This window comes from Oryx dammah, unplaced genomic scaffold (assembly GCF_014754425.2).
Source record: "Oryx dammah isolate SB20612 unplaced genomic scaffold, SCBI_Odam_1.1 HiC_scaffold_12, whole genome shotgun sequence".
Lineage (NCBI taxonomy): Eukaryota > Metazoa > Chordata > Mammalia > Artiodactyla > Bovidae > Oryx > Oryx dammah.
Window position 1 is genome coordinate 3,889,484 of NW_024070196.1, and position 72,089 is coordinate 3,961,572.

At 43.5% G+C, this 72,089-nt stretch overlaps 1 protein-coding gene across 1 annotated transcript; it reads left to right on the forward strand.

The window, feature by feature from the left end:
• The first annotated feature begins 39,546 nt into the window (after positions 1 to 39,546).
• Positions 39,547 to 48,126, forward strand: SFRP2 (secreted frizzled related protein 2). The gene is made up of 3 exons (XM_040251352.1): positions 39,547 to 40,303; positions 42,676 to 42,756; positions 46,953 to 48,126. The coding sequence occupies exons 1-3, from the start codon at positions 39,805 to 39,807 to the stop codon at positions 47,255 to 47,257; spliced, it is 885 nt and encodes a 294-aa protein (XP_040107286.1). The 5' UTR covers positions 39,547 to 39,804; the 3' UTR covers positions 47,258 to 48,126.
• The last annotated feature ends 23,963 nt before the right edge of the window (positions 48,127 to 72,089 follow it).

A 72,089-nucleotide genomic window follows, 5' to 3' on the forward strand; every position in this document is an offset into this window, starting at 1 on the left:
TGCTTCCCAACAGTTTTTAATATAAATTACCCAGTATTATATCTGCTTCATGATGAGATGCTTTCGAGAGTATACTCACAATTTTAACACATAGAAAAGAAATTTTAAAGATTTACTAGAGCTTTAAATAAAGCTTCCTTATTCTAGGAAGAAATCCAACATGGAAGTATTTAATATTGATTATTTCACTTCTTTCAAATCCAGTGACTCACCAAGCCTCTTTCAGGCAGTAATAGTACTGATTGCTATAGGAGGTCTACAGAAATTGGAAATCAGGAAATTAGTCTAAAAAATTACTCTTTGCTGTCATATATTATGTTGTATATTAGAAAACAGATTGACCCTGGTGCTTCCCTGGTTGCTCAGTGGCAAAGAATTCTGCCTGTCAATGCAGGAGACATGAATTTGATCCCTGGTCCAAGAACATCCCACATGCCACGGGGAAAATAAGCTCAAGGCCCACAACTCCTGAAGCCCATGCACACTGGTGCTCATGCTCCACAGCAAGAGAAGCCTCCCCGGATGAAGAGCCTGCGCACCTCAACCAGAGAGCCCACACAGCAACAAGACCCAGCACAGCCAAAAATAAAAGAAAGATTCACCCTGCGTGGGGTCTAGTTCTTAGGTTGAATTTTCAACTTATAATGTAATCCTCAACACCAGAGTTTATCACTCAAGTTTCTAAAAGTCCAAATAAGTTAATATGCTTCCAAACCAAAGGCAGCACACTATTTAACATCATCCAGAAATGGTCACATCGGCTTGACGTTTAATCCCTGCTGTCATATTTTTGGCTCTCTCTGTATCACTGACCAACATATAAACGTCCAGTCTGAACCACCTAGTCAAGGCTATGGATTTTCCAGTGGTCACGTATGGATGTGAGAGCTGGACTGTGAAGAAGGCTGAGCACCGAAGAATTGATGCTTTTGAACTGTGGTGTTGGAGAAGACTCTTGAGAGTCCCTTGGACTGCAAGGAGATCCAACCAGTCCATTCTGAAGGAGATCAGCCCTGGGATTTCTTTGGAAGGAATGATGCTGAAGCTGAAACTCCAATACTTTGGCCACCTCATGCAAAGAGTTGACTCATTGGAAAAGACACTGATGCTGGGAGGGATTAGGGACAGGAAGAGAAGGGGACAACAGAGGATGAGATGGCTGGATGGCTTCACCAACTCGATGGACGTGAGTCTGAGTGAACTCCAGGAGTAGCTGATGGACAGGGAGGCCTGGTGTGCTGCGATTCATGGGGTCACAAAGAGTCAGACACGACTGAGCGACTGAACTGAACTGAACTGAACTCTGAATCTAGATGCAGTAAATAAGCTGTATCTTTTGCTGGGACTCTTTTAGCAGAGTTGGCAAGTTTTGACACAGAAAGGCTTCAGGGCACAGACATTGCTAACAGTTACACTGTTGACAGCTCCCTGCAGTCTTCACGTCTGAGATGCAGGACAGCCACAGATTTTGTTGAGATACTGTTGGCCAAAGAAAGCAACTCAGACAGCCGGTCCCACCCAGCGTGGCCTTCCTACACACCTGCCTCCCGTCTGCCCCAGAAACCCCCGCTTCTCCCAGAGCCTGGGTGTGTTCCTCAGCACTTCCTCCAGTTACAGCCTCCACAGAAACCCCATCCTTGACACTCTCCTCTTGCTTCCTGTCCCCAGTCATTGCCCTGAATCGTCACACCCTAACCCAGCTCGGAAGAGATGTCTTTCAATCTCCCACTTCCTCTCTTTTTCTGCCTTTTTCTTATCATCATCATCTCCTGGTCACCAGAGCCCAGGGGCTGTGAGTTGGTTCCCTCCTTCCTCTCAGAGTATGTTCTCAGGAAGTAATCAGGACCAGTCATTATTAGTTCATTGAGACTGAAGTACAAATGACTGACAAGGTTGTGCTTTTCCTTAATGATTTTAACAATCATTAAATCTTTTGTTTGGTTTTAGCTGAAGCTCTGATTGTGGCAGACCTCTGCCAGCCTCTCTCTGCAATAAACTCTCGTGGTCATTCCTTCAAACCCAGCTTCCCAATCTCCTGATCTGGCCCAGCACAGCCTTTCCCCCCTCCATCCCCCAGCCATTTCACTTCTAAATATCTAAAAAGATTCTCCTTTTATGCTCTGCCAGCTACTTTGCTTGTCCCCAACACATGCACACACACACTATGGCTCAACCCTAAAACTGCCTTATCTTCCCTCGTTAAACTATACTCTCCACTCACTCCTCTAGCTATAAGCAAAATTGTTAAGCAAACTTTCTAAGCTGTCTCTTGCCTGAAACCTCTTGAAAGAGAACAGAGAAACTGTGAGTTCCCTAAAGTGAGTTCATAGCGTATTCCTCCATTAAAAAAAAAGAAGCATAGGAGAGAAAACCAAGAGCCCATCAATTCTTGGTTAATTAAAACCAAGTCAGTGTGTTTACAAACAAGCCTCTAGCACAGGCTAAAATTAGTTAGCGAAAGAGTACTAGGTTTAATATATAGAAAGCTCATTTTTTTAAAAATCAGTGATTTTCAATAGGAAAATGTAAAAGTAATATGAATAAACAATATAAAAATAGGAAATGTAATTGGCCACAAAAAGAGATCTCTCTCTACAGAGTTAATGGTTCAATGAAATTAACATTGTTTGTGCACAGAATTAGAGGAACAAAACCATAATACTCAATATTGTACTAGAGTAAATTAAGAAATTCTTTTAGAAAGCAATTTTGTAAAACATATCTAGTAGCCATAAGAAGTTATACTGTTTAATAAGTAATTATATTTCTAAGGAAAATTCTAAATAGAGAAAAAAATAAGATTTTTTAAAGTTTATAGCAGCAACGCTTATAAGAGCAAAATGTTTGACTAATTCAAAGATCCAATAAAAAGAACACTTTAGAAAAATATGATATATACACTTAATAGAATGGTAAAACAGAATGAAAAGTTTATATATACATCTATTATGCATAGAAGAAATGGAAGGAAATACATTAAAATGTTAGCACTGTTTTCTCTGAGAGTTGACGCTAATAGTGATTGCTTCTTTTTAAGTGATACCATGCGTGATGAATAGGTATTCTATTTACAGACTTTTTAAGTATATTTTAAAAGAAATCATTTATAAGCTATATTTATTTTCAGCCTAATAAATGTAGAAATCAAAAAAAGTCTGGAGAAGTCTGCTCACCAGGTTCATCCTTGGCTACTTCTTGATGATGGCCTTCTGATTCTCACTGGGGGAAAAATCAATTAAAAGATAGAAAGTAATACTAGTTCAAGACAATAAATTGAACATACACTCACGCGCACACACACCTGCCTTTTGTGCTGACAGAATATAATGGAAACTGATCCAGGCTATCATACCCAGTTCTCCTGGCCTTCCTTCACACAGCTAAACTTCATTTCTCAGCTTTTTCTGATGCATCCAGCCCCTTCACATTGGCAGAGATGATACCACACTTTGAGGCCTCACTATAAAACATTCTGCCTCTAGCTATCCATCTCTTCCCGCCTGCATGGCCGGAAGTGAAGGACTCAGCTTGGAGGACAGCTGACCAGAAGACGTGTCCAACAGGAGCACCCAATTAGACTCAGGATGAGCAGAAATATACCTTCGTAATATTAAGCCACAGAGATGTCAGGATTTGTTATTAGAGCACAGTGTAACCCCCTCTGCCTAATACACTGAGACCCTAGTGAATGTAAAAGAGTCTATATAGAAATTAACCCAGAAACACATTTTGAAAAAGAGAAGGCTGAGGCAATCTGATGAAAGAAACAGAAAAGAGCCACAGTGCCAAGGATATGCAAGATGAGGCTGCAGTTGGGGGCAGATCTTCCCACCAAAACCTAGAGAGGATGTCAGGGAGGAAGAGGACGGGTCTGGGAAATGGAGCTGAGACAAGGAACTGGATGGATTTCTATCAGTGGGAAAACTGTCCCACCTACTCGGCTCCCAGTGACAGGGCAGCCAGTGCTTACCCTCAAGGGAAAAGACAATCTCTTCCCTAAACAGAAAACAGAAAAAATGAGTAAGGCACTAGGAGATCCTGTAGGATTTCCTAAATGGAGAACATGGAGAGTAGAAAATTAGAGAAATAATCATCAAATATCCCCAAACTGAAGAAAGGGTGTATTCTGATTGCAAGGGCCCATGAAGTACAGACAGAAGACATAAGTGGGCTAAGACAGCATCATGAAATTTCAAAACTGCCCAGAGGACAAGAAGATCGGCTCAGACGGTGAATCGTCAAGGTGGCCGCCCACAAAACTGAAACCGGAAACAGTCCAAAGCGACCGCCTCTGACAGGCGCTGTTGCTGGGAGGGGCGGGCTGGGGACTCACCTTACATTAAAACTGCTCTATCTGCTTTGTGTTTCCTGTTTCATGGATCATCTTGATGCACCTTTATTTTAATTTGAAAACAAAAGAAGTAGAAGTGCCATGTACCATATTTCTAGTCAAACCCATATCTGTGAATTATGAATAAGCGGCTTTTAGAGAGCTCTTATTTGCATAAGCAAAGTCCATCAATCAATGCAGCATACCCTTCTCCTGAATATCCACAATGGGCCTTGGCCTCTGGTTCTCTCACTAACCCACCTTAGTGTTGGCAGGAATGGGGACGAAATGCATGACGTGTGTATCTGGGTGGTAATGTCAGAATTGCAATCGGAGCTCAAAGGAAAGTGGTTTAAATTGGGAACTATTTAAATCATCTTTTTTCCCCCATTAATAACTGATTAATGTTCCATTTAGAGTATGTAGTGTAATTAGTAGTCCCATTTAGTGTATTCATATTCTGCTGTTTTTCAGTTAAAAAAGATTAGAGGTCACTTACAAAACAAATATCTTAAAATCCCTCAAAATAGGGTTGCAAAAGAAGGTACCATGGCAGTATCAAGAGGAAATCTGAAGGCCAGTCCTTGTAACAGATGCGGTAACCATGACCGAGCATGGAACCAGCATTACATTTCCTTTCAACTAAGACTTGAGAAGGGAGGAAAACAGAGAAGTCAGTAGGAAAATTCTCATAGAAAAAAAAAAAAGTTCCTTAGGAAAGACACAGGTTTTTCTTGGACCAGCTGTGAGAGAAATACACAGGGCGGGGCATGACAGAGAGCTTCAAGAAACAGGAAGACAAGTTCCTCCAGCATCTTTTCAACAGAGGCAGGATGGTCCCCCCAACTGCTGTTAACCATCCCACTCCCTCAACTCCACACACATCCAGCCACAAAACCCACCCCTTTTACAATGCCTGTCCTAATTATGCGAGGTGAGTAATTCCCAGACTTGCCTGATGAGAGCCATCAGCTGCCCATTTCCCAGGACCCTGGGCTGGAGACTCCGATTTGATGAGTCTGCAGGAATCGCCACAGTGAACACACTCCCCAGGTGAGTGGACAAGCCTGGGAAACAGGTGTCTGGGGATAGCCCCCAGCTGCAGATGAGCCTGCCCCTCGGGTTGATTACAGCCCCTGGTAACCTCCCCTCAGCTGGCCTCTCTCCGGATGACAGCCCGAGCAGTCTTGCATTTGCAGGAAAGCGTTTGAGAAAGATAAGGAATGTAATACTTGTTCCCTGATGGCAATAACTCAAAATGCTCCCCTCCCTTCCTTCATAACACTAATTCCATCCATGGGGCCCTGATAAGTTCCTGGAGGCTCATGTGAGTTTCATCACCCACACAATTTGATACAAACACATCTGTGCTGATGCGCAAAGTTTTGTATCATTACAGAGGATTTGCAGGCCGCTGCAGAACATTTTTAAAGTCATACGATTGCATCTATTATTTCTGAAACAAGGGAGGAAGAAATCTCCCTTGGAAAAGAGCTACATAGAATGGGGCCTATGTGACTTTTGCTAGATGCCCATGCGGAATTAATTGCATTTCCAAAACACTCTTGCCTAAACCAAGCACATTTCAAGAAGTCTCTCAGCTACGGAGAACAAAAACTCCCTCCATACACACCAAAGTCAGGAAATCAGAAGAGGCACCACATTTCTGCCCCCTCCACAGTGTCTTATTTCTCTCTTGCCATTCATGAAAAACCTGGTCCAAGATGTTACCTTGCAAGGAAATTGAAGATGAAATGGTCACAAAAGAAGAGAGATGTTTAGCCTAAGGACAGTTATATGTGTTCCAGAACACAGTAAAAAAAGGTCAAACCTAAGTCAGGGGAATGGCTCAGCTTTCTCTCTAAAATGGAGACAGAGAACTTTTCTCAGCTGAAAACATAATAATTGCAGGAGAGGACAGAAACCTGATAGGGAGCTTAATAACATTCTCTTTTTAGTTGGCCAAATGTTCATTGGGATTGTCAAAAGTCATAGAGACTCAAACTGTGTGCAAAGCCTAAAGGTAAAGAATGCGCTATAAATAATACAAAAATCCTTAATCATGAGTTAGAAGTGGGGCCCCAAAAATTCATTGTCCATGTACCCTGAAATTTTAGGATGCATTGGAAGTCACAGATTCAAAAAGGTTGATTGGAGAGGTCAGACCTGCTACATACATTCTAAATCAGCCTAACCAGTCAAACCCTGGCCATCCAAAAAGGATTAAAGATTAGTTATCATTTCAATCCTGTGAAAGATCTGCATTTCTCTTTTAGACACAAAATTCTCTAGAGGATGGTGCTTGCCAACACTCTGAAAAAATAATCTCTCAAAATTCTTTCAGCCCACTGTGTTATGATTTCATCTCATGAAATACAACACCTTTACATTAAACCTCATAAAACCAAATCCCACTGGATCTCTTCCAAACTCAGAGAATAAGCAGCTCTGTTGATGATGCTTAGAAAAGTGAAGCAAGGCTTCTCCTCATTGGGTTCATTCCCACCACTGGGTCCATTTTGCTTTACTTCTACCAAATATTTACATGCGATTATCTCACACATAATAGATCTTACAAATGTTCTGTGATTTAAATAACACCTTCCAACATCACAATGTTAATTCCTTTAAAGAGGATATTTTAAATTGAAATGTACACACACTCATTCTGGTTTTCCAGTCTGTAAAACTTATCTCTCGTTGTCTTGGATTCGCCTGTGGGTGGTCAAAAGAGTGAAAACAAGTTCACAACAGACAACATAAGAGTCTCTTCTGGCTAAGGAGAGGTTCCCTCGGGTTTCCACTATATTCTTGACTCTAGAACAAGAAGTGGTTGCCTTGCTGGAGTGACAGTATCTCCACCTAAGAGACACACGCATTCACATAAAGCAGATCTCACATGCTCTTATCAGTGGTTGCATATTTTCCCAATATTATAGCTTTCAGCTGCAAGGTCATTTCTTGATAAAGATTTCACCAAAAACTCAATCAGTGGTCAGTACCCCCAAAGATCAGTACCTCCTGTTTCCAGATTGTTCTCATTAGAATCACCTCCCTTCACTCTCAGTTACCTTCAGTCTTTCCATTTGTCTCAAAAGTGGGTCAAATGTCAAGAAAGTTCCGCTGGAACCCCACGTCCTCTCACATGTCCCCTGATACCGTTCTTCTGTCACGTGTAAAATGATGCCGTATAGATGATGCGTTCATGTCGTCAAGACAACCTCCTGCACGCCCCAGCAAATGTCACTTGGAATAGAAGCTATGCCAAGTAATAGCCTGTGAAATTTTTCTCTAGTCAGACATCCATATGATAGGATAGAGTCACCGTTTTATTCAACCAGTAACTGGTAAATGCCTCCATTGAACCGGCACGGTGATGCAAGCAGTGTTATTTGGTAGTAATGATTATCCACCCAATGAAGAATGTATTCTCATTTCTAATACATCTTCTAAAGGGCATTAGTACAGATTTGTCATCTGTTTTTACCTTTGCTATGTACATACATTTTCAAGGCTTAACACATCATGCTTGAGTAAAAAGTCTGGGATGATTAGTCAGTGATATTTAGATGTGGCCTGGGAATTTCAGTGTTTTGCAAGAGTTCTATAGCATTCAAGCTCATAATGTACTAATTTCTCTACATGATTTCAGGAATATATTAATAACTTACCCATAATAGTCTCTCAGACATGTAAATCTGTTATTTCCACTATTTCTATATTAGTGGGGATAAAGGTTATAATCCCCATGTTTCTGGTGGTAAGAAAAAATGACATGAAGAGTATTAATCTTGGTTCCATCAAGTTTCCTTTATCTCGTTCAGATTGTCAATTATTCATATTAATGTTAATATGGAGAAAATATTTTATTTTTCAAACATCAAAATGCTTCTCCCATTTGGTATTTGCAACCACTGGACCTATAAAACTCCCTGTATTGACCCTCTCTGGCCACTCTGGGATACAAATTAAAGATAATGTTTGTGTTACTCCTGGACCGGTAGGTGCCACGAGCAGTTAATACAAATTCCAGCAGTGTTTTCTCATCTAGATGTAAACACGCTTGCTCTCTGAACCAGTACACAAAAAATACAGAGCAATCACATAGTTACTCTTTTACTTAATCTGCCATTAAAGCATTTACTCATCACCCTCAATCTGGCTGTATGGACAAGAAATAATGGGGCCTAAAATCTGTAATACAATGATCATATGAGACCTTAAGTTGTTTAATATTTCTGATCTTCCTCAGTTTTCTCATCTGTAATATAGAAACAGTACCTTTTTAGCAGGGTTTTTGTGACTGTTAAGTGAGAATAATGCCAATGAAAACAATTTTTAAACTAACATTAGTAGTAGTTGTTGTGGTTGTTAATAAGCCCAGATAGAACCTTCCAAGGCTACTCTTTTCAGAGATCATATATTCACTCTACAAATATGTTCTGAGCCCCCTGAAGTGCTAAGCACTGCATGATTCAGTGATGACCAAAATAACTATGGCTTCTGCCCTCAAAAGGTTTGCCTAGTGAGGGGAAAGACATTAATTTAATAATCACACTTTTAAAAAAAATTGAAACTGTAATAAGTGCTTTGAAGGCAATATACATAGTGTTATGAGAATTTATCTTAGAGGATTTTAACCAGAAGGGGCCATTATGGTTCATTTATTTGACAGTATTAATTGGGCACATGAATTGCCACACACTGTGAAAGTGCCAAGGATTCAAAGACCCAAGCGTGATGTCAATCCCTAGTCAGCTCACTGTGCAGAGGAGGGGCTCATGTGGGTAAGCAAGCAAGCACCTGCCCACAGGAGGCCAGCAAGGCACCAGAAGAGGGCATTCTACAGAGAAAGGAAGGGAAAGGGAGATGAGAGAAACTTTTTGTAAATGAGGTAGTGTGTGTGTGTTAGTTGCTCAGTCATGTCTGACTCTTTGCGACCCCATGGACTGTGGCCTGCTAGGCTCCTCTGTCCATGGAATTCTCCAGGCAAGAATACTGGAGTCGGGTGCCATTCCCTCCTCCAGGGGACCTTCCCAACCCAGGGATCAAACCCAGGTCTGCTGCACTGCAGGCAGATTCTTTACCATCTCAGCCATCAAGAAAGCCCCCAAACGAGCCCAGCCTTGAAAGGTAAGTAGCAGCTTCACTCTGAGGAAAGGCAATGAAGAAAGCCGCAGCAATGTGAGCAAAGACAGAGCAGTGAAAGCATCATCCATTGGAGAAGTAGTTGGCGGGGGGTAGTGATTTCCCCCACCCCCACTACCAGGAACATCTGACAACTTCTGGAGACATTTTTGATTGTCACAACTTGGTGGGGGGGCGAAGGGGGTACTACTGGCATCTAGTGGGTAGAGGACAGAGATGCTGGTAAACAGCCTTCCAGAGACGGCCTCTCACAGTGACAAGTTACCCGATCCAGAATGTCAACAAGGCTGAGGCTGCAAAAGCCTGCGCCAGAGGAAATACGATCGAAAAGTCTTGGTGCTCATGCACGTGCGAAAGAAGCACAGAAACACTTTTCCTCCCGTATGCGAAACGGTCCCCAGAACCGGGGGGCCTTCTTTCCTGGGATGTTGCCCACAGCTCCCTGTAGGAGACATTCAAGGGAAGTGCACACACAGGTCCAGGGTTCAAAAGGAAGATCCACAACGGACACGGACGTGTAGGGCACATCAGGAGGTGATGACTGAGGCCCTGTGAGTGAGTGAGACGGTGCAGGAGACACGTGTGAAATACCGCAAACAGAAGAGGATCCGACACAGAACCCTGGGGACACAGGCGCAGCAGCGACAGCAGCCAAGGGGCGCCAGAGAGGGCCGAAGGAGAAGGGCACGGCAGGCGGGGAGGACAGGTTTCCAAAACTGAGGGACCGTGATCCAATTCACTGAGCAGAAAACCTGCCTGTGGGCGTTAGCAACTGTATCCACAACTGCCAACATGTGGAACCACCACAACACCCTGCAACAGGAGAGTGGTGAAACTGAGCACATCCACACATGGAGCAGTACTGAGTGATGACAAAGAAAAGACTTATGAAGCCACAGAAAGCCACGGAAGAAACTGAAATGCATATTGCTAAGTGCAAGGAGCCAACCAGAAAATGCCCATACTGTGTGACTCAAAGCATATGACATTCTGAAAAAAGGCAAAATTATGGGGACAGTAAGAAAGATTAACCATGGCCAGGGTTTGAGGGTAGCAGGAGGGATTAACAGGTGGGACGCAGATCTCTGGGCAGTGAAACTGCTCTGTATGGTACCATAATAGTGGATACGTGACACTGTACAGTTATCAATGCTAGGTGAGATGTCAGACTGAGGAAAACAAATACTGTGTAACTTACACATGGATCTAAAAAAGCCAAACTCATAAAACAGAATAAAATGGTAGTTACCAAGGGATAGGGACTGAGAGAAAAGGAGTTAAGTTGTTTAAGGATACATACTTGAGTTAGTCGCTCAGTCGTGTCTGACTCTTTGAGACCCCATGGACTGTAGCCCGCCAGGCTCCTCTGTCCGTGGGATTTCCCAGTCAGGAATAGTGGAATGGGTAGCCATTCCCTCCTCCAGGGGCTCTTCCCAACCCAGGGATCCAACCCACATCTCTTGCATTGACTGCACTGGCAGGCGGATTCTTTACCGTCTGAGCCACCAGGGAAGCCCCACAAACTTGCAACTAATAGATAATTAAGTGCTGAAATCTGTTGCACAATATAGTAAATATAGACAAAATATTTTACTATAGTCATTAAAAGTAGTAAGAGACTAGATCTTAATAATTTCCATCACAAAAAAGAAATGACAATTATGTGATGTGATAGGGTGCTATTACCATATACAAATGTATCAAATCAATGTGTTATATATGTTAAACAGGGTTTTCTGATAAATAATACCATATGTATATTTAATTAAAAAGTAGGTATCCTTTCAAATAAAAAAAAACCCATACAAACCTACAACACGAAGAGCAAGCCTAATGTAAGCTCTGCGCTTCAGTATCAACATTGGCTTATCAGTTGTGACAAACACACCACACTCATGCAAGGTGTGAAAACTGTGAGAGGAGAAAGAAGAGGTGTACAGGAACCCTCTCTGGACTTTCCACTCCGTTTTTCTGTAAGGTGAAAACTGCTCTAAAAAATAAAATCTATTAATCATATTTTTAAAACTAAGACTTAGTAACTTAACTTCAATTAATATGCTTGCTAATGAATGAAGTTAAACAGAAAACAATACTAAACATTATCTTAAATATTCTAATTTATGGGCTTTCCAGGTGGCACTAGTGGTAAAGAACTCGCGTGCCAATGCAGCAGACTTAAGAGACACAGATTCAATCCCTGGGTCAGGAAGATCCCCTGGAAGAAGGCATGGCAACTCACTCCAGCATTCTTGCCTGGAGAATTCCATGGACAGAGCAGCCTGGAGGGCTCCAATCCACAGGGTCACGAAGAGTCAGACAAGACTGAAACCAATACAGAATTGTAAAGTAAAATTTAAAAAAAAAAATTGAAATTAAAAAAAAATAAAAATAAAAAAATTTTAAAAAAAGACTGAAGCAACTTAGCACGCAGCACACACCTTAAATGCTATAATTTATAATTTATCTGCATGAACCACAACCCTCAAAAAAAAAAAAAAACTGTTAAATGTCATAGAGAAGGCAAATAAGGAGATCCAAAACTGAATCTCTTCAACTTCATAATTAGGATACCACGGTGACTTTTGACAGACAGTTAAGTGAAACCCTCTAGGCAAGGACTAGAGTGGGCTTTAACATAACGATAAGGAAGTGGAAAATAAGTTTAGAAGCTAACACCGGAATGGCAATCATTTTGTAAAATATAAATGTATCAATCAATATATACACCATTTAATTAATACAATTTGATATGTTATATCTCAATTTTTTTAAAGGCAAAAAAAAAAAAGTGTAGACAATTCTTTCAAGAAGCTAAACTGTGAAAGAATAAAAGGAGAGTGGGGGATGCCGGGAAAAGGTCTTTTTCTTAATATAGAAGGGATTTGAACCCGTTTGTAAACAGAAAGGAAGACCCAGCAGAAAAGGAGAGATTAGAAATACTGTAAAGAGAGAAGATTACTAAAGAAGGGGTCAGTGAAGAAGGCATGGAAGATGACGGAACCAAGCCTTAGAGGAAAATTGTAGGGAAAGAGGAAATTAGCCAAGACGGCGCGGTCAGGCCCTCTCGCCCCACAACTCACCGCATGGTTTGTGAATGATGCCTCTGGAGTTGGTGGGCTGCAGTCCACGGGGTCGCTAAGAGTCAGACACGACTGAGCGACTTCACTTTCACTTTTCACTTCATGCACTTGGAGAAGGAAATAGCAGCCCACTCCAGCGTTCTTGCCTGGAGAACCCCAGGGCCGGGGGAGCCTGGTGGGCTGCCGTCTCAGCGCCTTGCCGCGGCCGCAGCTGAGCGCACTTACACTGCGCGTGCGTGTCCCGAGGGCCCCGCTTGGCCCCGAGGCGCTGTGCTCCGCGCGTCTGTAAGAGCTGCACCACCAGGCCCTGGCTGCTGCGGCCTAGGGGCTACGCTGGAGTGGCCTCGTGGCCACGTTATTACTATCCTATGGTGATGTTGCAGCTGGTGCCACGGCCGCGGTGTCAGCCAGCAGACAGGCTGTGTTACGGCTGCCGTGTCCGCCAGGAGAGAACACGTGTCTTCAGTTCCTGCGCTCCTCGAGCTCCCTCCAACCTCTTAGCTTGGGCCTTGCCGACGCTGGGTTCAGCGCACAGTGGGCACAGTGTGAACAGCAAGACAATTGGCATCACAAACAGGATGAAGAGCAATACAAAAATATAGGGATTTACTTTTTCATATCTTAATAAGATTTTGAAAGACAAGGGGTGGCTTGAGAACAAGACCAGCTTTGTCTCCCTCACCGTCCTGACTGGTCCTCAGTCTCAGATTCTCACAGACCAGCACCAGGAGCACAGGACAAGCTGTCGTGGCCAGCTCTCCATGGATTTGTGGATTCGAATCAAGAATCAGGAATTCTAGGACCTGCCCCCATCTCACATCCATTGCATGTCCACACCACCATCAACCTCATTTCTATTGATTTAGTTCAGCTACGTGGCCCTCTTGGCACCTCAGGAACAACACCTGTAAAACAGCTAACACAATAAATCCCCAGCCTGGGACTGGGTGCTGCATGGGTTGATCATAGGATCATACAGCCAGCATTTCTGCAGATGGACCACCACTTTGGCTGAGGAAGTAAGCCTTCTGATTGTGGGGATTTTCTTTCGAACATCATGGAGAAGAAAATCCAGTCAACCAAGCAGTATTCTCCATAGAAATTTACAATATCTAACCTCCCCAAGGTCAAAGTGACCTCAAAAGATAAACTTTTGCTTTGAGGTCAATGTGAACTTCAACATGAGCCAATTCTAATGCTAACCAATGCTGGCATTCATCCAGTTTTTTAAAGCTGCTCTGTTTATATCAAGGAAAGCTGCACTGAGGCACTCACAGATGGACTCAGCCATCTCTGAAAAAAACAGAGTTTAAATGACTTTATATGGACTAACAATCTTTATCACCACCTTTCAATCTTACAAACACGGCATTTTTTTTCTTTAAAAAAGGTGGAAAAGCCAAATAGGCTAAAACCACATCATCCCAAAATGTGTTTCCACAAGCTGGAGATCAAAGCCTCAAGCCTCATAGCATCTTATCCCCGCAGTTAAACCATTTTGGTCTGAGAAGCCTAGCAGAGTATGGCATGGAAATCTTAGTTTCAGGATTTTCCAAGGGAAGACATTTCAGTGCCGTAGAAATGAGTTGGCAAACCTCCCCTAACCTCAGCCCTGCACCCTGATACTTTCAGTTGCTTCTTCTACAGCCTTATCCTATGCCTGGCCAGACATAAAGTGCCAGGGATAGACCATAGCGCAGCCTGAGTCATGAGCCACACATTCAAGGCCATCAGGATCACTGCAAAACCCTTGATACCAGCCTCACAGAACACTCTGAAATCTGAGGAGGCCCGACGATTCTAAGTGCTCCCCCAATGGTAAGATCCTCCTGGAGGTTCTTTCATGCCTTTATCCATGCCACTGTCCCTGCTACCCTGTCTTCAGCCCTTGATCTTGTTTCCAAAGGACACTCTGTGAAAAGGCAGGTGGCCTGACCTCTCTTTGCTGGGAATTCATTCATCTGGGTGAGGCAACCAGAAAATGGATCAAGTGCTTACTTCAAAATCTAAACCTAGCGACTGGTCAGTAATGCAAGAAGTCAGATAACTGTGTATACTCTAAATTCAATTATGGCCAGAAAATAAAACTACATGCAATCAGAAAGAGCAAACATGCTTTGATCCCGTGAAACATACAAACAAATTATTTATGACGAAGGATACCAAGATGTAAAGCAACAAGCTGCCAGGAGTTTACATCCTAACTCTGACCCCTGGTTGTAAAAGTGCTTTCTCCACCGCCTGGTCTCCTGTGTGGCTGCACGGGATGGTGACCCAGAATGGCAACAGAATGCTTGTCTCTTTCAGAGCCACACCAACAGAACAGAGACCATCCAGTGTCCACAGTAGGTGGATTGGAATGCTTGTGTCCCTTGAACCAAATGTCTTAGGGCTCCAAAAGAAACTTTTTATGGATTCTTTTGTAGCAGAAAATACATGAATGGACATCTCATACTAAAAACAGTCCTGCGACTGTTCATAATGTGACTTTACCAGCACATGACATGTGCTCTTAGAACAAAAATTTGTCCATGTGGTACCCAAGCTGCCACAGTGAATGCCAGATGCTTGCAGAAGGATCATCTGATGAAAACTTGGGACCGATTGTTGGCACATGGGGCACACACCAATCATAAACTGCCTTTCAGTCCGTCATCATATTTTATTCCTCCTATTAGAAGTAAAATTCTGGAAACACAAGAAACATGTGACATCTTGTCTTTTCTCGTCCTCTGTTGGATTCTCTCTGACCTCATTAACACACACCCATTGCCATAAAAGTTTTCAGTGATAACCAATATTGAATGAAAAAAATGAATGAGTGATTGAATGAATGAAGTATCAAAGCTGTATCAGACATATGTTTAGCTATACGTGAATGTAAAAAATAAAAACTTTCACTGCAAGGCCTTTACACAGATATCAGTTTATTTTGTCTCTGGCCACTGAGAATATAGGGGAAGGAATACCAGGCTGGCAGAGGAGCTCAGAATGCCAGAAGTCTCTGTGCTCGGGGTCACAAGGCAGCCCCCACACTTCCAGACGCCACGTCCAGTTTACAGGAAGCAAGGCATGAGGGCTACCGACCTTCTCCCCAGGCAGCTTGCTCTCTTTGCCCGGGAAGGCAAGCTGGGCACCTGCATCCCAGGTCAGCACTGAGCCATGTGGCCACCCCAGGCAGAGTGTTCAAGAAAAGTGAGTACTGAGCAGACTGGCCTCTTTCAAGAGTATACAAGGGACAGCCAGGTGGGAATGGGGTTGAATGGCCAAGCCCTGGGGTTGTATGCTGACAGCTCTTTTCCCAAGAATAAATGGTTTTCATGAAACTCGAGCCTCACTAATACTGTTTTGTTCCATTTATTCAGTCCAGGCTCTTGAGGTGGGTGTAATGAAGGGTACTCTTCATTTCACTCCAGTATCCTTAGAGTCCAGTTGAGAGCCTTAGAGTCCAGTTCTTCCAATCATTTTGAATTGATATGGACAGCTCAGATTTCTATCCCAAACTTCTGTCCAGTTCTATTTATTTCAAGACCAACTTTTTTCAAACTGATTCATTTTGTTGACATTCTTGGTACCCTGCCTTATTTATAAGTGAGAGAGCTTGAATTCAAACTCAATCAGATTGCAGTTGCCACTTCTTAGCTGCTTCTGGAATCCTGTGACCTGGGGAGACACCTGGGTACATTTTGCCACCAAGATGATTGCTCACAATGTCTGCTCACTCAAATCCATATAAAGTTGCCCGGTATGTGGTAAACACATAAAAAACAAAATATGAGAAGAACTATTTACAGACTTGGAGAGTTGAAAAAAAATATTATAACCCTGTCTCAAATTATATGTAAAAATCAATTTTAGGTCATTTAGAAACTATGAAAAACAACACTTCTAGACATAATGTTAGGATACACTCTTATGAAGTATGTTAAGAAAGGATTTCTTAAACAAGCCATAGAAAATACAAAACATAAAAAAGTATAACTTTGCCTACATTAAAATTATTTCTAGATGGAATGAGACAATAATAAAAATTTAAAAGACAAGACCCAGAGAAAGGGAAAATGCTTGCAGTTTGTTGCATTGATTTTGTTAAAAACATGATATCCAGAATAAAATATAAAGAAGATCCATAAGTCAACTAAAGAAATAGGAAAGACAAAACTAGGGAGAAATGTGTAATAGGCTCAAGAAGAAATCTGAACAGCCCATAAATATACAAAATAAATGGTGACCCTCACTTGTAATCAGGGAATTGAAAAAATTAATACAATGCTCACTCACATCCATTAAATCAGGAAAAACGTATGCCTGTCAATACTAAATGGAGAGACTTCCCTGGTGGTCCAGTGGCTAAGATTCCACGCTTCCAGGGCAGGAGGCCCAGGTTTGATCTCTGGCCAGGGAACTAGATCCCATGTGGTGCAACTAAAAAGAAAGAAAGTCCCTGTGTGCCGCCAGGAAGATCCCAAAAGCAGCAACCAAGGTCCCGCAAGCCAATGCAGCCAAATAGATAAATAAATATTTTTTAAATATACGAAACACAAGGGTGAAGGAAAGCTGGAGCTCTCCAGCATTGCTGGTGGGAGTTTCAGTTGGCACAGACACTTGGAGAGCAATTTGGACTCTCTGGTGCATCTCAAACCTCAGCAATCCTCTCCCCCAGCACACCTCCTGGAAAAAATCTTTTCAGCCCGCCAGAGATAATAGCAGCTTAGATGGTCATGATAGCTTTGTTTGTGACAACAGCAATTTGGAAACAGTTTAATTGTCCATCAGTAGGAGAATGGGTGAATAAATTAAGTATTCATCCATTGGAATACTATGAAAATAAATGAGGTAGAGCTCATGTTTCAAGATAGAAAAATTTCCATTTGGAGATGAAAAACACCAACCTTCATCAAGCTCTGTACCCTGCATTCATTTCCATCCTCCATCTGTTTAAATTCCATTTCTCTTCCAAAATCCTTCCAGAAACTTTCCCTGACATTTGCAACAGTGATCCTTCTCAGGGGGCTTGTGGTTTGTATCTCTCTTACAACACTCACTACCAGTGCAGCACAACAAAATGCCCTGGCATCGTCATCACACCAACTTTCTTTTTCCTTAATCTTGGATCATTTGATGGGGTGAAAAGTATTACTTTGATATTTGTCGATTACTCATGAGACTGAAATTATTCATATGCTAATTATTTTACTGTATTTCTTCTGTCTTACTTACAGCTTCCTCTACAGCATTTGCACACAGTGCTCAGCACATACCGAAAACAGCAAAGAAATTTTGAACTGAATTTAATAAAAAAGATAGAAATTCAAAGCAAGTCAACAAAAAAATTCAAAAATGACTCCAACGTAAGTAATGTACTGAAATAGACACACACACAGAAGTCACTCAGTTGTGTCTGACTCCTTGGGACCCCATGGATTGTAGCCCACCAGGCTCCTCGGTCCATGGGATTTTCCAGGCATGAATACTAAAATATAAGAGTATCACTAATACTACAAGCCTTCCTGTTGAAGCCCTCTCTTAACTGGGTAAGTGGAACACATGTCTTACTGCTTGCATGATTGTGGGTATAGGAGGCATCCACCCCTTTCAGCTTAAATAGCTTCTGATGGTTTGAGGAACAAGCAGAACTTGATACAGACAAAAGGAATACTGATGCCAAGAGAGTATGTGCCAGGAGTCAGTATTCCCTACAAAATCTCTAATGTGAGACAGATACCCGTCTCAATAAACCCTGAATTCTGCAAATGTATGACCTTATTCCCCAAGTTTAATGTGTGTGTCTTTGGAAAGGTTCCTATTAACCTTGTGACTTCTGGGGTTTATAGCTAATAAGCAGAATCATAATTGAAATGGTTACATAAATACAGAAAGTCACTTTTCCTCCAGAAAATGTAAGCTATTTTTTTCCCAGCAGTTCACAGGGCATTTAATAGTCCCTGGGTTTTCCATTATTTCTTCGAAGGATTCTAGGGACACCAAGATTCATTTGCAGACAGCATAATTTTTTTCTTAGGAAAAAAATTAGCTTCCAGTAACTTATTCACAGGTTCAAATTGGGAATCAGATGTTCAGCATAAAAAATATTTGTAGCTAAAAGAATAGTATAGAACTGGAATTAGCAAGATCATAGCCACTGACCATCACCGCAATAATTGCCTCTCTTTTCATTTATGAGTAATTTATCACTCTGTCTGGATTTTGACATGTAGCATCAACAAATCCAGATTTTAAAAGAGCACTTGGCTCCTGGAGTGCTGACCAGACAGAATCTCTTCTTTCAAGGATGGTCAGAATAGCACTCCTTAGGAGATTACTCTGGAAAACTACTTACTCAGGATTTAACCTGTGCTGAACCCTCTAGAATCAGGATGAGGTTCTATGATTATCACAGGATGTAAAAACAACTAGATTTTAAAAAATGGAAAGGGTAAGTTTGTCATATTTCCACTACTTTATCCCTTTATGGGGCTCTACTATAAGAAGATAAAAGCATTATTTAGTTGAAAAGCAAAACCAAACAAAATAACAATGGCAGCATTGTCCAGAAATAGCACGCTTCCTCTGAATATTCTACCAGCTTCTAAACTGCATTGTCATAATTTAAATGGAATGTTATCAATGCGTTGCACGGTGTTCGAGGGATGTTTCTGCTTTTCATTCATTTGGAGCTTTTGTTTTTAGTGTCATGCAAAATAAGTAAGACTTTGTACTAAATCTGGAACTATCATGAGTAAATACTTTTCACAAAGATTTTAAAAAAAAAAATCAGCCTAAACCAGACTTTAGTTTATATTAAAAAGTTCCCTTGGGAACTGGGTTTTACATTTGAGCCCTGATTTAGCTACAAGATTTATAAGGGCACATGGAGAAATACAGGTCCCTATTGGGTGATGAACTAGGGCTGAGACATAATTATGATTCTCTCTGCTCCATTCCACTGGAAACTGCTCCCAGGAGCCCAGAGGCAAGCTGGTCATCGGAGAAGGCCATGAATACTCTACACAGTACAGCCATCTGGTCACCTCCCCAACCCCCAGTGCCAACTGGAAGGACGCTAGGTGAGGCACAGACCGTTCAGGTATTCCGTTCATCTAAATACTGGCTTCTCTTGGAAAACTCATGTCGGTGAAATATTTTGTAGGTCCCGAAGCCAAATTGGTAGGGTCTGTGTGTGCACTATTACTCCAGGCTGCCGCTCAGCTCAGCCGGTCACCAGGACAGCGACAGCACTCTTGAGTCTAAGCAAAAAATGATGTCGCCAAGTATCACGTAACAGCCTAGGAATGGAAAATTGAAACTTTCCTTGTTAAAAAAATGAAATTGCTTAATAACTTGCTGAAATTTTTTAAGAGTGAGGTAATTCACTGGAAGGGGGAGTCTTGGCAGCCTATCCCCTCTTAAAATGTCCCCATATCATCACCTAAAGGGACAGAGTGGGAGAACCTTTGTATCTGTCCACGAGGGGGCGCCACAAGTTTCTTACAGGCTTCATGGGTTAACCGTATTGTTGCCATCATTTAACTATCACAGCAAAGTTCTGGGCCCCACAGAAAACTCCTCACAGGAGACTGGTAATCCACAGCCAGTTTCAGGAATACAGGAGTTGAATGTCAATACTCAGTTATGTAACCAAAACAAAATTCAACAAGGAGATTACAGGCAGAGAGTCTCTGTTCTTTCTCTCAATGACACCCTCCCCACCATCAACCACATGCCTCACCTATGCCAACAGCTGAATAAATGCAACAGGGTTCCAAACTTCACAAAATCACCCTTCCCGTATGAAAACTATCACGTTATCAGTTCTAAGAAAAATATACACATTTTGCACCCATATTTTATACAGTAGATAAAGGTATAAAAAGTCAGAAATGCACCAGTCTAGAAAAAAGCAAGGTATTGTACAGAGTATTTTCTGAAAGTTTGATAGGTAGGTTCCATATGGAGAAGCAGTTTCAAATAATCTTTCTAACCCTATTTAGTTGTATGTTATAAAACATTGGTCATCATTAATTATTCCCTAAAGTAACATTGCTTACCTACTTTTCTAATATTTCTATTGAGCATTTCCTATTCCTTTGACAAAAGTATTTCACTGTTATAACTTTGCCAGCTTGTGACTCCTTTTATTTTTCATAATTATTTCATTTTCATACCCAGTGTGAGGTTTGTCTCATTTTTTTAATCTCATAAGGTGTTTATGGAAATTACTGTCATTTTTTGATACCTCAACATTATATACGTTCTCAACATGAGAGTTAATTTCACAAGTGACCCTTAGGAAGCATCACTGAGAACAAAGCTATTGCAGGTGACGGAATTCCAGCTGAGCTACTTCAAATCCTAAAAGATGATGCTGTGAAAGTGATGCACTCAATATGACAACAAATTTGGAAAACTCAGCAGTGGCCACAGGACTGGAAAAAGTCAGTTTTCGTTCCAATCCCAAAGAAAGGCAATGCCAAAGAATGCTCAAACTACCGCACAATTGAGCACAAACTACCTCATCTCACATGCTAGCAAAGTGATGCTCAAAATTCTCCAAGCCAGGCTTCAACAGTACGTGAACCAAGAACTTCCATGTGTTCAAGCTGGATTTAGAAAAGGCAGAGGAACCAGAGATCAAATTGCCAACATCCATTGGATCATAGGAAAAGCAAGAGAATTCCAGAGAAACATCTACTTCATTGACTACGCTAAAGCCTTTGACTGTCTAGATCATGACAAACTGTGGAAAATTCTTCAAGAGACGGGAATACCAGACCACCTTAACTGCCTCCTGAGAAATCTGTATGCAGGTTAAGAAGCAACAGTTAGAACCAGACATGGAACAATGGACTGGTTCCAAATTGGGAAAGGAATGTGTCAAGGCTGTATATAGTCACCCTGCTTACTTAACTTCTATGCGGAGTCCACCATGTGAAATGCCAGGCTGGATAAAGCACAAGCTGGAATCAAGATTGCTAGGAGAAATGTCAATAACCTCATATATGCAGATGATACCACCCTTATGGCAGAAAGTGAAGGGGAGTTAAAGAGCCTCTTGATGAAGGTGAAAAATTTGGCTTAAAAGCCAACATTCAAAAACGAAGATCATGGCATCCAGTCCCACCATTTCATGGCAAATAGATGGGGAAACAATGGAAACAGTGACAGACTTTATTTTGGTGCACTCCAACATCACTGCAGATGGTGACAGCAGCCATGAAATTAAAAGATGCTTACTCTTTGGAAGAAAAGCTATGACCAAACTAGACAGCATATTAAAAAGCAGAGACATTACTTTGCCAATAAAAGTCTGTCTAGTCGAAGCTATGGTTTTTCCAGTAATCATGTATGGATGAGAGAGTTGGACTATAAAGAAAGCTGAGTATACAAGAATTGATGCTTTTGAACTGTGGTGTTGGAGAAGACTCTTGAGAGGCCCTTGGACTGTAAGGAGATCAAACCAGTCAATCCTAAAGGAAATCAGTACTGAATATTCTTTGGAAGGACTGATGCTGAAGCTGAAGCTCCCATACTTAGGCCACCTGTGCAAAGAACTGACTCATTGGAAAAGACCCTGATGCTGGGAAAGATTGAGGGCAGGAGGAGAAGGGGATGACAGAGGATGAGATGGTTGGATGGCATCACCAACTTGATGGACATGACTTAAATAGGCTCTGGGAGTTGGTGATGGACAGCGTAGGCTGACGTGCTGCAGTCCCTGGGGTCACAAAGAGTCAGACACAACTGAGCAACTAACTGAATTTGCATAATGATCGGTCCATCAACAAATGGTCCCTACCTGTGGCTCTAGCTTAGGAGCCGAACAGTGGATTCCCAGATGTCCTTTGTGGTTCCAGGGATTAGGCAGTGTGATCTATGAACCACAAGCCACACAGGATATAATACTGAAACTGTCCTATCAGTTCAGTTTAGTTCAGTCGCTCAGTCATGTCCGACTCTTTGCGACCCCATTAATCGCAGCACGCCAGGCCTCCCTGTCCATCACCAACTCCCGGAATTCACTCAAACTCACGTCCATCGAGTGAGTGATGCCATCCAGCCATCTCATCCTATGTCATACCCTTCTCCTCCTGCCCCCAATCCCTCCCAGCATCAGTCTTTTCCAATGAGTCAACTCTTCACATGAGGTGGCCAAAGTACTGGAGTTTCAGCTTTAGCATCATTCCTTCCAAAGAACAGCCAGGGCTGATCTCCTTTAAAATGGACTGGTTGGATCTCCTTGCAGTCCAAGGGACTCCCAAGAGTCTTCTCCAACACCACAGTTCAAAAGCATTAATTCTTCGATGCTCAGCTTTCTTCATAGTCCAACTCTCACATCCATACACGACCACTGGAAAAACAATAGCCTTGACTAAACGGATCTTTGTTGGCAAAGTAATGTCTCTGCTTTTCAATATGCTATCTAGGTTGGTCATAATTTTTCTTCCAAGGAGTAAGCGTCTTTTAATTTCATGGCTGCAGTCACCGGCTGCAGTGATTTTGGAGCCCAAAAAGATAAAGTCTGACACTGTTTCCATTGTTTCCCCATCTATTTCCCATGAAGTGATGGGACCAGATGCCATGATCTTCGTTTTCTGAATGTTGAGCTTTAAGCCAACTTTTTCACTCTCCTCTTTCACTTTCATCAAGAGGCTTTGTAGTTCCTCTTGACTTTCTGCCACAAGAGTGGTGTCATCTGCATATCTGAGGTGATTGATATTTCTCCTGGCAATCTTGATTCCAGCTTGTACTTCTTCCAGCCCAGCGTTTCTCATGATGTACTCTGCGTAAATAATAAGTGACATTTTCCCAGTCTTTCTGTTTGTTGATCATTAACATAATTTCTTATAGCTTGAAGCAACAATACAGTTTGTGACTGTATTTGTGCCTTTTTCTCCATTCTACAGGTTTAATTCCTTATCCTCAGATGTGTGATATTCAAAGGCCAAGGAGAGTAATCACCCCTATATTTTGCCAAATAAAGACAACCTTTATCCTCCACATTCATCTAAGTAGGTCCAAATGAAAAAATTGGTACTGAACAGGAAAATAACACAATTGTTGAAATGTTTATTTTTTGGAGGTAGATATACTTTTAACAACTGACCTTCCAAATTAATAGCAACATGAAATATAGGAAGGAACATCAAGCCAGAAGCACGGACAAAATATAAGTGCCCAGCACATAAAGACATTTGTGACATTAAGAAGTAATATGAAGCCAGATGCCGCCTCCAGCCACTGAGCAGTCAGTGATGGGTGAAATTGAACAGTGTGTCATTGGTCCAACCAGGACAAATCTGCTGCTAAATAAAAACATACTACACCCAAGAGTTTGTAAATATCTTTAAATGAGAAGATCAAAGAAATAATAATAATGAACAAGGATGTGTCATTGAATATAAGTAATCTAGGATATAATAACTGGCCTGAAGGTTGTAATAAATATCATTTGTCTACACAGACTAGAAAGAGCAGCTGACTAAATCATGTAGAGGGAATCTCTTGGCTTTAGCAAATATCTGCAATTATATGCCACTAGCCACTGAGAAATAAGAAATCACAGTATATAATCAGCACCTATTTCCAATAAGAATGTCCTTCAACTGTAATAAAAACTCATTGTATTACTGAAATAAGTATGCATTAATGAGATATATATATTATTATATATGTTATATATATATCATTACATATACTGCATTAATGAGATGAGTATGAAATCTCAAAAGACACCATGCACCTAAGACCCACCTGAAGGCATCAGGTGGGCAGTCACGTGGAAAAGCATCTCACTTCCAAAGCAGCACAAGTACTGATGTGTGCAGTCACCCCCATGAGGCTGTTCTCTCACATTTCTCTCATCTTTTTAATCTAATTCTGCTTTGTCTTCCAAGAGAAGAGCCCAAAGAATAAAGAGATGCATCTCAGTTAACTTCCTTGGGGTTCATTTGAGAACTGAGTGCTTATTATGTACCAGGTACCCTGCTAGAATCTGGCAGCCCAAGAGGAAAAAGGCAGGATTCTTGCCATTCAGGAGCTCACAGTGAAATAGGGTCATTCAAGAGGTGGTAAAATTAGGCCATTAGGGTGGGGCCCTAATCCAATATGACTAACTGTTACAAGAAGAGGAAGAGAGAGCAGGGGTGGGCATGCCCAGAGGGATAACGGTGTCAACAGGCAGCAAGAGAGTGGCATTGGCAAGCCAAGAAGAGAGGCGTCTGTAAACGAAGCCTGCTAACGCCTTGGTCTTGGGCTTCCAGCCTCCCAAACTGTGAGAAAATAAGTCTGTGTGGGTTAAGTGCCCCCAGTCTGTGGTATTTTGTTATGACAGTCCTGGCAGACCAGTTTCCTTCCCTGGACCAGGGTCGCTTGACACGCACAAGGGACAGTGAAGGGAGACAGATGACCTTGAAAATCTCATGAGGGAACAAGAGCTCATCTCTCTGTGTGTTCAAGGAGAAACTGGGTGAGTCCCCATCAGGGACATCACCCTGGGTGGGAAAAAGGACCAGGTTTGAGAAACATGACATCACGTCTCTATCATGTTTCTCTATAAGCTTCGTCTTATTCATGGAAGACAATTATTGCTTCCATCATCATATATATTTGGGGTCTCCTATCTAGAAATTTAAAACAAAATAAAAACACATTTCAATCCTGTGTGGCCTCTCCTTCGTTTGACTCCTTAATTTCTCAAACACACAGGGTCTACTGCTGCCACCATCTTTCTCCCACTTTTTGGAGATGAGTGTTTGAAATGGAGCTTGAGGGACCGGTGGGACCTTACCAAGTGAGAGGAAACGGATGCCGTTGTCTTCCCAGATGAGAGGAAGGAGGATGAACCTGGGTCTTTACTGTCAGGGTCACACAGAGGTGAGATGGTCCTTGAACGGCTGCAGTTACACATATTCTAGAATCTTCCACAAAGCTCAAGAGTCAGCAGATCTGTGTCTACTCTTGCCAGTTGTGAAGAGTCAACTTGCCTGTGACTTGTGTTAAGTTATTAGCCAGGCTATCTAATTCTGTTGTGAGAAAAGAATTCCAAGAACAGTGGCTATTACTGAGGCAATATTTTCATCTTGGTCAGTAAATTCTATTTCCTATACCAACAGATTTTTTCACAAAGTTGCTGCTGAGAGAATCCTTTAAATAATAAGGTTGCTCTTGCTCTTCTGTACTCTCCCTTTGGGGAAAATGCTGATAACAGTACATTCCCCAAAATGTGAAACGGCACCTTGATTAAATAGCTAATACATCTCCTTAATGGCACTGAACTGTGCACTTTAAAAAGGATTAAATGGTAAAGTTTAGATTAGAGTCACATAATAAATTCTGTCTAAGCCTGTTAGTCCCCTAAGAGGGCAGGTAGCTGGTGAGCGGAACGGTGTTGGTTCACATGGGGGTATGGGGACAGGAATGGAGGGTTAAGAACTATATCATCTGTACACATGGCGACTTGAAGTCTCTGTGCTAAGAATAATACTCAGTATGAACTTTGCAAAACACCAGTTGCCTTGCCCTGGTGGATTTTACAGGGTTACCATCTTATGCCGTCTGAATCATTTTTCTCTGAGCACTGTCTGTCTGTTGTTTTGGAAGCAGGGGAAGGCCCAGGGTGAAGGGCCAGTGTGTGGCTCACCCTGCCAGACCCAAGTTCGCTCTTTGCACCTGGATCGTCTCTCAACAAAGGGGTGCAATTGCAAAAGGGAATGGCTGTGCTCCAGGACACCCTTCTCTTCCGTACTTGTCTGAAGTCCAGGATTTTATGTCTTGCTATCACTGTAGAGCAGTAACAAATTACACTGATTATACACTTGCTGTATACAAAGCATATCACTTAGTCTTGGGGCTATGGCAGTACCCAAAAAATACACTTCTGCCATCCCCACGCCTAGATTCCAGACGGGCTGACAGAGCATGTTTCTAATTCTTAATGGTTACCCTCAGGAGATTACCAGTAAAGATTAATTACAAGGGTTTTTCTTGAAGTGCCAAAACCGTTTCCCTCAGTTAATATTTCAACTGCTTGTCATCTAGCTTGGAATACAATTTTGACTTCAAATTCCAACAACAGTGACAACATTTTTAAAATAATTAGTTCTCTTTCCAGCTTAGTGAGTCTGATTTCCTTTTGAACCTGTGTAAAGTGTAAGTTGGATTTGCCTGCCCTTTCCCAGGGTACAGCGTGAAGGTCACCCCTGGCCTGGCCCTTCACAGCTGAGTGGCGCTCCAACTCTCCTAATGATCCAGGGCTTTCTTTGTGACCTGGGCAAGTCTCTTAACACTTCATTACATCCACATGATAAGTTCCCAGAGGAAGCCTCTGTGGCTAGAGCTGGCTGACATCATGCACTAATGACTACCAAGTAGAACAAAAATAATAAATAGGACTTACGTAAAGTACTTAATTGCATAGCTAAGTGCTTTATTCCTTTCACCAGGAGCATCAGTATCCCATTCAACTGGTGCACGTTGATACAAATAAGCATTAGTATCCCGTGAAACTGAGGCACAGAGCTTTCAGGTTACCTGCCCAGGACCTCTCAGCTAGAAAACAGGGAGGTTGGATTTGAACGCAGTCTCCGTTTTGACCATTAGCCTGCCCCAGGAATCACCCTGGGAGAAGTTGCTCTCTCCCAGTACCAAACAGATAGCTCAAATTAAGCCACAGGATTTGCTTTCTTGGGTTGCAAGCCTGTTGCTAGAATCTCTAAGAAAACATCTGCAATCCTCATTCCCTCTCTGTGACAGGAAAAACACTGACTCCCCTCCCCTGGGGAGTCTCAAAGCCTATTCTTCTTGGCATTCCTCAGTCCCTGGAAAACAAGAGCATCAGAATAGCTCGGAGGGTTCCTTTCTCTGTCTTCCCTCAATCTGCCATCTTTATCTAATTTCCTGGCAATTTACATTTCATTGAACATGTTTTAGCCGGATCACCTCGAAATATTACCAAAAGAATCTACTTCATGAAGACCACTAACGCACACTATACAAAATACATCATATGTATTCCTGGCTATAGCCCTGACACATTTTGATTTGCTCAAGGATTTTGTTTTATTAAAAGAAATCAATTCACAAAGCCATTTTATTTCTTTAAAAGAGTTTTAATTTTTTAAGGTTACATTCTCTCAGAGAAAGCCTTCTCTAAGCTACATAATGGAAGCATATTATTAAGGCAGATTTCTTAATACATATATGTAGAATCTAGAAAAATGGCATAGATGATCTTATTTGCAATGCAGAAGTATAGACACAGACGTAGAGAACAAATGTATGGAGACCAAGGAGGAAATGGAGGATGGGAGGAACTGGGAGGTTGGGATTGACATATATATATATGTATATACATATATATATATATATACTATTGATACTATGTATAAGATAGATAACTAATGAGAACCTACTGTATAGCACAGGGAACTCCACTCAATACTCTGTGATGATCTAAATGGAAAGGAAATCTTTTTAAAACAGGGGTTATATGTATATTTATAGCTGATTCACTTTGGTGCACAGTAGAAACTACCACAACATTATAAAGCAACTATTCTCCCCCAAAACAATAAATAAAATGTTAATACAGGGGGAAAAAAGTGATTTTCCATAAATAGGTCCATTAGGTAATGCTCTTATTTCCTATAGATGTTAGGATGGGAAACATCTATAGGACTTCATTGGAAGAAAGTGAAAGTGAAGTTGCTCAGTCGTGTCCGACTCTTTGCAACCCCATGGACTATAGACTACCAGGCTCCGCCATCCATGGGATTTTCCAGGCAAGAGTACTGGAGTAGGTTGTCATTTCCTTCTCCAGGGGATCTTCCCAACCCAGGGATCGAACCTGGGTCTCCTGCATTGTAGGCAGATGCTTTACTGTCTAAGCCGCCAGGGAAGTCATAGGAGTTCATTAAAATTGCCAATTAGAAGTGTCGTAAATGTAGCACCCATCAACTCAGGCCTCTCAATCCCGGGGAGCAGGTTTATATTTCCCTAGCCCTCCTAACGGTGGCCTATTTTTATTTCTTCATGTAAGTTAACAATGACAGTTACAAATGCAAAGTACTCAGATCATAACCTGACTTGCAGTCATGTACATTCTGCTCTAAATCATATCAAAGCATAACACAGAAAAAAGTTCCTGTAACATTTTCCAACTGTCAGTTTTTTCACTAACGCCAACTTTTGTTGTTGTTCATTGCCCAGTAGTGTCCAACTCTTTGCCAGCCCATGGACTGCAGCACCCCAACTTTACAGATATCAATCTATAACCCTTACTAGCACTCATTCCTTGACATTTGCTGATCAACAACTGGGGCTTAAGAACAGTACAAAGCATGGACTTAGACGTGGAATGTGTACATACATGTGATCAGTGTTGCTACCATTCCCTGACACACAATTTTCCACTTCCAGCCACAGGACAGAAGTGCACGTTTAAACTTAGGGATGATCTTTGTACTCATTTTGGCCAATGTAATGTGAATCAAACTGACATGGATCACTTCCTAATGGAAGTATTTAACTTTCAGGAATGGATTCACCAGCCCTTTGCCTGTTAAGTGATTATAAGAGCACATCTTGATATGGAAATAACATAAACTAAAGCAGCTGGGAATGCTGAGCTGGGAATACAGCTTCCCCAAAAGGCCCCAGACCCACAACAAACTACATTAGTGAAAGACAAATTCTGTTGTTTGGTGACAATTTTTACAGCAGTAAAATGTAGCTTATTCTGGCTAATATAGCATTGTATGTGATTTATGAATTGCATCATCCTGAAGCCAGGGCCATGTGTATAATTCCTGAGTGAACTGGTCAATTTGCTTTGTCAGTGGCCAAATGTCATTTTAACCCCACCTTCTTGAAAATAAGTACTAATGTGTGTTTACAAGGAAAACTGAGAAAGATAATTTGCAAAAATAAGTGTACATTTCCTTGACTTCTATAAAAGCGAGTGATGACACATATCTTACTAATTAATACTCAATAGGACCATTCTTGACTATAAAGGGAAGTTCATAATATCTCATAAATCAAAAACCTATTTTAGCTAAATTGATTCTAGAACACAGATAGACACAACATATCAGTGTCCAGCTATTTCATGCCAGGATTGAGAGCCTTATTAGAGGTCTTGTGGGCACACACTGTGTGAACAGAGCACCACTCATGTGTGTGTGTCAGACTTATTCTGACACTATTGCCTTCCAAAATCACACCCACCAAAGAGGAGAAAAGGGAGCCCTCCTACACTGTTGGTGGGAATGTAAGTTAGCCACTGTGGAAAACGATACGGAGGTTCCTCAGAAAGCTAAAACTAGAATTACCATATGATACACTAACCCCACTCCTGGGCATTTATCCGGACAAATTCTAGTTCAAAAAGATACATGCACCTTTATGTTCATAGCAGCTCTATTCACAATAGCCAAGAAATGGAAACAGCCTAAATGTCCATCAACAGATGAATGGATAAAGATACGATTTATGTAGATAGATATAATGGAATAATACTCAGCCATAAAAGAGTGAAATAATGTCATTTGCAGCAACATGGATGCAACTAGATATTATCATACTAAGTGAATTAAATCAGAAAGAGAAAGACAAATACTTTATAATATCACTTATATGTAGAATCTGAAATATAACACAAATGAACCTACCTATGAAATTGAAACAGAATCACAGACATAAAGAACAGACCAATGGTTGCCAAGGGACAGGGGTTGGAGAAGGGATGGAGTGGGAGGCTGGGGTTAGCAGATGTAAGCTTTTATATGTAGAATGGATAAACAACAAGATCCTGCTGTATAACACAGAGAACTATATTCAATATCTTACGATAAAGTATAATGGAAAGAATATTTTTTAAAGAATGTGTATATATGTATACACATTGTACATATATGTATAACTGAATATGTATATATAAATGCATAACTGAATCACTTTGCTGTACAACAGTAATTAATACAACATTGTAAATGAACTATACTTCAATTTAAAAGAGAGTGAACATGTTCCTCTCCCAGAAGCATGAATTCATGGAACAACAACTCTCAACCAGGACTCACCCTCCCCTCATCTTCCCTGTGTATCACCCTCATGGTAGGCAGAACTGAGTCTTCCAAGGATGTTCTCCAAGAAAAGTTCTGGTTCCCAAAGTCCATTTCTCTGCACAGAGATATTTGGAATATGTGAATGTGGAAAATAGCTCAGAAAAAGAGAGCTAAGCCTTCTAAAATTCTAACCATGCAATTCTTGAGGTTAAGAGAAAAGATCAATTGCTTTTGTTTTTTCATGGCAAATCTAAAATTCCCCTTTTCAACCAAGTTGATAAGGGAAATATCATTGGGAAATATGAGAAAAACAGTTTCTGAGTTGTGGCCAACCTGTCCAAATGCCAGAAGACATTATGATCAAACTTCTAAGTTGAAAGAAATCTAGACAGCGAGGAGCTTACCCAGACCCACGTTCATCATGACAAGCACAGTTCAGCCACTACAAAAGCAGTGCCATGTATGAGCTGGTAAGAAACTGGAGAGGAAGCCTCCGTGCAGAGGAACTCCCTCATGAAACTGAACATGGGGCAAATATTATATTCAAAGGTAACTTATTTTGACATGCTGCTAAGTCACTTCAGTCGTATCTGACTCTGTGCAACCCCATAGACGGCAGCCCACCAGGCTCCCCCATCCCTGGGATTCTCCAGGCAAGAACACTGGAGTGGGTTGCCATTTCCTTCTCCAATGCAGGAAAGTGAAAAGTGAAAGTGAAGTCGCTCAGTCGTGTCCGACTCTTCGCGACCCCATGGGCTGCAGCCCACCAGCTTCCTCCGTCCATGGGATTTTCCAGGCAAGAGTACTGGAGTGGGGTGCCATTGCCTTCTCCGTATTTTGACATAGATCAGCATTTGTTGACCTATGGAAAGTTGTTACAAACAGTATGCATGTATGATTGCATCTTTATAAAGCTTTGTGTGTATTCATTTTATCTTAAGTTAGGAAAATAAAATTTACATTTCCTTTTTTTGGTAAATCTGGGCAGTGAAGTTAAAATATTTCCACTTTCCTTTTTATAATTCTCTGTGTTGCCTGTATTTTTTACATGTATTACCTTTACAAACTACAGGCATTGGTCAGGGTGAGGGAGCAATTTATGAGTAAGTTTCATGTTAACCTGATTTACTTTTCAATTCATTCCTTCAGTCCTCTGTTCAGCTGTCTGCTATCAGTTTGGGAAACGCACATGTGAAAGATACATTATTTATCTGGTGGTTAACGAGAATTTCCCATGTTCCTATTATAGTTCAGGGTTTTTTAGACATTGAATATTCTTCTGATAGTAAGTTCATAACTACACAGAATGCAATCTCCTTTTGTTATTAATAGTTTAAGTTGGTCCTATGTAAGGACAAAGAACATCTGTTCTTCTCAAGATCTTTTACAGAAGGCTTTATAACAAGGTTTATGACTATATTCTGTCACAAAAGGGAACTCAGGTTCTCAAACATGACCCATAGCACATATTTCCCTCTGTGAGAAACTCTGTCATCCTCACAACTCTTCATCCAAATGCAATGGGAAAAGTGTTTATCCTCAGAAATAGATGCCATCGTCACCTTTAAAGTAAACCCAAGGAAGCGGAAATTTTACCTACAAATACTAAACCATAAACCTTTTGAAGGTGGGGACCTCTTGATTACTCCCACAGTATGTAGTAGAGACCCACTAATCTTTTGATTGGATGAATGGGATTAAATCCCAAGGAACTTGAGGAATTCCTTCTTTAAGGCATTAGTCTGCTAATTACATCATCCATGGTTAAAGAAGAACAAGAGTATTTGTCCTGCCTCTGATGACATGGTAACATTCCATGGAAATAATTCAGTAACTACCTGCCCAAGTCTTCCATATACCAGGAGAATAACCTAGGGAATAACACATTCTCTCACCAAAAATAAAAGAAATCTGTTTTGAAGCAGGGTATAAGCATGATTGATAACCGCCCCCACCATTCCACTCTTCCACCACACCCAACTGTTTTGAATGGAATAGTAACTAGCATGGAGAAGGCAATGGCAGCCCACTCCAGTACTCTTGCCTGCAAACGCCCATGGACGGAGGAGCCTGGTAGGCGGCAGGCCATGGGGTCACTGAGTCAGACACAACTGAGTGACTTCACTTTCACTTTTCACTTTCATGCCTTGGAGAAGGAGATGGCAACCCACTCTAGTGTTCTTGCCTGGAGAATCCCAGGGATGGGGGAGCCTGGTGGGCTGCCGTCTATGGGGTCGCACAGGGTCGGACATGACTGAAGCGACTTAGCAGCAGCAGCAGTAACTAGCATGAGAAGTAGAAGTCTCAATAATACCAAACAGCATAAAGACATGTTATCAGTATTTATTCCAGGGAAGAACTGATAAAACATCAGATAATCTTGCTCATTTTGAAGCTCTAATACAGACAAACTAGTACAAATAATAATAAGCTGTCCTCATAAAAGCACTCTTTTTTCTTTATTTTCTTCCAGGGCAAAACTTGTCATGAATTACTTTAACCAAGATTTCAAGGAAACTAAGGGAAAACAGCAAAGCTCTGGACAACATGGCTAAGATGATCACTAGACACTCCACAGACTGGCCATCCCTCAAAAACCCAATTTAACATTTGGAAATGTTATTTTTATGTAATATTTCACCCCCTATTGTACCACTGGAGATTTACAGGAAAGGAAAGTGAAGTCGCTTAGTCATGTCCAACTCTTTGCGACCCCATGGGCTGTAGCCCACCAGGCTCCTCCGTCCATGGGATTTTCCAGGCAAGAGTCCTGGAGTGGGGTGCCATTTCCTTCTCTAGGGGGTCTTCCCGACCCAGGGATCAAACCAGAGTCTCCTGCATTGCAGGCAGACGCTTTACCATCCGAGCCACCAGGGAAGCCCCTGATCACTGGAGATTTACAAGCTATTAAGAAATACTAGGCTTGCTAATGAAATTTTGTTAACATTCAGTGCTAACAAATTCAGTCAGTGCTGAGTCTGTGTATGCTGGATATTGTAGTCTGCAGTTACAGGTTACACTATCAGCCCTAAATCAACTAGAAGCAAATGTTTTTTCTCTAATTTACAGATTTGTCACTGTGAATACCTGTGACTTACTGAGTATGTCACAAAGGAAGGAATCACTCTAATGAGTCTGACAAATGTCTTATTTGGGGAAACATAAAAATTTACCTCATAGAGAAAGACCTTAACAAACAAACAAACACAGAGCATGAAAGGTGTCCCTAACAGTAATTTCAGTAAGAATGACAAAGGGCCTTTGATTTGGGATTTGTCCCTGGAAAGATCGTGCATGCGTGCAGGAACTCAGATTCCATCTGTTGCTTTAGCCTCAACAGACTTTATTGTATTGACTTTGTGCTCTTATCTGATGGCAATAAATTCCCACCAGAGTGAAACACCAGCTTAGCCAGTGACCCCTGCTGTTCAAATCAGACTATGGAGCATGCCTTTCTTACCAGAAATGCCCTGTGGCTTCTGGACCGCCCTCTATGAGTGACCTTGGGATTTTGCACTTTCCATTCAGGATTCCCTAATGTGAGTAACTAAGAGATGCTTCATTCCAAGAGTCTCATCAGCAGTTGCAACACATCAGTGAACAATAAACTCCTGGGACCCCAGGAAGAGAGGGGGAAATTGGGAAGAAAGAGACAAGGGAGAAGAAAGGGAAAGTAACCAACAAGGTTCCTTGCGGGTGCTCAGTATCTCTTTTAAGTAAGAATGCCCAGCGGACTAGGTGGGAGGACACAAATTCCAAGTTTCTGAAGCCCCAAGACCAAGGAATCACTACTGTTCCAACAGACTCGAGACTTCCTACTGTAAACAAACACTTTCTGGGGAGGACACCCGCACCGAACAGAAATACAGTCTCCTTCCAGCCCCTGAACCACGCCGGGTGCCTTTGGCTTCACCGGTTAGATTTCTTTGTTTTGATTTTGTTGTGTTGTGTTTTGAGGCAGACCAGGGATGCAAGTAGGACAGACCATGTGCTAGTTCCAATCTTAGAATACCCCAAATGTCTAGGTCATTTTCCCACTGAGGGAAGAAGAGAACGAAAATGAAAACTGGTGTCTCCCAGAGCAGGCAGTCTCAGTAATGAGCCTCTAGCTGTTCCTGGGAAAAGCATATCGTCAAACAGCTTTCTCAATTCATCCCAAGTCGGCTTTCCCCTCCAGGACTGGGGAAGAGTAAGATAAGGATCTGTTGCATTAGTAGATGACCACCGTAAGTGTAATTGTGTGTGTGTGTGTGTGTTTTACCATTTTGGAGCGAATGTTTTTCAATCGTTTTCTATGGAGCTCCAAAAGCATCCATCCACATTGCCTTCAGATCTTTCTCAAAGAACGAGTTCGCTGTACTTGATACCAAAAGACCCCCAGCCCCAGACAGAGAGTTCACGCTGATCTCAGCAATTACATGTCTCGCTTCGCGGCCCAGTAGGGCCGGGGGACAACTCCTGTTTCGCCCCCAAAGAACCGTCACCCCGAGCCCTGCGCCTGCGCTCCGGCAGAGCGCCGACCGCAGACTTGGTCTCCGCCGCCCCTCCAGCTGCCTTCCTCTGCCAGCTCGCCGAGTCAGAGACTCCCTGGGCCTTTCGCTCGCTCTTGCAGCTCCGATCTCGGGCCCGCTGGCCCCTTAGATCTTAAAGAAAGAGATACGCGAGAGAGCTCGGGTTAGTAGTTGGTAAACTGTTCGCTCTCAGCCTTGACTTTTCTTAAAAAGGCGAGAGGCAAAGGCTTTGCTGTTGCAGACCGGGACCTCGGTATCGGAAATCCGCGAGTGACCTGCTGGGCTCCGAGGGCGGGAGTCGACTCGCCCCGCGCGTTTGCGCCCTACACTTTCCAGTCCAGCGACCGTCGGCGTCCCAACGGTGGGTGCAAGGGAGCCCCAAAGGCGAAAGAACCAAATAATTCCGGTTCCTGCTGCACATTTTTTTTTTAAGAAAACCTCACGCCCAACGTGTAAAAAGATAAAATAGCTCTCAACTGAGCCAGCTGAGTAAAGGAAGTCGATTCGCAACCCTCATGGGGAAACCATCTGTTTTGGAAATGGCGCCCCCACGTGGCCGCCGCGAACCCCACCCGGGGATCTAGTCCCAGGAGAAGGTGACGTCACCCACACAGCCCGCAGGCGCGCGGCCCCGGACGCCCGATCGGTCCGCGGGCATCCCCACAGCCGCCGAGGCCCCTGCAGCTCCAGCAGCCGGGCCACGAGCAGTGTGACCCGGTTCCGGTTACTTCACCCCTCCGTGCCTCAGTGACTACTCCTTTTCAAAATGATACTAATCACACCCCCCTGCCGAGTGGCAGTGAGATTTCCGGGTACAGGGGAGGCACTCCGCCGGCCTGTTAGGGTTTCGGCGCGGGGAGTGCTTCCCCAGGGCGCTCCGGGCTTGCCCTCTGCAACTGCGTTCTTCCCCACTCTCGAGTTGCTGTAAAGGCTTAAGTCCCAAGAGGCCGTGCATTTTAACAAGGAGAGTTGAAAGCCAAGCTCCCCAGTGTAGAGGAAGAGCGGGTCAGTGGTATTGGACACTGGGGGCTAAGAAGCTTGTTTTCAATTCGAGGTTCCCCTCCACCGGTGCTAGATCAGGAGAAACTAAGACGTCGGCTTATTACAAGTATTCGTTCTCCCGCTTCTTGCCTGCATCCCCTTTCGTCCGAACTCTCTTTACTCTCCTATTCTCGAGGGGCTGGGGTCGGGGGGGGACTCATTTTCCCGGGCTCCCCGCCGAGGCAGAGCAGACGCAGGGGTCCGGCGGCTCCCGGCTGGGAGGGGAGAACGCCTCCGGCGCCCTCGCCCCAGGGCAGAAGCTCTGAGCGTCAGAGTGAGGGTCCTGCCTGCCCAGAAACTCTTCCAGCCATCACAGGTCGAACCAAGCAGCCGAATTGTTCTGGGAAGACTGACAGGAACTTTTTTTGTGCCTCAACATTCTTCAATGCCTCGACAACAGAAAACTAGCAGAAAAAGAGGGCCAAGTCCAGAACACGGGGTTGTCCAGGTTCTCAGGCCTACAGGATTAGGGTGGGATGTGGTTCTGTGTTTGGCGTGGGGAGAGGGTGGGGAGGCCCCCTCTGAGGAGTGGACACCCACCACTGCTTACCCTCTGTGTGTGTGTGCGTGTGTGTGTGTGCGTGTGTGTGCGTGTGCTTGTGTGGCGAGGGTGGGGAGGCCCTCTGAGGAGTGGACACCCACCACTGCTTACCCTGAGTTTGGGCGAATAGTTTCCGTTCCTAAAACCGACAACCACTTATTGGACCCCAGAGGAGTGGGTTGTGGATTGGTGAGGAAGGTAACATTGACTCTCCGTGTGGAAAACAAAGAAAAGCCTTTGCCGTGTTTCGATCAATCGCATGGCTAGGAGGAGGCCCGGAGGCCCAAGGACCAGCACGGAGCACAGAGGAGTCGGGGTCACCGAAGGCGCCGCCGGGCGGCCCCGCGGGCGCCCGTCTCTCTGCGGCGGCACAGAGGCCCGGGCTGGGGAAGCGCGCCGCCACGGTCACCAAGCCTCCGTGTTCGTGCGTTCTTCGCACAGACGAAGGGCAGCGCCCGCGTCCCGGCCTTGTAAGAGGCTATTCCCCTGTTCGCCGGCAATCTGCTTGTCCGGCGAGCCCCACTGTCAGCGCGCACACGCGCTAGGCCGGGCGCGAACTAGTTGCCGAAGCGAAAGGGAGCAGGGCGCCACCCGAGGCGGGAGAGGAAGACGCGGCGCGCGAGGGTGAAGTCTGGGCAGCGTGGCGGGATGCGCGGAGGGGCCGCGACCCCGGATCCGGCAGGGAACGCCGCGGCGATGCCGACCCTCCTGCGGCTCCCGGCGCCCCCTGGCGGCCAGTGCGGCCGCGCGGGCTCTCGAAACAATGCCTCCGGCCGCACCGGCCGAAGGGCGCCTGGGTCCCCAGCCTCTCCCCGGCACTCGGCCGCTCTCCGCCTCGAACCACCCCCACTGGCTTCCAGCTCCTTGTTCCCCAGGCTCTCGACCGCCGAGGGCCTCTGAGAAGCGGAGGCGACCCTGGGGAGGGCGTTGGGGCTTGGGGCGGTGGAGGTGGGAGGGCCATCATCCCAGCCCCGGGCCCAAGTTTTAACGTCTCTTAGAACTGAGGCTTCGATCAGCTGCTAGGTTCAGTGTGCTTCTGTTTTATTGAAGTTTATTTTTCAAAGTACTTTGTACTGCGGAGCGGGACTTATTAGTTAGACCCGAAAAGACCCAGGACCCTTTCCGTGGAGGAGCGCGGCCTTTCGCTGCCGCGGCTGGCCCTTCCCCTGCAGAGCACCGGCGCGAAGGAGAAAAGATGCAAGCTGGTCTTTAGGGACCCAGATGTTTGGGTCAGAATCAAAAGATATTCTCCTTACAGGTGGCGATGTTCCTGCTGTATTCACGGCCAGGAGAAAACACTAAGTGGGCTTTCGCCACCCACACATTAACCCCCTCCTCTAAGCAGTGGCGGGCGACTTAGGCCTGGAAGGCCGCCAAAGCCAAAGCATCTTCCGGAAGGAGGGAAATAGAGAGGCTGAGGAAGGATCTGGGTGGCTGGGAAGGAATAACAATGCGCCCACCTTCCATATGAAAGACCCGTGGCGGCCCGCTCTCCGGGGATTCTCTCTTTGGACCTGAACCGCCAAATTGCCAGGGGGGCTTAGGGGGCGGAGACGATCAACCAGCCCCTAGGGGAAACTTGGGGCGATCAGGAGAAAGGAGCCCCCCCCCCACACACACACACACACACACGCCTTCCTCCTGAGGCCCGCTAGCCCCGGGTTACAGCTGTGAACTTACTTTTTGGAGTCCTCCACGAGCTGGAGTCCCCAGCTCCGCGGGCGCACAGACCGACCTCTTGGTTCGCCTCCTTACACCTGGCGCCTTGCACGGTGCCCGCTGGCATTGTGTAGGACGAAGGAGCGACCTCTGCCAAGGCTTCGTGGGCGTCGAGGCAGAACTTCTTCCCCTGCCCCCTACCCCTTCCCTGCCTGCCCACCTGGCGCACTTTCTGCCAGCCCCCTGTGCCCAGCACCAGCCTTCCCAATCTGTGCCCTAAAGGCACATACCCCTGAGTGCCCGCCGCCAGGTACGGAGCGGGTTAGAGCGCGCGGTGCTTTCGGGTCTTGAGTCTTCCGGTTCATTTCGGAAGGGGAGGCAAGTCTCTTCTCCCAAACCGGGAAATGGGCAGTCATGTGTGATTCTGACGAGACTCTGTAGAGGCGCTTCCACAGTGACAAACTTTTCCAGACTTACCCCCAACACAACACCCCCAGCGTTTTATTGACATTCCCTTTTTCATGCAAAAGTTTTGCTCCGACGACTCTACTTGGATAAATTCTCTGCCTTTTGAAAGGGCAGGCGGGAGCACTCTGCAAGGGTGGGCCCGATTGGGAACCGCGGCTGGGGATCCGAGAGGAAAGCAGCCTCGCCGAGCGGCCTCGGGCAGGCCGGACCCTGGCGTGGACTGCGGGCACAAAGAGAGGGCCGGCAGCTGGCTCGCGGCCGCCGGGAATGCAGTTCCGCCCCGCAGCCCCGGGCCCAGCAGAAACTTCAGGCTGGGGTCAGACAACCCCCGGCCCGGGCCACGCGGGGGGCAGTGCGCGTTCCCTTGGGACTTGGCTACAAGGCCGCCGTTCGCGTCCCTCCATCTCCCGCAGCCCGCTCCCTGCACGCTCACTGTTGGGGCGCAACTGCCAGGCTCTTCTATTTGTTGTTTGTTTGTTGTTTACAGCAGTCCTAGAGCGCGCGCTTGGCAGCGTCCTGGGGGGGGAGAACATGGGTCGGTGGGCGCTGCCAGAATTTCCTTCCAGGGAGCGCGTGGAGGGGCATTCTCAACGGAAAACCAGACGCAGAGAGTAGTGACCAACCCTCCTCGGATTACTCTCCACTGGCTCCTCCCTTGCTCCCCCCCCCCACCTCCAGATTTGCATAAAAAAGGCCAAGAAAACTCTGGCCGGGCCCCAGCTGCGGCTCACTCTGCTCCCCCGGGTCGGAGCCCACCTGGAGCTGCGCGCGGGCTTTCAGCGCGGAGCCCAGCGCAGAACCTCGCCCGCGCAGTCCCCCGCGCGCCCGGCGTCTCGGCGCTGATTTCCAGGCCCCGGAGCCGCGCCAAGCGCTGCGAGCGGACCCGGGAAGAGCTCCGGCCCCCACCGCCTTCGCTTCACCGGCTTGGCTCCCTCCGCCCCCCGGGGGTCGCGCACCCACGATGCCGCAGGGCCCCGGCTCCCTGCTGCTGATCGTCCTCGCCTCGCACTGCTGCTTGGGCTCGGCGCGCGGGCTCTTCTTCGGCCAGTCCGACTTCCCCTACAAACGCAGCAACTGCAAGCCCATCCCGGCCAACCTGCAGCTGTGCCACGGCATAGAATACCAGAACATGCGGCTGCCCAACCTGCTGGGCCACGAGACCATGAAGGAGGTGCTGGAGCAGGCGGGCGCCTGGATCCCGCTGGTCATGAAGCAGTGCCACCCGGACACCAAAAAGTTCCTGTGCTCGCTCTTCGCTCCCGTCTGCCTCGACGACCTGGACGAAACCATCCAGCCGTGCCACTCGCTCTGCGTGCAGGTGAAGGACCGCTGCGCTCCGGTCATGTCCGCCTTCGGCTTCCCCTGGCCCGACATGCTCGACTGCGACCGCTTCCCCCAGGACAACGACCTTTGCATCCCCCTCGCTAGCAGCGACCACCTCCTGCCGGCTACCGAGGAAGGTAAGCCCTCCTCATTACACCCCCACCACCAGCTCCACGAAGACCCTACATCCCGTTGCGTCCCCGCCGGGGTGCCAGTCCCAGGCGGGGCAGACGCTCTCCTTGCCCTGATGTGTCAGCGTGACAAAACTGAGACTATCAACCCCCACACCAAAAAAAAAAAAAAAAAAAAATACACACCCAAGTCTCTCATTCCCTTCCCCTGTTATACCAATTGCTCTTTCACAGGAACAGTTGAAAAGGGAGGCGCCGGGCGGAGTGGGGGGTGGGGGGGTGGTGAAGAAAATGTAGAACTGAAAGAGGTCTTTCCTTTGTAGATACACGCACAATTCTTTTAAAAGATGCTAGCACGGGGGCCGCAATTGTGGAGGAGTTGGCGGGTGAGCACCCTGGCCAGAGCACCCTGGCCTGAATCTCACGCAGCACGTTTTTACCACTGGGCAGGATTCTAGACGCAGGGACATTCCCTACAGCCACAATCGCCAAAATGTGCAAACAGATAGTCTCTTAAGGCACTCTCTGTTTGTCATTCAGACTTTGAAAATAAAAAGTAGGGCTGGCTCATGTGTGTTGAAAGTTCAGCTTTGGTTGTAAAGTGCCCAGGTGTCCAAGAAAGAAGCACAAAGGGAATCTCCAGAACTCATTTTTCTATCACTAATCAGCTTTTATCTTAGGAGTGGTTTTAATTAACTGGAGAAAATCGTGCAAAAGAGAGTTTCCCAAGTTTTTTTTAGAAAACAGAGGGGGAGTTCCTGCGCAAAAACCATCAAAGCAATGAAAACCTCATGCGCGCTTGATATTCTTCCTGAAAGGAAAACATATACAATGTGTCTGAGCTGATTTAGGTCCCCCGGGACAGAAAGGGGGCTTCCTAATCCCTTTCAGGGCTCCAGCAGCATCTCCCTTTCAATCTCTAATTGTTTTCCTACAGCCATCATTAGTTAAAGAAAATGCAAAGTTGCTTAGCAATCTTTCCTGGCAGGCACCATAAGTCTGCAATCATCTTATTGGTTAGATTTATAATTTATTGCAAATGTTTGGCATATTTCAAACATTTGTCCAACATATACCACAGACCAACCAATACAGGTTAGTAACATTTTATATACATTCTTAGAGCTCCTAATTGGAAAAGTTTCATTTTGTTTGAGAGAGGGAAGTTAAGGGCAGTTTTATGTATATTGCTTTTGTTTTTATTTTTCACAATCTGCACCAACTTTATATACTACATTTCTCAAAAAAAAAAAATTTCCCCCTTGACAATAAAAGTTTGCATTTTTCAAAATCTGCTCTGCACTTTCTCCAAATTGATAAATAACTTCCAAAATGAGTCATACAGGTTTTCTTTCCTGTGAAAATGCAATTTCATATTAATGAACTTTCACCTAAATTTTAAAGACAGTATTCGTACATTTATATGTGAGAGAAAATGAATGTTTTCTTCTTTCCCTTTTCCCAAGGAATCAGACTCTTTTAGAAGAGCCATTAGCCGGCTCTCTCATAATTGAGCTAGTGCACATTCCTGGGCTTGGTCAGGCCCCAGAGACAGTTTGCTTCAACTTTCTTTGGCTTCTGGAAAAGCTTTGGGTTTTTGTTTGTTTGGGTTTTGTTGTTGTTTTGTCTGCTTGTTTTCGAGCGTCTGAAACAGGCAAAGAGAGGACAGAAAAACCTGCACCAGGGAGGAAGATAACAGTGAAGTAAATGCTGCCTAACTCAAGCACAAGCTTGGCAGAAAGCACGAGGTGACGCAGGCCCAGTTAGAGCAGGCTGGAACTGCCAGTGAGGTGTGCTTCGAAAGGGGAAGAGCTCGGACACTAGCCTTACCACACTAGCCACCTCACCCAGCCCAGACTTGAAACTCCCTCGAGATGACTCCATCCCCCTGGCGCCCCCAGAAGCAGCTTGGCTGAAAAGCCAACAGAGGCCAGGCTGCACTGGTGGCCTGCAGCTGAGAGAGATGATCTTGGCCATCGTTGGTCGTTGCTAGTTTTCCAAAATCCTTCAAGGGTCTTTTACTGCTTTCTCCTCAGAGAGGCCTTGGGGCTAACTTTTTCAGGGACTGTGTTTGTCCCAGGAGTGAGAGGAAGAGCGAAAAGCTGCAACCTGTCTCAGCTACCTGCAGCCGCACCCCCACACCCCACCACTGGGAATACCTGTTCACAGTATGTGGGCATTTTTGCCTGTCAAAAAAAAAAAATGGGAGGCATGGCACACTTTCTTAGGCGTGAGTGGTCCTGTTTTAAATGGGGCAGAGTTGGGGGTCTTCCAGGACAATTGTCCCTCCTGCCTGAAGAAGCCCCTAGAGTGAGTTGTTTACAAATGCCACCTGCTGTTTCCTTTCAAGCAAAGTTACTAATGTTTCACGTTTCTAGCTCCAAAGGTATGTGAAGCCTGCAAAACTAAAAACGAAGATGACAACGACATAATGGAAACACTTTGTAAAAATGATTTTGGTAAGTAAACACCAACAAAAGTTTTCTTTTCCAGTACAACTTACAGATACAATTCATTAAGATGTTACGATTACTGGATAAAGTGAAAGTGAAAGTCACTCAGTCGTGTCTGACTCTTTGCAACCATGTAACTCTCTAGGCCAGAATACTGGAGTGGGTAGTCTTTCACTTCTCCAGGGGATCTTCCCAACCCAGGGATCGAACCCCGGTCTCCTGCATTGCAGGAAGATTTTTTTACCAGCTGAGCCACAAGGGAAGCCCTTTACTAGATAAAGTTTGGGTAAAATAGCATCACAGCTCATCTTTCCTTGAGCTAATCATCTAACAGGTTATCTTAGTTTCTCTCCACATTAACTATCTTGTATTGAATTGTATCTTTTCTTAGATGAGACTCATTGCTCTGTTAAGCAATAATGAAATAATGAGAATTGTTCATATCATGAATTTCAAATGGCATATTTTTCACTTCACTTTGGCTTTTTCTTGCCAGCAAGCATGATCCTGGCCCATGTTCTCTTTTTAGTCACTTAAACATGTGTCCCAGGGATGGAAACATGTAAATATTAGCCTCAGTAAAACAGATTCAAGACATTAAGTTGGCCCCAAATAGAAGTTTAGTCCAGTGCCAAGCATGATGCTCTGCTTCTCGTATTCCACTGTCAGTGAGTATATCCAAGGTACTAGTTAATAATCTGGTGGAGTTTCCTTGAATTGAAAAAAAAAAAAGCTAGGAATTTACTTTGGCAAGATACACGCAAGGTGCTGTGATGACACAGAGCTCAGGAACTCCCAAGTCCCAGGCGTGTAGATCATTTTCCTTAAGGGAGAACTCTAAGAGGAGTCTATCCACCCAGAGCTTCAGCAGCACCTCCTCTGAGTCCTCCAGCCTCTGTGGGGATCGAAGGAGCCAGCTAGACATAAGATCACCACTACATTCAGAGCTGGGGTGGCAGAGAACTTCACCCAAATTCCTGAGACATTCATGCTTTCCTCCCCTTCCAAGAGCAGGCACTTTTTGGTGCGTTTGAGGGGTTGATGCCCTTTAAAAGTGTTTATTCAAGCAGAAGCTTGAAGTTACTGGTAAACAGATGTGGTCTCTGTCCTAGCAAATAATAACAGACTCTAACAGACTTCTAGGAACACTTCTATGTACTCGGCTACACCCTGGAGACAGAAGCCACTCCAGTGTATAGTGTGGAGGATTGACATCCCACCCCCTCCTTACAGCTTACCAGCCAGAAGCCTCAGACCTGGCCAGGTCCCTGGAACTCTGGACACCACCAATCACTGCCCCTTGCAACCCCAGGTCACTTCCAGGAAGTGTCCTGTGCTTAACCTTAGCTGCTCCTAGGACATCCATAGCTATAGGAGAAGCTTCACACAGCTGAGGAAGGGGAAGGAAGGAAGCAACTCAGTTTGAGCTACTCCTCCCCCTCAGCAAGAGCCACAAGGGGATGATGGGGTTTCATATGTCTATACTCAAAGACAAGAAACTCTCAGAGTAGGAGACGGCCAGGCGTGTTGGCAGCAGCAATCGCAAAGCTCCAGAGCCTTACCCAAAACACAGTTCTTAGCTTCCATGCCCAGGATTTAAGGGCAAATTTTTTTAATATAATTTAAATAAAGTTTATATAAAAATGTATGGCATTTTATTCTGGCAGCTTATAGCCTTTGCACTAGCTTTAGTACAGATCTGTCTCCTGACTTCCATGATATAGTGAAGCTCCAAAAAAATTGAAATTAGGGCTCAGGCGCACACACACACACACACACGCATGCACACACACACGTGCGCGCGCGCACACACACACACACACACACACACACCTGCTTGCTTAGTGGTTTACCTTACATAAGATCTCTTTCCTAAAGATGCTGCATCAAGACCTGTGTAAAAAAAAGTGGGTGGGTGGGTGTGGCTGGCTGGCTGTCCCAGGGTTCTCTTTCTCTTACCTTGGAACAACTTGGAAGTCATTACACTTAAGGCATCACACATGCAGACACCTCCCAAGTTTGTTTTCTACTCTTTCATGTTCATTTTGTCCCAAGGGGGATAGTAAACTTAAATTGTATGGGGTGAGTCCTATACTGGTTTATAAGTGGTTTTCCACACAGCCTATGTAGTTTGGGGGAGTAATGAAAGGGTAGAAGGAACAAGGTAGAAATCTAACGTATTTAACTTGAATCATCCCTGAAAGCATGACAATCTCCCCACTGCACTTCTAAAGGACAAGAAAGAAGGACTTCTGAAAGACAAGAAAGACCTCCTGATTTCAGTAGGGAAAGTACTGGTGAAGAAAGAATAGACCAGAACCACCTGCCTCTGTATGCAACCTTTTGGTGGACCAGACAGTATTAGGTTGGCTAAAAACTTCATTCAGATTTGTCTATAACATATTATGGACAAAAAAACCTGAACAAACTTCTTAGCCAACCCAATATCATCACCTCTGCCTCCAACACACCCTGCATCCCCCCTCATACCTTCCATCCAGGGCAGGAAAAGTTATTTAAGAGCTTTGATTCTCTATATTTGGTCCCAGCAGAAAACCCAGGAAGGAAACGTCTGAAGTTTTCCCATGGCAAGCTCTTAAAAAGTTAGTTATTTCATAGCTAGAGAAAGATGAGTCATAAGTCTTCCCTCTGATTAAAAGTGATGATTTTTCTGATGTTTTGGGCTCAAGAATGTTTAGTCTGACCAGGCAAAATCTCACACATGCTCTGTCTGTGCTATTGATGAGGGTCCCAGGTAGCATGATAATCACTTCACCCACCATATACCTTCCCCACTCCCAGCCCTTAGGCTGAGGCCACAGAAACGTGACATCGCCATGCGATTCATCTCACGAAAAACCCGAGCACCCAATATTATGACCCAGATGCACCTCAGACAAACTGTGGTTGGCCAAGTCCCAGCATGCTTGATTTACCTGGCCGAGCTTCAGTCGTTTCCTGCTCGGCTGGAAAAGCTAACTTAGTTGAATTCCTCTGACAGAGAAAGAAAGAAATCTCCAGAGCAGTGATTTCTCACCAAAAAAACCTCTTCCTCTATTACTAACTTAAACAATGCACCAAACTCCATCAGAGTCAGGAAGTCACACCTGCATATAATCTCTGTGGAACAGTCGTTAACACATTATAGTTGGGCACGTGAATGCACCAGCCAGGACAAGAGATTTGATACTGTGGCTGAGATCCCAGTGGTTTGGGGACTCGAGTTCTGAGAATTAGGCTCAGCTAGGGCACAGCGTAACTGGGTGACCTCTTGTAAATCACTGAATTTCTCTGGATTTCAGATTCTTGGTGTACGAACAAGAGAGTTTAGCTAGATTATCCCTTCAGCCTTAAAATTCTGTCCCTTCCCTGACTTCATGGAGTCTTGAAATTTAATTCCAGCATGTATGTTTGTAGGGTTTTCTTTCCCAAAGCATACTGTCCATGACTATAAAATGTGTCTTTTATAGTAAACCACTTACTTTGGGTCTTAGCATTCTAAGGAGTCTACATATCCATCTTGGAAGCAGTGCATATATGATCTGTAAATGCCTTGGCCTTGGACAGGCAAATGATAGCGTATGAGGATGAGGTCTTCAGAAAAACACTTTTACAGCTAAACATGTTGTGCTCTTAAAGAGAGTCTTGGATATTTTTTCTCCAAGTTACTTTACCAAATCAAATGCAGCTGTAAGATCAATTCTCCTTCCCTGTAGTCTGTTCTTTAGAAAACAATGATTGTGTGATATAATTTCCTTACGGGTTTGTCCAAAAACTTCTCCGACGTCATAAATTGAGTTTAAAGTTTACAGCCACAGAAGGATCGTGTTTCACCGAAGAGTCAGGCATTTCTTTTCATGGTGAATTTTCCAATAGGGGAAGTCATTTGTCGAGGAGGGCACACTCCACATGCAGCCTCCGTACAAACACAGAACGCAGGGCAAGGAGGGAAAATCAATTGAGTCCACAAGGGGAGTTTTTAAAGGATGGCTGGTTTGAAACAAAGTGCCCGATCAACCCTTTGAGGCTTTAGAAATGGAGCCACCTGCTGCCCTCAGCTCCCAACCCCCTGCCTGCGCCCCCCCCCCCCCCCGTCAACCCCGGGGGCTCCTCTTCCCTCTCCCAGGCGAGTCTAGGACACGCGGGGGGGATTTATGCCCTCCTTATCACCGGTGTGATCCTGCCCCCTTTTGTGTTCGCAGCACTGAAGATAAAAGTGAAGGAGATCACCTACATCAATAGAGACACCAAAATCATCCTGGAGACCAAGAGCAAGACCATTTACAAGCTGAACGGAGTGTCCGAGAAGGACCTGAAGAAGTCGGTGCTGTGGCTCAAAGACAGCCTGCAGTGCACGTGTGAGGAGATGAACGACATCAACGCGCCCTACCTGGTCATGGGGCAGAAGCTGGGTGGGGAGCTGGTCATCACCTCCGTGAAGCGGTGGCAGAAAGGGCAGCGAGAGTTCAAGCGCATCTCCCGCAGCATCCGCAAGCTGCAGTGCTAGCCTCAGGCCAGCCTCGCTGCGGACGCTCCCAGGGCCCCGCCCACTCGCCCCCGCTGCGCTGGGACGTCAGCGCGGTTTCCCCAGCGCTCGCCCTCGCCTCCGGCTCCGGCCTGGAGCGGCTTCCCCTGCCTTTTGCACGTTTGCACCCCAAGCATTTCCTGACTTACAAGGCCCCAGGAGGCCTCAGGAACAGATAGGTGTCTTCACATAAAGGAAAAACCCACCCAAATCTTGTAGAAATATTCCAACTAATAAAATCAAAAGGATTTTTATGAAGTTTTTTAAAAGGTCACTTAAGAGCTATTTCACATAGGTGCAATTGTGACTCTGGCTTGATTTTTTTTGGTTTGGTTTGGGTCCGTTTCCACTGAGGTTGCCGTCACGTGCAAACAGCTTCGCTTTTCTGTGTGGCCTGAACTTTCCCTTTTCTGTTGTGGGTCCAAAACCCGGTTGAGATAAAGCTGGCTGTTATCTCAGCACCTCTCTCAACTGCAGCCTGAATCAGCATCTGAATCGCGTAACGTCATTTGTCATTTAACATCCCTGTTGGGAACTTAACTGTAGCATGTATTGCGTTTTGCATTTCCAGGTAGAGTACTTCCATTTATAAAAGCCACATTAACCACCGTAGCATGAGTTCTTCAAATAAAAGGCAAAACAGACCAATTTTATGATTGACCCGAGTACTTTAAACTTTGTTTAAAACACTTTTTTACTTAATTTTGCAGATTAAACCATTGTAGCTTACCTGTAATATACACAGTAGTTGACCCCAAAAAGTTGTAAAAATATTGCTTTAACCAACACTGTAAATATTTCAGATAAACATTATATTCTTGTATATAAACTTTACATCCTGTTTTACCAACTCCCTGTCTTCTGTCTTGTCTTCTCAGTGGGAGGAACTGGGAAGGGAGCTGAAGGAGAGTGATCACCTCTTTCCTCCCGAGGCCCAGCCCTCCTGCGGTTTGAAGTGTCTATTTCCTATGTGGCTCAGAAAGCACCTCACCTCTCCACCACCCGTCCCCTGGCCCCTGCTTCTGCCTCACACCCCACACGGATTCTACCACTGCAGACCCTGCAGGGAGGCAGAGGTCTGCCTGCTTTGGTCTGGTTTCATAGGTCCAGTGGCAGCCTGGTGGCAACACAAGCCTGCACCTAAGGTTCACGAGCTTGGCCGCTGTGCTTTTCATTTCTGCAGATCTTTATAATGAAAAAGAATCACTTGCAACAGTGTTCATTCTTTCCCCACTTAAATTCTAACCGTCAGATAGACAGAGCCATGGTTTGCAGAGCAACCACTGAAAGGCAGTGGGTAGGGAGGGGGTGGTGAAAAGAGAACAGGAAGATGAAAAGGGCTTCCATCCATAAAACATCGGTCCAAATGCTTCATTGTTTTATTTTAGGAGGCTCCAGAGGAATTCTAGTATACACATGAAGAAACTAAGGCTCAAAGGGGTTAGGCACCATGGCTAACATGAGGCTGATTCAGAGCTGAAATTCAGGCCTTTCAGATGACAGATTCTGTCTTCTGTTCAGTCCAGGGTGGATTATAGGAGCAGGGTGGCACATGTCTATTCAACAAGTGTGCACTGCACATCTGCTACATGTCTGGCCCCATTCTCAGTGCTGGGGAACCATGTATCAGCTCCTTGTCCCTATGGAGCTGACATGACAGAGTAAGAGAAGAGATATAATCACAATTACAATGACATATTTATAACATAAGTTATATGAAATATAAGGAGAGGTAATACATAAGATAACAGTGTCCTCAACAAATCCAAAATTTTGAGAGGTCCTGCAAAGCCTTTATGTGACAGCGTTTTGTTGATTTAATTGAAAAGTTTGCTGCACATACAGCCATGATCTCTCTATAGCACTTCAAGTTCTGGCGGCACCAAAAGGCAACAGAGCCCCACTGCCTACCTGAGCTGCACAACTGGGGCGATCTCTTTCCTCTTCTTCTGGGTCCAATTGACTCGGCTTCTCATCTGAGTCTACAGACTCCTAACAATCCTCTTCCTACAAGGCACCCGTGGACTAAATGAGGGACACTCATGATTAAGGCCAGGATTCATTGTAAACATCTAAAACTGGAAACTTGGGACCCTGGAAAAGGCAAGAGAGAGAGAGAGAAGATAACAGACAAAATAACAGTAGACAGACGCTTTAGGAATTAGAAAGTGGAAATAAGTATAACACATCCAAAATAGTGGAAAGAAACAATTGGAAGATGCTGACCTATCTGAATGTTCCCTTTCCAATCAAAACAGATGTTACCTGCCCATGTTAAAGGATGCGGACCCTGGGGCTCCGGAGCGCTAGTTGTTGCTAGACATTGCCTCCTTCGGACATGATGTGAGGAGGTAGTAGGCACTCTGGTGCCTGCCTGCTGCCTTACACACCCCTCTGTGGATTTTCCAATCCCCCCCCCCCCACACCGCTTGTTACCATCTTTGTCAAGGCTATGAGCCAACAAGACATGTTTGGAAGAGCACGTAGATTTTTGGTTCATCTTTCATTTTGTTTCATTGTTTTCTTTTGCATGATGATTCAAATGATCATGGCTCATTTCTTTTTGAAATAATCATGACTGTTGTATTCTTTCTTAGTTTTTCAACTATCAGATTTCTTTTGTAGACAGGTGAAAACATGAATGTTCATCCATTATTGGGGAAAAAAAGCAAGGAATCAGAAGATATTGGATTTTTGAGTTTCCTAAGATGATTCATGACCTGTTAATAAGCTGCCAAGATATCCCACATAGGAGATCAGAAAAGTTTAAAGATATAAAAGCTACATATCTACCACACATGTAATTCCTCCTCCCTTTCCTACATAATTTGAGAAATGAGTTGTTCTACAGGAACACATTTATAAGAGTTGTGGGGCAACATTTCCTACATGCTCGAAGGTCCTGTCTATGTGCAGTGAAATTCATAGGATTAAAAAGGATAAAGGGGTCCATTTTAGCTAATAGTACCCTCCAGTCTTCATTCTCTATTCTCTTATCAAATGATAATTTGATTTTTTGCCTTTCAAATCTTGCTTACTACTTGGTTTTCAATGTTCTTGAGGGGGGAGGGGTCACCTTGGAAAGCAAGCCAAGGCATATGTATTTCAGGGTACAATCACTGCCTCTGGGTTATGAAACAATGTGATTTCTGCCCCTCAAACTCATTGCACAAATACAAATTAGTTTATTAACTGAGCAAAGATTTTTCTGCTCACCAGCTATCACCGTTGATGCATTCATTCAATAGGTGTGCTGAGTGCTCACGTGCATGCCTAGGTTATGTTCCAGGGGGTGGATGCACAGCGATCTGCCCTCCTTCCGCTTCTAGTCTAGAGTCAGGAATTGTGCTCGGCACTCTAGAAAGAGAGATGGTTCATTCCCCAAAGGAACTCTGAATCCAGGGAGAGAGAGAGAGACAGACAAATCATCCCAACATGCTGTGTTGAAAGAGAGTATAGACAAGCCCAGGGATGGCATACAGGAGAGAGTGTTTATCATCAGTTTGACGTGTTGGCCAGTCAACACTGCACAACTACCATGCTGATGGTGATTTCCAGACACTACAAATAAGCTTAGCGTAAGGCCCATTGCCTTTATAATCAATAAATGCCCCATAGTCTCAAATTACAAACAAATGAATTCACATTTGGCTCAGAAATAAATAGCTTTCAACATAATAAAATATTTTTGAAGCTGTTCACAATTGTCTAGAGAATAATGCAGATAAAAAGCTGCTAAAAAAAAAAAAGCTCTTATTGATACAGATAGCAATTAAAATAGTGTTAGAAGAACAAATTAAAGAGTTTAGCTGTCACAAGACGTCCCAGAATATAGTTATAATAGTCACTAATTTAACAACCCAGATAGTCTGTTACCCTATGAAATGAGCAAGGCATGAGAACTTAGCATCACTAACTGGCTTCCCAGTAGAAATTCACCTAAAAGCCGGTGCACCCTCTCATGCATGCACATGCTTTCCTATGCACCACACACAAATGTAGCTCCGACAGAAAATCTTCTAGTCTAAAACAAACCACTTAGCTGACTGGAAACTACAGTCCTAGTGGCAAGTACCTTGGTGTAGCTTTTGAAATTCAGAGACACCTAAGAAGTCAATAGTTTCTGCAAGCCTGACACTACTTATGGATAATTATATAAATTACCCTTAAGCTCAATCCATTCTCATTTCCTGTGTATCCTGTGTTTTAAAGTGTGATTCTCAGAGCTTGTTTCGGTGTGAGAGGCACCCAGATTAGGAAGGAGCATCAGTCTGCAGCAGCCTGCAGCAACCAGTCTTACCCCAACACACCCCTCTGTCTCACCAGCTCCCCATGCTCCTCAAATTCTGGAGCACAATGGGTTGCTCCAGGTGGTAGAGCCAACCACTGCCTGATCAGAAGTAGTTTAAGCAAAGAGGGCTAAGTGGAACTATAAGTACTAGGTACTCTTCCACTCTTCCCAAAAGATTTTTCCACCTCGCACAAAGGATTCGGGTGCCTCCATGCCGCCCTCTAACAGCATCGGGCTTCCAGTCTGAAGCAGAGTACTGAGTCAACTCCGTTATTCCGCAAGCTCACCTTGAACACCTACTGTGTGCCAGGTGCTGTTGTCAGTGCTGAGGTCCCAAGAATGACTGTAAGGCTCAGAGAACCGCACTCTGAAAGGAACACTCAGGGACAGCCTCTAGTGGACTAAGTTTATTATCCAGCTGCGCAGTTTTATGGTCTCAGGGAACAGAGTATAAAGCAGACTTGCACGTAGCCTTTCTCGATAAACATCAAAGCATTCAAGCATAAAATACAGTTCCCACCGCCCAAGACATAACATAGCTTTGGCAAAACTCTAAAGGGAGTCTTATCCTGAAACAACAGTCCTTGCTCCCAGAAACAGGTGGTCAGAAGGAAGCCTTCGAATGCCTCAAGGCCGGGCGTATAAACCTTCGTTATCCGTTCCCAGCCTCAGGCACTCGGTGAACGCTCATAACCCTTTGTTATGCTCTTTCCAGCTTCCAACCTTCGTCATGAGCGGAGCAAATGCATTTTCAGTATTTGCTCCAAGCCTTCTAAATGACCAGCACACAGTGGCTTCTCTCATGTGATCACAGTCTAGTGTGACCCATCCACATGCGAATGTAATGTGAACTGAGACCCCAAACTCTCCAGACTTTTCACTTGTTCTTATGGGCACAGATAAATTCACATTGAAATAACACTAAGAATCAAAATCTCCAGAGCCAGGAAGTGTCACTAGAGAATTTTACCAAACATTTAAAGAATAACTGACACCAGTTTTGCACAATCTTTTCCAGAAAATAGAAAAGGAGGGGGTGTTTCTCAACTCATTTTATGAGGCTAACATTGCCCTAAATACCAAAACCAAATAAAGGACAAAGAAAATGATAGACCAATATCTCCCATGAATTTAGACACAAAAATCCTCTACAAAATATTAGCAAATCAAATCCAGCAGTGTGTGAAAAGAATAACATGTTACAACCACACTGGGTTTATCTAAGTTATGCAAGACTGTTTCAATATTCAAAAATCAATCAATGTAATCTACCATATTAACAGGTGAAAGAAAAAATCATATAGTCATGTCAGCTGATGCCAAAAAAAAAGCATTTGACAAAACTCAATACCTATTCATGGTAAAATCTACTGGCAAACTAGGAATGGATAGGAGCTAGGATACATGTGTGTGTGTGCACGCATGCGCATGGATGCACCCGTGATCAGTCGTGTCCAACTCTGCGACCCCCTGGAATGTAGCCCACCAAGCTCCTCTGTCCATGGAATTTTCCAGGCAAGAATACTGCAGTGGGTCACCATTTCCTTCTCCAGGAGATCATTCCCACCCGGGGATTGAACCTGTGTCTCTTGCGTCTTCTGCATTAGCAGGCAGATTCTTTACCACTGCACCACGTGGGAAGCCCTGGAATATAAGACTGACATACAAAATCAAAAGACCCTTAGTATTATATATACTAAGAAAAAACAAGCAGAAATCAAAACAAAATCACAATACCATTTACAACTGCTCCAAAGAAAACAAAATATTTAGGTATAAATATTATGTATGCTGAAAATTACAAAATGCTGATGAATGACATCAAAAAAGACCTAAATAATTGGAGAGACATACCATGTTCATTAATTGAATGATTCTTCATGGTGAAGATGTCAGCTCTCTTCAAACTGATCTATATGTTTAATTTAATACAATTTCTATCAAGATCTCAACAAGTTTTTTTGTAAATATGGACATTATTCTAAAATTGGTATGGAAAGGCAAAGACTGTAGAGTATCCAGAATGATTATGAAAAAGAATAAAGCAAGAAAAATCATTAAGCCTTACTATGCTGTGCTGTGCTTAGTTGCTCAGTTGTGTCTGACGATTTGCAGTTCCATGGACTGTAGCCTGCCAGGCTCCTGTGTCCATGGGGGTTCTCCAGGCAAAAATACTGGAATAGGTTGCCATGCCCTCCTCTAGGGGATCTTCCCAACCCAGGGATGGAACCCAGGTCTCCTGGATTGCAGGCAGATTCTTTATCATCTGAGCCACCAGAGAATCCCAAGAATACTGGAGTGGGTAGCCTATCCCTTCTCCAGGGGCTCTTCTCAACCCAGGAGTTGAACCAGAGTCTCCTGCATTGCAGGCAGATTCTTTACCAGCTGAGCTACCAGGGAAGCCCCAAGACTTACTATAGAGCTTCAGTAATCAACACAGTATGGTACTGGTCGGGGGCGGTGTGTGGGGGGGGAACCAACATATAGATTGATAGAATGGAACACAGAACTCATAAATGAACCCAGCTAGTTTTTTTTTTTTTTTACAAAGATGTAAAAGCAGCTCAATGGAGTAGGAATGGCCTTTTCAGTAAATGGTGCTGGAGAAACTGAATATTCCATAGGCAAAGCAGAAAGAATCTAAACCTCCCATGGAATACAAAAACTAACTCAAAGTGGATCATGAACATAAATGTAAAACCATTGAAGTTTTTGAATAAATAGAAAATTTATTATGTAAAGACCTAGGATTTGGCAAAGAGTTCTTAAATTTGATACCCAATGCACAGTCCATAAAAGGAAAAGCATAAATGGAACCTCTTCAAAATGTAAAACTTTTGCTATTCAAAAGACCCTGTTAGAGAGGCAGTCCTAAGATGGCGGAGGAATAGGACGGAGAGATCACTTTCTCCCCCACAGATTCATCCAAGAACATTTGAACGCTGAGTAAATTCCACAAAACAACTTCTGAATCCCGGCAGAGAACATCAGGCACCCAGAAAAGCAGCCCACTGTCTTCAAAAGGAGGTAGGAAAAAATATAAAAAACAAAAAGAGAGACAAAAGAGGTAGGGACGGAGCTCCGTCCGAGGAACATGAAAGTGAACATGAAGTCACTCAGTCGTGTCTGACTCTTTGTGACTCCGTGGTCTGTAGCCTACCCGGCTCCTCCACCCATGGGCTTTTCAAGGCAAGAAGACTGGAGTAGGGGAAGAGAATCTTAAAAAAGAAAGGTTTCCAAACACTAGGAAACACTTTCACTGCCGAGTCTGTGGCAAGCCTTGGAACCACAGAGGGCAACATAACCAGAAGGAAAATTAAATAAATAATTAAAACCCATAGATTACATGCCCAACGGTAACTCCCCCGTGGAGAAGCAGCGCAGACACCTGCACCCGTCACTAGCAAGCAGGGGCTGGGCAGGGAGGCGTGGCCTGCATTGCTTAGAGTAAGGACCGGGCCTGAATGCCCTGAGGGCAATCTGAGGGAACTAACTTGGGCTAGCAAACCAGACTGTGGGATAGCTACCACGCGAAAAGCCCTAACCTAGGACACCACCAGGCCCGCTCACAGAACAAAGGACTGAATAGAGCTATGTGAAAAGTCCTAACCTAAGACACCATCAGGCCTGCCCACAGAACAAAGGACTGAGCAGAGCTAGCTGGCTGCAGATCATCCCCCTCTGGTGACAGGCAGCCAGAGCCTGAAGGGGGTAATCACGGCCCCAGGGAGGCATTATCTATCAAACTGCAAGTAGGCTTTGTTGCTAATTAAGACTTCTTGGGATTCTGGAGGGTTAACATCCGCCTGAGAAGGTGCGCCAGTTGTACACCCAGAAAACCGAGCGGCAGGGACAGGGTAGGTGATATGTCGCAGCGACCGCACTCACCAAACACCTGGTCACCTGAGCTGCTCGGACCTAGGAAGGGCACAAAACGCAGGCCCAACCGAGTCTGCACCTCTGAGGACTGCCTGAGTACCTGAACCTGAGCAGCTTAGACCTGGGAGGTGTATGCAGCCCAGGGCCAGCCTCGGATGGTTCCCGGCAGAGCAACCTAGAGCTTGAGCAGTGTGGGCAGGGAGGGCACACACACCATGAGCAGGGGTAAACCCATGTGGCCGAGACACTGCGAACACGCACCAGTGTTATTTGTTTGCAGCATCCCTCCCTCCCCACAGCACGGCTCAACAAGTGAGCCTAAAAAAGTTTCCACCACCGCCCCCTTGTGTCAGGGCAGAAATCAGACACTGAAGAGACAAGCAAACAGAAGAAGCTAAAACAGAGGGAACCTTCTTGGAAGTGACAGGTGCAATAGATTAAAACACTGTAGTTAGTACTAACTACATAGGAAGGGGCCTATAGATCTTGAGAAATATAACCCAGATCAAGGAACTATCTGAAAACAAACTGACCCCACACTGCCCACAACAACACCAGAGAAAGTCCTAGATATATTTTACTATTTTTACTATCAGTCTTTATTTTTTTAATTTTTAAGTGCTCTATTACTCCTTTAATTTTCATTTTTATAACTACTATTACTTTGCAAAAAAAAGAGAGACCCTATTTTTTAAAGCAAACTTCGTATATATACATATATTTTATAATTTTGTGACTTTGTGTTCTTTTTTTCTTTAATATTGTGTGTTTGAAAATCCAACCTCTACTCTAGATTTTTTTAATCTTTGCTTTTTGGTATTTGTTACAAATTTTGTACCTTTAAGAACCCAATCTTCAGTACCCATTTTCACTTGGGAGTGAGATTACTGGCTTGACTGCTCTCTCCCCCTTTGGACTCTCCTTTTTCTCCACCAGGTCGCCTCTATCTCCTCCCTCCCCCTTCTCTTCTCTACCCAACTCTGTGAATCTCTCTGTGTGTTCCAGATGGTGGAGAACACTTAGGGAACTGATTACGGGCTGGATCTGTCTCTCTCCTTTTGATTCCCCCTTTTATCCTCCTGGCCACCTCTGTCTCCTTCCTCCCTCTTCTCTTCTCTGTATAACTCTGTGACCATCTCTGAGCAGTCCAGACTGTGGAGCGCACATAAGGAAGTGATGACTGCCTAGCTTGCTCTCTCCTCTTCTGATTCCACCTCATCTCATTCAGGTCACCTCTATCTCCCTCCTCCCTCTTCTCTTCTCCATGTAACTCTGTGAATCTCTCTGGGTGTCCCTCACTGTGGAGAAACTTTTCATCTTTAACTTAGATGTTTTATCAGTGGTGCTGTATAGATGGAGAAGTCGTGAGGCTACTGTAAAAATAAGACTGAAAACCAGAAGCAGGAGGCTTAAGTCCAAATCCTGAGAACACCAGAGAACTCCTGACTCCAGGGAACATTAACCGACAGAAATTCATCAAACGCCTCCATACCTACACTGAAACCAAGCACTACCCAAGGGCCAACAAGTTCCAGAGCAAGACATACCACACAAATTCTCCAGCAACACAGGAACACAGCCCTGAGCCTCAACATATAAGCTGCCCAAAGTCACTCCAAACCCATTGACATCTCATAACTCATTACTGGACACTTCATTGCACTCCAGAGAGAAGAAATCCAGCTCCACCCACCAGAACACCGACACAAGCTTTCCTAACCAGGAAACCTTGACAAGTCACCCATACAACCCCACCCACAGTGAGGAAACTCCACAATAAAGAGAACTTCACAAACTGCCAGAAAACAGAAAGGCCACCCCAAATGCAGCAATATTAACAAGATGAAGAGACAGAGGAATACCCAGCAGGTAAAGGAACAGGATAAATGCCCACAAAACCAAACAAAAGAGAAAGAGATAGGGAATGTACCTGATAAAGAATTCTGAATAATGACAATGAAAATGATCCAAAATCTTGAAAACAAAATGGAATCACAGATAAATAGCCTAGAGACAATGACTCAGAAGGTTCAAGAAAGGTTTAACAAGGACCTAGAAGAAATAAAAATGGGGAAGGAAATAATCGCCCAAGTCCAAGAAACCCAGAGAGTCCCAAACAGGATAAACCCAAGGCGAAACACCCCAAGACACATATTAATCAAATTAACAAAGATCAAACACAAAGAACAAATATTAAAAGCAGCAAGGAAAAACAACAAATAACACACAAGGGGATTCCCATAAGGATAACAGCTGATCTTTCAATAGAAACTCTTCAGGCCAGGAGGGAATGGCAGGACATACTTAAAGTGATGAAAGAAAATAACCTATAGCCCAGATTACTGTACCCAGCAAGGATCTCCTTCAAATATGAAGGAGAAATTAAAAGCTTTCCAGACAAGCAAAAGCCGAGAGAATTCAGCACCACCAAACCAGCTCTCTAAATGCTAAAGGATTTTCTCTAGACAGGAAACACAAAAAAGGTGTATAAACTTGAATCCAAAACAATAAAGCAAATGGCAACAGGATCATACTTATCAATAATTACCTTAAACGTAAATGGGTTGAATGCCCCAACCAAAAGACAAAGACTGGCTGAATGGATACGAAAACAAAATCCCTATATATGTTGTCTACAAGAGACCCACCTCAAAACAAGGGACACATACAGACTGAAAGTGAAGGGCTGGAAAAAGATATTCCATGCAAATAGAGACCAAAAGAAAGCAGGGGTAGCAATACTCACATCAGATAAAATAGACTTTAAAATAAAGGCTGTGAAAAGAGACAAAGAAGGACATTAAATAATGATCAAAGGATCAATCCGAGAAGAAGATATAACAATTATCAATATATATGCACCCAACATAGGAGCACCACAATATGTAAGACAAACGCTAACAAGTATGAAAGGGGAAATTAACAATAACACAATAATAGTGGAAGACTTTAATACCCCACTCACACCTATGGATAGATCAACTAAACAGAAAATTAACAAGGAAACACAAACTTTAAATGATACAATAGACTAGTTAAACCTAATTGATATCTATAGGACATTTCACCCCAAAACAATGAATTTCACCTTTTTCTCAAGCGCACATGGAACCTTCTCCAGGATAAATCACATCCTGAGCCATAAATCTAGCCTTGGTAAATTCAAAAAAATTGAAGTTGTTCCAAGCATATTTTCTGACCACAATGTAGTAAGATTAGACCTCAATTACAGGAGAAAAACTATTAAAAATTCCAACATATGGAGGCTGAACAACACACTGCTGAATAACCAACATATCACAGAAGAAATCAAAAAAGAAATCAAAATATGCATAGTAACGAATGAAAATGAAAACACAACAACCCAAAACCTGTGGGACACTGTAAAAGCAGTGCTAAGGGGAAAGTTCATAACAATACAGGCATACCTCAAGAAACAAAAAAAAATGTCAAATAAATAACCTAACTCTACACCTAAAGTAACTAGAAAATGAAGAAATGAAGAACCTCAGGGCTAGTAGAAGGAAAGAAATCCTAAAAATTAGAGCAGAAATAAATGCAGAAGAAACAAAAGAGACCATAGCAAAAATCAACAAAGCACAAAGCTGGTTCTTTGAAAGAATGAATAAAATTGACAAACCATTAGCCAGACTCATCAAGAAACAAATGGAGAAAAATCAAATCAATAAAATTAGAAATGAAAATGGAGAGATCACAACAGACAACACAGAAATACAAAGGATCATAAGAAACTGCTGCTGCTGCTGCTAAGTCACTTCAGTCGTGTCCCACTCTGTGTGACCCCATAGATGGCAGCCCACCAGGCTCCCTCGTCCCTGGGATTCTCAAGGCAAGAACACTGGAGTGGGTTGCCATTTCCTTCTCCAATGCATGAAAGTGAAGAGTGAAAATGAAGCTGCTCAGTCGTGTCCGACTCTCAGCGACCCCATGGACTGCAGCCTACCAGGAAGCAATTATACGCCAATAAAATGGACAACTTGGAAGAAGTGGACAACTTCTTAGAAAAGTACAACTTTTCAAAACTGAACCAGGAAGAAATAGAAAATCTTAACAGACCCATCACAAGCATGGAAATTGAAACTGTAATCAAAAATCTTCCAGCAAACAAAAGCCCAGGTCCAGACGGCTTCACAGCTGAATTCTACCAAAAATTTAGAGAAAAGCTACCACCTATCCTACTTAGACTCTTCCAGAAAGTTGCAGAGGAAGGTAAACTTCCAAACTCATTCTATGAGGCCACCATCACCCTAATACCAAAATCTGACAAAGATGTCACAAAAAAAAGAAAACTACAGGCCAATATCACTGATGAACATAGATGCAAAAATCCTTAACAAAATTCTAGCAATCAGAATCCAACAACACATTTAAAAGATCATACATCATGACCAAGTGGGCTTTATCCCAGGGATGCAAGGATTCTTCAATATTTCCAAATCAATCACTGTAATACACCACATTAACAAATTGAAAAATAAAAGCCATATGATTATCTCAATAGATGCAGAGAAAGCCTTTGACAAAATTCAACATCCATTTATGATAAAAACTCTCCAGAAAGCAAGAATAGAAGGAACATACCTCAACATAATAAAAGCTATATATGACAAACCCACAGCAAACATTATCCTCAATGGTGAAAAATTGAAAGCATGTCCCCTAAAGTCAGCAACAAGACAAAGGTGCCTACTTTCACCACTACTATTCAACATAGCTTTGGAAGTTTTAACCACAGCAATCAGAGCAGAAAAAGAAATAAAAGGAATCCAAATTGGAAAAGAAGAAGTAAAACTCTCACTGTTTGCAGGACATGATCCTCTACATAGAAAACCCTAAAGACTCCACCAGAAAATTACTAGAGCTAATCAATGAATATAGTAAAGTTGCAGGATATAAAATCAACACACAGAAATCCCTTGCATTCCTATACACTAATAATGAGAAAATAGAGAAATTAAGGAAACAATTCCATTCACCATTGCAACGAAAAGAATAAAATACTTAGGAATATATCTACCTAGAGAGACAAAAGACCTATATATAGAAAACTATAAAACACTGGTGAAATAAATCAAAGAGGACACTAATAGATGGAGAAATATACCATGTTCATGGATCAGAAGGATCAATATAGTGAAAATGAGTATACTACCCAAAGCAATCTACAGATTCAATGCAATCCCCGTCAAGCTACCAACGATATTTTTCACAGAGCTAGAACAAATAACTTCACAATTTGTATGGAAATACAAAAAAAACCCTCAAATAGCCAAAGCAATCTTGAGAAAGAAGAATGGAACTGGAGGAATCAACCTGCCTGACTTCAGGCTCTACTACAAAGCCACAGTCATCAAGACAGTATGGTACTCGCACAAAGACAGAAATATAGACCAATGGAACAAAATAGAAAGCCCAGAGATAAATCCAAACACCTATGGACACCTTATCTTTGACAAAGGAGGCAAGAATATACAATGGAGAAAAGACAATCTCTTTAACAAGTGGTGCTAGGAAAACTGGTCAACCACTTGTAAAAGAATGAAACTAGAACACTTTCTAACACCATACACAAAAATAAACTCAAAATAGATTAAAGATCTAAATGTAAGACCAGAAACTATAAAACTCTGAGAGAAGAACCTAGGCAAAACACTCTCTGACAAAAATCACAGCAGGATCCTCTTTGACCCACCTCCCAGAATATTGGAAATAAAAGCAAAAATAAACAAACAGGACCTAGTTAAAATTAAAAGCTTCTGCACAACAAAGGAAACTATAAGCAAGGTGAAAAGACAGTCTTCAGAATGGGAGAAAATAATAGCAAATGAAGCAACTGACAAAGAATTAATCTCAAAAATATACAAGCAACTCCTGCAGCTCAACTCTAGAAAAATAAATGACCCAATCAAAAAATGTACCAAAGAACTAAACAGACATTTCTCCAAAGAAGACATACAGATGGCTAACAAACACATGAAAAGATCTCAATATCACTCATTATCAGAGAAATGCAAATCAAAACCACAATGAGGTACCATTTCACGCCAGTCAGAATGGCTGCTATCCAAAAGTCTACAAGCAATAAATGTGGAGAGGGTGTGGAGAAAAGGGAACCCTCTTACACTGTCGGTGGGAATGCAAACTAGTACAGCCACTATGGAGAACAGTGTGGAGAGTCCTTAAAGAACTGGAAATAGAACTGCCATATGACCCAGCAATCCCACTGCTGGGCATACACACCAAGGAAACCAGAATTGAAAGAGACACATGTACCCCAATGTTCATCTCAGCACTGTTTATAATAGCCAGGACATGGAAGCAACCTAGATGTCCATTAGCAGATGAATGGATAAGAAAGCTGTGGTACATATACACAATGGACTATTACTCAGCCATTAAAAAGAATACATTTGAATCAGTTCTAATGAGGTTGGATGAAACTGGGGCCTATTATACAGAGTGAAGTAAGCCAGAAAGAAAAACACCAATACAGTATACTAACACATATATATGGAATTTAGAAAGATGGTAACGATAACCCTGCATGTGAGACAGCAAAAGAGGCACAGATGTAAAGAACAGTCTTTTGGACTTCATGGGAGAGGGCGAAGCTGGGATGATTTGGGAGAATGACATTGAAACATGTATAATATCATATGTGAAATGAATCGCCAGTCCAGGTTCAATGCATGATACAGGATGCTTGGGGCTGGTGCACTGCGATGACCCAGAGGGATGGTATGGGGAGGGAGGTGGGAGGAGGGTTCAGGATGGGGAACTCATGTACACCCATGGCGGATTCATGTTGATGTGTGGCAAAACCAATACAATATTGTAAAGTAATTAGCCTCCAATTAAAATAAATAAATTTATATTAAAAGATAAATAAATAAAATTATCTTCCTGAAAAAAAAACCCTGTTAAATATATATCAAATCATCACATTGTACAGTTTCAATATTATACAATTATATTGTCAATCAAACTCAACATAGGGGTGATGGGAGACACTGTTAAGAGAATGAAAAGATAAATTCCAGGTTAAATAATTGCAAACCACATATCTGTCCAGTGATTAAGACCCCACTCCCAATGCATGGGGTAGTTGGGGAAGATTTTGCATGCCTCATGGCCTGCCCCACTCCCCAAAAGAAAGAACTTTCAAAACTCAACAGTAAAAAAAAAGAATCAAACAAGAAATTTAGAAAATGGGTGAAAAACATTAACAGACATAGGCAGAAGAGGATATACACGTGGTCTTGACAGTATCTGCTCTGGGTGTGGGAAGACAGAGCAGTAGCCATGCCTAAGACGCTTGGCACTCAGGTCCTAAGGGCAAAGGGCACTGTTAGTGCTTAATTTTATGATAGGCAACACATTGTGTTTAGGGTACTAAACAAGCAAGGGTTCCAAAAGTGGGACAATGCGAGGGAAAGCTTTTGATTTTGCTTTTATTTTTTAATAAAGCATTAAAATAGTCACCAGAGAAGAAAACCAAACCACTGTGTGCTTCAGTTCAGTTCAGTTCAGTTCAGTCCCTCAGTCGTGTCCAACTCTTTGCGACCCCATGAATCGCAGCACGCCAGGCCTCCCTGTCCATCACCAACTCCCGGAGTTCACTCAGATTCACGTCCATCGAGTCAGTGATGCCATCCAGCCATCTCATCCTGGGTCGTCCCCTTCTCCTCCTGCCCCAATCCCTCCCAGCATCAGAGTCTTTTCCAATGAGTCAACTCTTCGCATGAGGTGGCCAAAGTATTGGAGCTTCAGCTTTAGCATCATTCCTTCCAAAGAAATCCCAGGGTTGATCTCCTTCAGAATGGACTGGTTGGATCTCCTTGCAGTCCAAGGGACTCTCAAGAGTCTTCTCCAACACCACGGTTCAAACGCATCAATTCTTCGGTGCTCAGCCTTCTTCACAGTCCAACTCTCACATCCATACATGACCACAGGAAAAACCATAGCCTTGACTAGACGGACCTTAGTCGGCAAAGTACTGTCTCTGCTTTTGAATATGCTATCTAGGTTGGTCATAACTTTTCTTCCAAGGAGTAAGCATCTTTTAATTTCATGGCTGCAGTGCTTACTTACGCCTTTTAAAATATGTTAGTGTCTTACTGTGTATAAAACAGATAACAAATGAGAACCTACCATACAGCACAGGGAACTCTAATCAGTGCTCTGTGGTGACCTAAATGGGAAGGAAATCCAAAAAAGAAGGCACATACCTATACATATAGCTGACTCGCTTTGTTATACAGCATAAACTAACATAACATTTTAAAGCAACTATACTCCAATAAAATAAATAGTTAGTGATTGCTTGTTTTCAGAATAAGAACTGGGGGGAGGTGATGTGGGGAAACCATTAACAATATTTTTAGTGTCTTGGACTTCTAACAATCTGAACACCCACTGATGACATAGAAAGTGGACAGGTTCTGAGTAGAGCATGCTCCCTTCATATTTCCTGGCCTCATTCCTTTAAATTCTTGTCCTTCAGAGGATTAGAATGTGTGCACTGGTCTATGATGATAGACTAGAAAGTAAAATTTGAACTAAAATTACCAACCGAAACCAGTAAAGTGACCCCTGCTTAGCAGATCAGACCATCGATATGAATCCTGAACAACTGTTTATGGTATAGGAAGGAGTTATCTAGGCAATGGGGAAAGGGGGAGGGGATAAGTGGATGGACAACTCAAAAATATTAAAAGCTGCAAAACCCACTTTCAGCAAGGGAGTGAACAAAGAGCTAGAAGATTGAAAGCAAATAGAAGATTCCAATACACTATAAGCCCACTGGACAAAGAAACATCTATAGGACTTTCCATTAAACAATAGCAGAATACACATTTTTCTCAAATTATTCTGTAAGTGGCCCAAAGATGGCTGTTGTATATTGGCCCTTACATTATTTACTTTTTCACAAGAGGTTGGCACCATCAACTCAATGGCAAACTCAAATTCTTACATATCCAATTACTTTAAATATATCTAAAGTAAGTGTATATTTAGCTATTTAGGGCCTGTCTGCTTTGCATACCCTACAAAATTGCACCCAACATCTGCAAGCCATAGAGAAGACAGACACTGAGTGTAAAAGATTCCAAACTACTGCTGCTCCTCAGAGCTCTCTGAATCTGACACCCGCCATTGCTGCTGAGGGACATCATCTTGACACATAAGCCCTCTCTCCATTTCCCTCTTCCCTGGGAATTCACTTCCTCTCTTCCCCTTTTGGGTGGTGGCCCTTGTCTCTGGAAGGCCTTCTGCTCTGAGGCTCTTCCCCTCTCATGGAACCATGTCCAAATACTGCCCAAAATGCTCACTCTATACCATGGCCATCTCATGATTCATCCTTCCTTGATCAGCCCCCAAATCCTCAAACTCAAAATACAAATGGACATGGGACGTTCTCCAGGACAGACCATATGTTAGGCCATATAATAAGCCTCAGTACATTTGAAAGGGCCAAAATCATGCCAAGTATGTTCTACCACAAAGGAATGAAATTAGAAATAAATAGCAGAAAAAAATTTGGGAAATTCACAAATATGTTGAAAATTAAACACCGCATTTCTAAGTGTGTTTGAAATTTAGGTGAATGAAAGTGAAAGCTCAGCATACCAAAATGGATAGTGAAAGTGAAAGTGAAGTCGCTCAGTCGTGTCAGACTCTTTGCGACCCCATGGACTGTAGCCTATAAGGCTTCTCCGTCCATGGGATTTTCCAGGCAAGTGTGCTGGAGTGGATTGCCATTTCCTTCTCCAGGGGATCTTCCCGACCCAGGAATCGAACCCGGGTCTCCCGCATTGCAGGCAGACGCTTTACCGTCTGAGCCAATAAGATGCAGTTAAAGAAATATTCAGCAGGAAATAGATAAGAGGAGAAATCAATAATATAGAGAACAGAAAAATAACAGAAAATGAATGAAAATAAAGTTGATTGTTTAAAGAAATCAACAAAATTGACAAAACTTTAGCTGTGTGTGTGTGTGTGTTAGTCGCTCAGTCACATCCAACTCTTTGCAAACCCATGGACTGTAGTCTGCCAGGCTCCTCTGTCCATGGAATTCTCAGACAAGAATACTGGAGTAGGTAACCATTCCCTTCTCCAGGGTATATTCCCAACTCAGGGATCAAACCCAGACCTTCTGCATTGCAGGCAGATTCTTTACCATCTGAGCCACCAGGAAAACCAACAAAAAGAGAGAGACCCACATTACTAAAACCAGGAATGAAATAGCCATTACCACCAAGCTTTCAAAAGTAAAAGTGATTATGTGGGAATATTATGAACAATTTTATGCCAATAAATTAGATAATGCTAACACTGTTAAAGAAAAACTAATGTCCATCATTTACAAGTTCATCCAAAAGAACAGAAGAGGAGGGGGATACTTCTCAACTCATACTATGATGCCAGTATTACCCTGATACCACAACCAAAGAAATCTCAGTAAAAAATGTTACCAAACAATGTTCTGTATGAATATAGATGCAAAAAGTCTCAATAATCTAGCAGTATACTGAACAGATTATACACTGTGATCAAGCGGGACTCATCCGAGGAATGCTAGCTTAGTTTAACATACAAAGATCAATTAATGTAATACACTCTATTAATAGGCTAAAGGGGAAAAAAACCACATGATATTATCAATAAATGCAGGCAGGCACTTGACAAAATTCAACACCTTTTTGGATAAAAGCACTCAATAAACTAGGTGCAGAAGGGAGCTTCCTCAACCTTGTAAAATCAGCTACATACACCACAGTTAACCTCAAAGTTAATAGGGGGAAAAATGAATGGTTTCTCTTTAGGATCAGGAAAAATATATATACACCCTAAGCACTCTTACTCAACATATTACTGAAAATTCTAGGTAGCATAACAAGGTAAAAAGGGGCGGGGGGAAAGAAGTGGGGCAGGAAGAAAAAAAGGTGGAGTGGAGGGAGGGGAAAAGAAGAGAGTGCAAGAGCATAACAATCCAGGTCAGAAGGGAAGAAGTAAAACAACTACCTCTATTAGCAGATTACATGACCCTGTATACAGAAAATCCTAAGAAATCCACTAAAAACTACTGGAACTAACAAGTGAGTGCAATAAGACGGCAAAATACAAGATCAACATTCAAAAATCTATTGTAATTCTATGGTTCAGTTCAGTCGCTCAGTCATGTCCGACTCTTTGCTACCCCATGGGCTGCAGCATACCAGACCTCCCTGTCCATCACCAACTCCTGGAGTTCACCCAAACTCATCTCCACTGAGTTGGTGATGCCATCCAGCCATCTCATCCTCTGTCGTCCCCTTCTCCTCCTGCCCACAATCTTTCCCAGCATCAGGGTCTTTTCCAGTGAATCAGCTCTTCGCATCAGGTAGCCAGAGTATTGGAGTTTCAGCTTCAACCTCAGTCTTTCCAATAAACACTCAGGACTGATCCTCTTTAGAATGGACTGGTTGGATCTCCTTGCAGTCCAAGGGACTCTCAAGAGTCTTCTCCAACACCACAGTTCAAAAGCATCAATTCCTTGGCACTTAGCTTTCTTTATAGTCCAACTCTCACATCTATACATGACTACTGGAAAAACCATAGCCTTGACTAGACAGACCTTTGTTCGCAAAGTAATGTCTGTGGTTTTTAATATGCTTTCTAGGTTGGTAATAGCTTTTCTTCCAAGGAGCAAGCATCTTTTAATTTCATTGCTGTAATTCTATACTCTAGCATTAAACAATCCAAAAATGAAATTAAGAAAACAATTCCATTTACCAAAGAATTTTTAAAATAAAATATTTAGGAATAAATTTAATAAATAAAGGGCAAGATTTCTACACTGAAAATAATTTTCAAAATCATTGAAAGAAATGAAAGGACTAAATACATGAAAAGACATCCATGTTCATGAATAGCGAGACATAATATTGCTTGGATGGCAATACTTCCCCAAACTGGTCTACTCAGTTCAGTTCAGTCCCTCAGTCGTGTCCGACTCTTTGAAACCCCATGAATCACAGCATGCCAGGCCTCCCTGCCCATCACCAACTCCCGGAGTTCACTCAGATTCACGTCCATCGAGTCAGTGATGCCATCCAACCATCTCATCCTCTGTCATCCCCTTCTCCTCCTGCCCCCAATCCCTCCCAGCATCAGAGGCTTTTCCAATGAGTCAACTCTTCGCATGAGGTGGCCAAAGTACTGGAGTTTCAGCTTCAGCATCAGTCCTTCCAATGAACACCCAGGACTCATCTCCTTTAGAATGGACTGGTTGGATCTCCTTGCAGTCCAAGGGATTCTCAAGAGTCTTCTCCAACACCACAGTTTAAAAGCATCAATTATTCGGCACTCAGCCTTCTTCACAGTCCAACTCTCACATCCATACATGACCACTGGGAAAACCATAGCCTTGACTAGACGGACCTTAGTCGGCAAAGTACTGTCTCTGCTTTTGAATATGCTATCTAGGTTGGTCATAACTTTTCTTCCAAGGAGTAAGCGTCTTTTAATTTCATGGCTGTGGTCACCATCTGCAGTGATTCTGGAGCCCAGAAAAAAAAAAGTCTGACACTGCTTCCACTGTTTCCCCACCTATTTCCCATGAAGTAATGGGACCAGATACCATGATCTTTGTTTTCTGAATGTTGAGCTTTAAGCCAACTTTTTCACTCTCCACTTTCACTTTCATCAAGAGGTTTTTTTAGTTCCTCTTCACTTTCTGCTACAAAGGTGGTGTCATCTGCATATCTGAGGTTATTGATATTTCTCCTGGCAATCTTGATTCCAGCTTGTGCTTCTTCCAGCCTAGGGTTTTTCATGATGTACTCTGCATATAAGTTAAATAAGCAGGGTGACAATATACAGCTTTGACATACTCCTTTTCCTGTTTGGAACCCGTCCGTTGTTCCATGTCCAGTTCTAATTGTTGCTTCCTGACCTGCATACAGATTTCTCAAGAGGCAGGTCAGGTGGTCTGGTATTCCCATCTCTTTCAGAATTTTCCACAGTTTATTGTGATCCACACAGTCAAAGGCTTTGGCATAGTCAAGAAAGCAGAAATAGATGTTTTTCTGGAACTCTCTTGCTTTTTCCATGATCCAGCGGATGTTGGTAATTTGGTCTCTGGTTCCTCTGCCTTTTCTAAAACCAGCTTGAACATCAGGAAGTTCATGGTTCACATATTGATGAAGCCTGGCTTGGAGAATTTTGAGCATTACTTTACTAGTGTATGAGATGAGTGCAATTGTGTGGTAGTTTGAGCATTCTTTGGCATTGCCTTTCTTTGGGATTGGAATGAAAACTGACATTTTCCAGTCCTGTGGCCACTGCTGAGTTTTCCAAATGTGCTGGCATATTGAGTGCAGCACTTTCATAGCATCATCTTTCAGGATTTGAAAGAGCTCAACCCTGAATTCCATCACCTCCACTAGCTTTGTTCGTAGTGACGCTTTCTAAGGCCCACTTGACTTCACATTCCTGGATGTCTGACTCTAGATGAGTGATCACACCATCGTGATTATCTGGGTCATGAAGATCTTTTTTGTACAGTTCTTCTGTGTATTCTTGCCACCTTTTCTTAATATCTTCTACTTCTGTTAGGTCCATAGCATTTCTGTCCTTTAACAAGCCCATCTTTGCATGAAATGTTCCCTTGGTATCTCTAATTTTCTTGAAGAGATCTCTAGTCTTTCCCATTCTGTTCTTTTCCTGTATTTCTTTGCATTGATCGCTGAAGAAGGCTTTCTCATCTCTTCTTGCTATTCAGTAAAACCTCTATCAATATTTCAGCCACTATTTTGTGGAAAATGACAAGCTGATTCTAAAATTCTCATGAAAATGCAAGGGACCAAGAATAGCTGACAGAATCTTGGAAAAGAAGTACAAAGTTGGAGGACTCAATCTCAAAACTTAATACAGAGAGAGGAACAAGACGGCAGAGGAGTAGGTGGACATGGAGTACATCTCTCTCCACGGATACATCAGGAACACACCTTCAGACACAGAAGTGTGTGCAGAACGCCAGATGAGAGCAGACAGGAGTACCTGACCAGCGGGAAAGAATATATAGAATCACTCAAAAGTCGGTAGGATGAAGGAATTAAGGGGAAAAACAGGAGTGTTAGCAGGACTGGGCCTGCTCTCGGCAGTTGGGGGAACTGAAGCAGGGGTCCAATGCCCACATCAGGGGAATTGTCTGAGTCAGAGGAGAAACATTTAAGGCTGAGAGTGAAACAGCTGATCTGTGACAGCCTAAATGGAATGAGAGTCAGACAGTCCTTGCCGCAGCATACATACCCTGGACAGGGATGCAGGTCCCCTAGAACGCTCAGCAGCACAGCTGGAGTTTAGGGATTGTGGAGCAATTCCAGGGTGAGGGCTCCTGTTGATTGTGGAGAGACAGATGGAGGGGATGTGAGGGAGGAGATAGTGGTGGGAAATGCCTCTGGAGGAAAGCCAGGCAGCCATGGAAGCAAGGCAATACTGCTGAGTCATGCATAGGGGGTGGAGCCAACACATAGCCTTTCTTTCCCCACACCCAGCATGGGCAGCTGAACAATAGAGAGCCTGGCCCATCAAACGCCTGATGCAGTGAACTACAGAGTTGGACCTCACCCAGGGTGCCCCTTTAAGTGCCTGACATGCCAGTCTACAGAGTAGGACCCCAGTCAAGGGGGGTCTCTCTATATGCCTGACACGCAGAACAACAGAGAAGGACACCAAGCAAGGGAGCCCTCTAAATGCCTAAACATGTGGAGCTATGGAGAAAGACTGGGCAACGACGTCATCTGATCACCAGCTACAAGAGGCTCCAGAAGAAGATTCTGAGAGGCCCATAACTCCTACAGTGGTGTCACTCCGTGTCCCTGCACCCTTGGAGCCAAGCAGCTGTGCCTCATTCACACTCAACCCTCACTGGGGCAGAGCTGCCACAGGCAGAAAAAAAGTTTGCATCTACGCACACAGGATCGCTTCGGCCATGTCCAACTTTTTGCGATGCTGTGGACTGTGGCCTGCCAGGCTTCTCTGTCAGGGGTGTTCTCCAGGCAAGAACACTGGAGCGTATTGGCCAATACTGGTTGCCATACCCTTCTAGAGCACTGTATTTCCTGCTGCCCTAGCCGCCAACCCCCCTGAGTACCTGGTGCTGCCAGAACCTCTGCGACCCTAGTAGGTGCACCACCTCCAAACCTGGCTCTCACTGGGGCAGACCCAAGTCCTCCAGGGCAGCCTCAAGAGCAAACCCCAGTGGAGGACCCACATGTATAGGTGGAAATAAAACCACAATTGAAACCCAGGGGGAGTGTGGCTAAGGAAGAAGACCCAAAACCTTCCCACCAGCTGTACAAGCTGCAACTTAAATCCACACAATCAACTAGGCAGCCTGTGTCTATGGAATATATAAAAGGACATTGAGAATTCCCACAAAAGAAAATGCACTAGTTCTGATAGCTGTGGACATTGGAGGCAAGAACACATGGGAGTAGGACCAGATTAGAATCTGAGCTGCCCCCACAGCAGGTCCAGAGAACAGTACAGTGTTGGAGGGCGTCCTAGGGAGATAAGGTGGACTGTGACTCCCAGCGAGGGAGAGGACGCTGACAGCAGAGACTCAAAAAATACATGTATTATTCTTATGTTTTGACTTGTTCTGTAGATTCTTTTGGATTTTTTTATTCCCCCCCACCCTTTATCACCCCCGCCTTGTAGTTGTCAATTTTATTGGCACTATGAAATTAAGCTTTTGAGCTTGCTTTTTTTTTTCCCCTCAGTCACATTTTTTATTGTTGTTATAAACCTCTGCCTCTACATAGGGCTTTTGCAGTTCTGTGGAGCTTTCCTTTTTTCTTTCTTTATTTCTCTCTTCTTCCTTTATTTTTTTTTTTCTTTTCTCTTTTTTAATTTTTTAAACATATTATTTTTTTCTACATTTATTCCTTTGTTTGCCTTTCCTACTGCTCTTTTCCCCTTGCAGTTAATCTTTAATGCATATAAATCTTCTTCATCTACCTCCATTTAACTTTGCTTATCTATTCTTTCTTTCCTTTCCTCTCAACATATTTGTTAGTTTTATTTTCATTGCTTTATTCCCCACTTGGCACCTTGCTTTAGTTTTGTTTTCCAGTTTGTGCTTTAGTTTTGTTCTTAACTGGTAGGTATAATTTTTGGTTTCCTTTGTTTGACAGATCAATCTATTGTACTTTATTTTTGTTGGACTGTTTTGATTTTGCTTACGTGTGTATTTGTATATGTGTATATTCCATTATTTTAATTATTATATGCCTGATTTTGTAACTGCCATTTGTCTGGGGTTCATCTTTGGTTTCTTGTTTTGGGGTATTTGTTTTAATCTCACTAAATGTCATAACAAACCACTTGTGGAATCTTCATTCCTGACCAGAGATCAAGCCCTGAGCTTTTGGAGTGGGAACACTGACTCCAAGACCCTAGACTACCAGAGAACTAACCCTAGGGAATATCAAATAGTGAGAACTCACACAAAGGAAACAACTAGAATACAAGACCCAGCATCACCCAACCACCAGTAGCACCCTGTGTAGGACGCCTCTTCAAACAACAAACCAAACAAAAATACAAACCCAATCATCAGCAGACAGGATTACC

Excerpts from the sequence above, each read along its gene's own strand:
- SFRP2 (XM_040251352.1), top strand. The coding sequence starts at position 39,805 with ATGCCGCAGGGCCCCGGCTCCCTGCTGCTGATCGTCCTCGCCTCGCAC. Across the intron at positions 40,304-42,675 it reads CCTGCCGGCTACCGAGGAAG|CTCCAAAGGTATGTGAAGCC; the intron begins GTAAGCCCTCCT and ends TCACGTTTCTAG. Across the intron at positions 42,757-46,952 it reads ACTTTGTAAAAATGATTTTG|CACTGAAGATAAAAGTGAAG; the intron begins GTAAGTAAACAC and ends TTGTGTTCGCAG.